Source organism: Lepidochelys olivacea, assembly GCF_965140295.1.
Source record: "Lepidochelys olivacea isolate rLepOli2 genome assembly, chromosome: 3".
NCBI classification, from domain to species: Eukaryota; Metazoa; Chordata; order Testudines; family Cheloniidae; genus Lepidochelys; species Lepidochelys olivacea.
The window spans coordinates 10,912,637-10,984,725 of NC_140413.1; the positions used below are offsets into that span (position 1 = coordinate 10,912,637).

The window sequence follows — 72,089 nt, forward strand, 5'->3', positions numbered from 1 at the left end:
GTAAGGGCAACCACATCTTCACATATACTGACCCCTGAGAGCCATGGTTGCTGCGTGTGTAGCCAAAATGGACTATATTTGTGCACCAACATGGACAGAAATGTATGCTGTCTTTCTAATTTTAAATTGATGTTACATTAATTTGTGCTACAAGTTTGTACTGTATTGTCTTTTTTATTTACACATTGGTTTTCTTTTCTCTCATCAGTAAAACGTAGACAATTCTGCCCTATCTCCCAGCAGTGTAGTGAAGATTAATGGGCTAGATCCTCCACTGGTGTCAGTTGACTTACATGGATCTAGGCAGATTGACCCCAGCTGAGGAGCTGGCTGCTACTTTGTAGAACACTTTGAAGAGGAAAATGACTATTGTTCTCAGGGAGGGAATGACTCAGGTGATGTCTTCTCTGCAGTTAACGTGAGTGTATGTAACTCGAGGTAACTCCTCTCGAGTTAGCCCACCTCGAATGAGAGCAGCCACACTAGGAAATAAGACATGAGCTCCACAGACTGACTGGATGGCTGCAGAGTGATTGTATCAGCAGCATAGAGTGATTGTGTTGTAGACTGTAGACTGTACCCTGCCTGTGGGGACAGCCAGCTTGAGTTAAACGCACCATCATGCTTGAACTCAGAGTTTTTTATCTGAGGATGGGACTCAAGTCAGGGACAACTGCTGGGTTATAACTTGATTTACCTCTGCAACGTAGGCAAGTCCTTGTGCATTAACTATCCAACTGCAAAAGACATAATGGAGAAAAGGCACTTTGGTTTTACTGCAACATCAGCTTAGCGAGGACAACCTGGCTAGGGGTAGAGTGCTGACCGCATCCAGCTATCTAGAAGTGCCTTGCCTCCACTAGTGTTTTACAGTGAGATAACTGTGACACTGGTAAGCCAAGTGTCAGCTCTGGCCAAGGCCTAGGCACCAGACCAGCTCGCCTGTGTGTTAGTAGACTTAGTCTCATGAGCAAGGAGGGACAGAAGTATGTCAGGAGCTACCATGTTTATCCATAACCCTAGTGTGGCAGGGATTCTAGCATAGAGGTGGCTCCTTATTTGACAAACAGAGTCGCATTAGCTCTATAAGCATGGGTCCACTGGAGGAGAAAGTGTGGGAATGTCTCTGCTGAGACATTACACCAGTCTAACAACCAGATCAGTTCTGCACAGCCTCACGTACATGCCGCTTCCCGCAGTTTACAGACCAGCGTTTGCACAGTGAATGGTTCACAGGGCTTTTCAAGCACCTTTCACCAGATGATCTATTCATACCCCTATGGCACAGGCTTCCCTTGGGAGAGGCGGAGCTCAGCAAGGTATGGGGGTTATTGTTTGCCTTCCGATCACCGATGATTGTCCTCTCCTAGCTTGTACATTAGAACGTAAAAAGCTGGATTGTCATAGACAAAGATTCCTGCACTCCAGGTCTAACTGTATGAAGGAAGTTTGCCCTAATGTAACCACGTAAGCGTGCAAACCCCTAACTAAAGTGCATCAGTCTGAAGCAGGGCTTGAACTCATCACATGGCTGTAGAAAAGGACCTTGAGTATATTTCATAGAATTGTAGGACTAGAAGGGACCTTGAGAGGTCATCTAGTCCAATCCCCTGCACTCAAGGCAGGATTAAGGCAGGATTAAGGCAGGATCTAGTCCCCGGCCAATGGGGGCTGCAGGAAGCGGTGCGGGCCGAGGGTTGTGCTGGCTGCCACTTCCTGCAGCCCCCATTGGCTGGGGACAGCGAACCACAGCCTGTGGGAGCAGCGATCGGCCGAACCTGCAGATGCTGCAGGTAAACAAACCATCCTGGCCCACCAGCGGATTTCCCTGATGGGCCACGTGCCTACTTATACATGGGATGTATAAGTAGGGGCATAGCGAGCAGATCGAGGGACGTGATTGTCCCCCTCTATTCGACATTGGTGAGGCCTCATCTGGAGTACTGTGTCCAGTTTTGGGCCCCACACTACAAGAAGGATGTGGATAAATTGGAGAGAGTCCAGCGAAGGGCAACAAAAATGATTAGGGGTCTGGAACACATGACTTATGAGGAGAGGCTGAGGGAACTGGGATTGTTTAGTCTGCAGAAGAGAAGAATGAGGGGGGATTTGATAGCTGCTTTCAACTACCTGAGAGGTAGTTCCAGGGAGGATGGTTCTAGACTATTCTCAGTGGTGGAAGAGGACAGGACAAGGAGTAATGGTCTCAAGTTGCAGTGGGGGAGGTTCAGGTTGGATATTAGGAAAAACTTTTTCACTAGGAGGGTGGTGAAACACTGGAATGCGTTGCCTAGGGAGGTGGTGGAATCTCCTTCCTTAGAAGTTTTTAAGGTCAGGCTTGACAAAGCCCTGGCTGGGATGATTTAATTGGGTATGGGTCCTGCTTTTGAGCAGGGGGTTGGACTAGATGACCTCCTGAGGTCCCTTCCAACCCTGATATTCTATGATTCTATGATTCTATGATTGCCAATCCCTGATCTAGACCATTTCTGACAGGTGTTTGTCTAACCTGCGCTTAAAACTCTCCAATGATGGAGATTCCACAACCTCCCTGGGCAATTTATGCAAGTGCTTAATCACCCTGACAGTTAGGGAGTTTTTCCTAATGTCCAACCTAAACCTCCCTTGCTGCAATTTAAGCCCATTGCTTCTTGTCCTATCCTCAGAGGGCAAGAAGAAAAAATTTTCTCCCTCCTCCTTGTAACAACCTTTTGTGTACTTGAAAACTGTTATCATGTCCCCCCTCCGTCTTCTCTTCTCCAGACTAAACAAACCCAATGGTTTTAATCTTCCCTCACAGGTAATTTTTTTTAGACCTTTGATCATTTTTCTTGGTCTTTTCTGGACTTTTTCCAGTTTGTCCACATCCTTCCTGAAACATGGCTCCCAGTATATTCAACTCCTTGAGATTTAATTAAAGGAAAGCTCCACCCAGCATCTCAGCCCTGAGTTCACACTGATCACAGCCTTCTCGGCATTACATGCTTTGGAAAGTAAAAGATTCAGCTGCACATGGGACTGGCAACTTGGAGGGGCTGGACATGGCCACAGTTACCTCGCTGAAAAATATCAGTTGAGGCAAGGCATGTCTAGTGTTTACTGCAGGATAGGTAGGCAAGATCAGAACTCTACCCCCACCCAGGGTTGTCCTTGCTGAGCTGATATTGCAGTAAAACTGAAGTGCCTTGTCTCTATTATGTTTTTTAATGCCGGATAATGCACAAGGACTTGTCTTCATTGCAGAGTTATATGGAGGGGAAATGGAGACGCCTCAGTAAGCGTTTGATTATATCACTCTTGCTGACCACACCTCAGAGGGACAAAGTCACCGGCAGCATCAACACCAGACATACTAGCTAATGCCCGTGATCTGACATTTCTATTTTCCCTTCCAAAAGTGCCCGTTTCTATGTTGAATAGGTTTAGGCTGCAGGCATGGCCAGTGCCTTAGTGGGGATTAGGGAGAGATCATAAGCATAGGGAATGCTCCTTAGAAAGGGGCTGTGTACCAGGAGAAAGAACCAAGCCAAGGAGCTTCAGGCCCAGTCCCAGATCAGGGAGATCAACCCAGCCACCCCACTGCCCTGCAGAAGCAGTGATGGGCCCAGGGTAAGAAGCAACTAGACTTGGACAGCAAAGCAGGGTCACCAGATAAAATCCTCCCCACAGGTAGGGTGGCGGACTGGGCTCACTCCCAGGGGAGTGTTGGGCTGGGATGAGCCCAGGGCATATCTAACAGCTGCTGCTGCCGCCAATTCAAGTCCCGCTGGGCAGTGAGCAGCCCCTCATGGGCATGGCCCACAGCCCGAGGCAGGCAGGATTCCCCGCCAGGGCTCTGTCCAGGCCATGGGATTCAGCCCTGTGCTCTGTAGGAATTCCTAACCCCCACCGCCCCAGTGCCCCGAGCCCCACAGGGCCCAAGGGGGAGGGGAGGCAGCTCTTACCTTGGCCCAGGACCCGGCCCCTGAGGAGTTCCATATGGGGTACCATGAAAGCGAATCACTCTGAGGTAAAGCCATCTGGGCATGGTCCTGCTGGTTTGCACAGTTGTTGGCTGAATGCAGCAGCAGAAGGAAGCAGAGCCCAGGGAGTGGCCCTAAGCATGTGGTTCTTACCACGGCTCCTAATCTGGTGCCAAGTCACATGAGCTTTTATGGCTCCAAATCATCGGCCTAATCCTGCGACACCTCAGGCCTACCCTGGAAGTTCTGTGGGGGCTGAAAATCACCAAAACTTGCCCCGAGCCTGGAGTCAATGGGTTGGGGCATGAACCTCACTTCCCTTATCCTGAACCTCCACATTCATGCCTAAGAAATGGATGTGAACAGGGAAAAGTGAAGGGAACCCTCACCCTTTATACACACACACACGCCCATGTGCACCCACACCACAGCCGTATTCATGTTGTTTAAAAACATGGTTTCACACGCTGCCTTTATTATACGAAGGGGGTGCAAATCTCTCTGTCAATGCTGTGAGGTGCCCCCTTGTGCATTTCCTGCTCTTTACTTTTGTCGTCCTCCTCCTCCAGGCTGCTCCAGGTAAGAGATAATAATCCCTCCAGGTTATTTTACTATTTAGGTTTTGTGTTGTGATGGCAGCGAAAAGCTTCAACCAGGAATCGGGACCCCATTGTCTCAAGCGTGGCACACACCTCATAAAAGAGATGTCCCTGCCCCAAAAAGCATGCAATCTAAATGTATTTCTCCCAGAACGGGGGCTTTTAAAAATACCCCGAATTTTGCTAGACTCACAATAAAATCGTGCCAGTTAGCAACAGTGTAAATCCATAATAATGCTTTCTACCTAGGTGGTGCTATTCTGGATTTAAAGTGATATAAGTGAGGGCAAAGTCTGGACCTATAACTTTCCTAGATTTAAAAAGGTGATTTTCCAGGGCTAGCTCGGTTTTGCTGTTGGGAACAAGCATTGCCCCAGCCAGGAGTGACCATGCTATGGTTAGCTTCTTATTTCATTGTTTTGTATGGTTTCCTGCTTCTGAAAGCACTGGTTAATTTATATTATCATCATCTCTGATAAGAAGTGGATTTTTGCTGCACACCTGAAATGACCAGCTCTAGTGATTCCCATTTCCTGGTGGGTGGGCGAAGGTGCTAACATTTCCTGACACTGAAGAGCACACAGAGAGTAGAAGCAGCTTGGAGTGGCTAGAAAGGCTGTAGGATTTTTCCTCCAATTGCCCTGAATGACACCCTTCCTGCTGGTTTGACTAGCACAATTAGCCCCAGATATAAAGCATTTACAATGAGTGGGATTCAGCAGCTTTTGGCCATCAGTGTACAACAGCTGGGACACTTGTGTTAGAATAATGCACTGTGCAGTTTGGGCCTGTAGGTGATACTGTCCTACATCAGCCCAGACCAAGGGGCAAACCATGTGCTGTATGTAGGATTAATCTTCCCCTAAAGCTCTTGGGAGAGGCACAGAGAACGATCTCATTGCATTCATAACGTAACTCCAATAATAACTGTACGGGGCTTTGAATGAAACACAGAGGCTCTGTCCAGTCCCTCCTTGTCACACACTATTAGAATGAGTGTGCATAAGTAAGAATGAAGGAAACGCTCTACCTTTTGCCACACAGGCCTGCTCATAAGTGTACACACACACACACACACGTGCAGAGGGACACAATCACAGACAAACCAAGACTGATCTCTTTACCAAAAATGAACGATTTAACAACACCTCTTTCTTAAAGGCGGGTGAGAGGGACAAATCTTTCTTTCTGTGGGTCGAGGGTTCCTCCTCCAGGATTTGAGCAGATCGGACATTCTCTAATTTTTGCAGCATCTCATTATGAAGTTGGGGCAGGCTCCACGTAGGTATTCATGTGTGGGACATATCTCAAAAGCCTCCACGCAGTAACCTCCTCGAGAAACACAGGACGGGATTTGCATCCTTTGACCATACCCTGCACAAAGGAAAGAAGGTATTTGTCATCAGCCTTCGCTACGAAGAGGAGTGAACAAAGTTTTCAGACTGGAGTGTCTAAAGTTAGGGACCTAAATCCATGTTGAGGGACTTCAAGAAAAGTGGCCTGATTTTCAGAAGCACTGGGGATCCACAGTCCCATTGACTTCCGTGGGAGTTTATCATGCTCAGCACTTCCAAATGATTGAAATGTGGGTGGAGGGAGTCACTCCTAGGCTCATGGAAGTCCAGGGCAATCCTATTGACTTGAATGGAGAAATATCAGGATAGGTGACTAATTTAAGCTGAACACAGTGCTGCCAGTGAAGTCACTGTAAGTTCTCAGCCCTGCAGAAAATCCACTTATGTGCATCTGACCTGGAAGAAGCAGACAATTGTACTTGCATGTTCTTTGCAACAGGGGAAAATGCTTAAGGTCATAAATGTTGTGATCTGAAGAAGAGCTCTGTGTAGCTCGAAAATGTGTCTCTTTCACCAACAGAAGATGGGTCAGTAAAAGATATTGCCTTTACCCCCCTTGCCTCTCTGTGGTCATAAAAAAAAGCTGTTGCAGAACCAGCAGAGACCCTCAGAACTACTGATCACCTAGGTGAGATCCCTGGGGGCGGGGGAGCTAGGGATCTGACTGAACACCCAGTCTTAGACAAATTAGTGTCTTTGCTTGGTTAAAGAAACACAACTTGGTCTGCATGAACTTCTTCCCCATGTAAAAGAAATCAAACAATGGAGGGATGCATCTGAGTCCGAGACAGCTGAGAAATGAGGGCCTTCTGTTTCATTTTGATGATAAGGTCTTCGAGGCCGGGATTGTCAACTACCCGGTGCTTGTACAGTGCCTTAGCATAATGAATCCCTGTTCTTGGCTGGTCCCGAGGAACTAATGTACTGAGCATACTAATAATAATAACAACAATAATAATACATTAAAATGTATTTTGTTTTAATGTTTTGCAAAGTTTAAAAGGTCCCCAGACAAGTATCACAGCTACGTGCAGCTAAAAAAAGATCATTGTAAATGCCAAATACAACCTCGTGCTTTCAGTCTTCTCTCACAGCCAGACTGAGCCTTATTCTCATCTGTATCAAGGCCCCGTTAGCCCATTCTGGTAAAGGCCCTCAGCGTCAATGAGAACCTTGCTCACCGTAGTTAAAATAAGTACATGGGGCCAGATTCTCTGTTGCCCAGAGACGCGTATATTTATTTACATCAGTGCAAAGTTGGTGTGCGTAGATACCATTCTGATGTATCGGTGTTAACACCCATTTTGCACTGGTATCTGAAACCACCACGTGGGCTTGACCAGCTCCTGGAGCTCTTGGCTGAGCCTCTAGGGGCCCTACCAAAAGGATTACAACTTAGGTGGCTACCACAGGCCTCTGATCTCATTCCCAGCAGGCTTGGAATCGGAGGTGAGCACCAAAGAAACTAGGAACCCCAGCTGAAGCAAATCAGGCAGGTTTCTGCACAGGGTGACGTGGATGAGCAGTCCGTTGGATCAGTGACGAGCCAGGGCTGCACAGCTTCTAGCAAGTTAGCTGGGGAAGGGGCAGCCTGACTTTACAGACACAGTTAAAGTTCGGAAGCTGGGAGAGAGACCGAGTAGCTCAGGAAATCTCTGCTAACTTGCCCCTTCCCCGAAGGGGAGTTTGCACTGCTCTGAGAGTCCGGATACATTGGCCAGGCAGCTCCAGCACTGCAATGAGCAGCATCTGGAGAGAGAGATCCAACCTGGCACCGGCTACTGAGAGCCAGCCCAGGTGGACTCCAGACCAGGCAACCAGAGAGCTCGGCTGGAGTCAGGAGGGTACTCTTCCGCATCTAGGAGTGAAGAAAAACTAAGGTGACTTTTGTCATGCCACACCACGGCAATGCTCCATACCAAGGCATGCAACCTTGGCCTACAGTCCACCTTGAGAGGGTGCAACGGTCGGCAGGGAGGACATTGCGAGCCCTAGGAGGTGAAAAATTGGCTCATTTATCAATGTTTGTTAAGTACTAATTACCCTTAATCCTTTCCTTCCCCAGACCCTGTTTTCCTGTTCCCAAAAGAGTCCCTGCTGTGTTATACTGTGATTACTGGTGGGTCGTTCCTTTGCTGGTGTTTGTTTTATTTACTTTATTGCTCACTGTGCATTGGGCTTTACACGCCTTCTCTGCTTGTAGCATTGTCACTGATTTCTCAAGGGTCAGCCCCTCTGTGTATCTGATCCAGTGAGAAGTCACTTGGGTGGAAGAGCCAGGCAGCAGGAAAAAGAACCCAGGATCCAACCCACACAGGAGAGCGCAGAAGCTGCTCCAAATATTGGTGACTGCAAGCATCCGGGAGAGAAATGGGAGAAGGTTTGAGCTACAGCCCAGGGGAAGGGGCTACAGATAAGTGACTGCACACAGTGCAGGGAAATAAAGAATCTGTCCCAACCTATCTGGGTACTTATAGCCACCCTAATAACAATTGCTTTTGCTGATGATAAAGGGAGGTGTGTCCTAGTGCTCAAAGTACAGAGCAAGGCGCCCAAAACTCCTGCATTCTACTCCTGGATCTGCCACTGATTCACTGTGTGGCCTTGGGTGAGTTATTTAGGGCCTGACAAGCCTTTAGGCACTGAACAAGGTGTAACATTTAGCCGTGCCACCCCAGGGACAGGCCAGGGGTGGGATCATAGCCCCGGGAGTCCCAGGGCAAGATTTTTGAGGCTGACTAGTGATTTTGGGCTCCTAACTTGAGACAACTGGAAGGGGCTTGGGTTTCAGAGGGTGGGGGCTCAGCGTGTTCTAAACATCAAGTCACTTTATGGTGTCTCAGGTTGGAGATACCCAGAACCACTCATCATTTTTGAAAATACTGGCCATGACTCCCTTCCCACTGTCCCCTGGCCCTAGGGAGATATTCCTCTGAGCCATTCCCTTGCTGGGCAAGGTGGCAGCTCTCTAACTGCAGCGGATTCACCAACCTCTCTTCAAACACAGTTCATGCTGAGCAGAGGCTCTCGCCATAGGATACAGCAACGGGGTGGATTGCTCTTTAAATGACGGAGGTGCTGGTCACAGTTCTGAAGTTAAGGTTGAATTGAGTTTTGCACGTTAACAGGATTTTGACTTCTTTGTTATGAAGGAAAAATACAGTGTGTCCTCCCTGAAATGACAGCACCGGCTATCTGATGAAAGAATGAATGTAATCTATTAAATGTACTGTCCACAGAAATGAACAGGGCGGGAGGGGCAGGATTCCAAAGGACATAAGTAAAAGAAGGATGCCTCGAGTTTTTTGCCCTTTTAGACTGTAATTGGCCACCTTGTAGACTGTAATTGGCCAGCCTTCACAGAACTCTCGTGAGCCAAATATGTAAGTGCTGTTGCTTCCCTTCTACAGGAAGGGAAAGTGTAACACAAAGGATAAGGCTCAAGTGTGAGTGCTTCAAAACAGGGCCCTAAGTCCATAGTTAGGCACCTAGGTGAGTGGCACAGTTTGCAGATGTGTCTCCAGATGAAATTCAGGCCATGGATTACAATGCCAAAATGTGGGGGCAGATTTTAGGCATTCAAGTTTGAAGTTGCTTGATGTCACACAGTGAATCAAGGTCAGAGCCAGGAGTTCCCGCCTGTTAGGTCTGTTCTGAAATCACGGGCACCCTCCACCTCTCAGACACACAGATATCCCTTCTAGCATCCCCACCTCCCCGGAGCGCCAGTGGAAGAGTTGGCATCAGAACGCATTAGAAGTGCCTCTTCTCACAGCTTTCTCTCTCACCTGGAGCAGGCTGGAAGAGTAGGGGGACCACAGCAATGAGCACATACAGGCTCCTCAAGGCTGAGGGTTGGCTGGGATCTCAGCATCACTGCAGAGAAGAGGCACCAAGGCAAAGTGAGACAGCAGTTCTGTGCCAGATGAATCCCAGTATTTAAAGGGTGTTGGGGTCTGTGAAAGGCTGAAGTGCAGGATTCTTGCTTTGATATGTCTGATGCAACCTGTAGCCAGAAATTCCAGTAAATACCTCAAGCTTTCACATAACCGGCATGGTCAGCAAGAGTGTCACATCTAAGTGTACAGAGGTAATCATTCCTCTCTACCCAGTCACCAAAGCTGCACTAGGAGAGCTTTAAGGGTTTTCTTTAAAGTCAGAATCTAGCCCTTTGTTATTTTGACTCACCTTTCTGTGTCCGAGGGCCAGATTGTTCCTCCAGGCAGAGCCCTCAGCAAGGGCTGGTATTTAAATGGCTGTTTGCAGCATGTGTACAACCTCAGGGTGCACAGAATGAAAATTGGCTTCATTTTGAACTGGGCTGGGATCAGTGGTTTCTGTCACAGGTCAGCACATACTTTGCTGACAGAGAGTGAAATGCCAAGACAATTAGAAATCAGGCTCTGTCTGAAACACCCCCCTCCCCCCACACCCAAAGCCCAGGCTCACACAGTGTTGGAAACATGTCTCCATGGAGAAGGATAAAACAGCCAACCTTTCCTCCACCTCACACACTTGCCCTCCCTCCACACTTACTACACTCTAGACACATTGGATACATACATAGACACAAAGGCAGACACACATGCACACACAAAAAAGGAAGTTGTATGCCCTTGCTGAGTAGCTGTGATTTAGCAGCTTGTTGTTATTAAAAACAGGGGAACAAATCTCTGTTTGGGTGCTCTCAGGTCACCATTCTGGATTTCTGCAGCCCAGCTCCTTCTCTGCCACCATCACAAATTCCATCACAGATCACCCTGGGGGGCAGTTATCTCTTCCTTATCCCTCATCAGGATCCTTCTCTCACTTTGCATCCCTTAACCTTTGTTCATAGATTGAGCTCTTTGAGTTTATCATTATAATGCAGGTTTTCTAATCATTCTCATGGCTCTTCTTTGAACCCTCTCCATTTTATCAACATCCTTCTTGAGCTGTGAGTACCAGAACTGGACACAGTATTCCAGCAGTGGTCACACCAGTGCCAAATATAGAGATAAACTGGCTTCTCTACTCCTGCTCAAGATTCCCCTGTTTGTGCATCCCAGGATCGCATTTGCCGTTTTGGCCACAGCATCGCACTGGGAGCTCATGTTCAGCTGATTCTACACTCTTCCACCCACCAAATCATTTTTAGAATTGCTGCTTCCCATCCTGCAAGTATTGCTACACAATTTGTTCCTAGCTGTACACATTTACATTTTGCCGTATTAAAACACATATTGTTTGCGTGTGCCAAGCATACCAAGCAATCCAGATCGCCTGTATCCATGCCCTGTCCTCTTCATGATTTACCACTCTCCCAATTTTTGTGTCATTTGAAAACTTTATCAGTGATGATTTTATGTTTTCTTCCAAGTCTCTGATAAAAGTGTTAAATAGCATAGGGACAAGGACCGAACAGTATGGGATCCTACTAGAAATATACCTGCTCAATGATGATTCCCTGTTTGCAATTACATTTTGAGATCTATCAGTTAGTCAGTTTTTAATCCATTTAATATGTGCCATATTAATTTTATATCGCTCTAGTTTTTTAATTAATGTGTTGTGTAGTACCAAGTCAAATCTCTTTCAGAAGTCTAAGTGTATCTCATCAACAATATTACCTTTATCAACCAAATATTGTCACAATATTAGCTTTCTTCCAGTCTTCTGGAACTTCCCCAGTGTTCCAAGACTTATTGAAAAATAACATAAATTATTCAGAGAGCTTCTCAGACTATTCTTTATTTATTATAAAGTTATTTGGATCTGCTGATTGAAAAATATCAAACTTTAGTCGCTACTGTTTAAAATCCTCCTGAGAGATTAGTGGAATGAAAAGAGTGTTGCCATATGATATGAATACATCCTCTGTTTTTATTCCAAATACAGTACAGAAATGTTTATTGAACAGTTGATAATTCTACTGTTTCTATTTAGTAATGGACCAATACCATTGTCAGGATTCTTTTTGTTCCTACTATACTTTAAAAACTTCTACTTATTATCCTTAACTCTGCTGGCCACAGATTTGACATTGTGTACCTTTTCTTCCTTTATCAATTTTCTACAATTGCTAGCTGCTGATTTATGTTAACTGAATACTGAAATAAGGACGGTAAGAGCTGATTCATACCGGGCTGTGTCATGGGGTAATTATTAGCATAGTTTGTATTGAAAATGCCAAATGCTCAGCACTACAAAACAACCCTATTGTTCCTGATATAAGCCCTGTGGCCCAAAGCCCTAGAGAATAGGGAGGTAATGATTGACACTAAATTTACATAGTTAAACATACAGCAGAACCCTGTTTATCCAAGTCTCCATTATCCAGGTCTCTGTATTAACTGAACCACCATCTGCCTGGGTCTGACAGCGGCATGGGTCCGATTTTGTGCCCCAGGCAGCTAGTGGGTTGGTTAATATAGAGAGCCGGATAATGGAGGCATGAATAAATGGGATTCTACTGTATATTGTAGATAGGGAAACGAAAGTTCAGCATTTCATTTTAATTGTGGAGAACCACAGATTTGTATGGTTTTTGATTGGAGAATTTTGTTCTTTTTATCACGGAAAACTAGGATCTCTGGTGATCAGTTCTTGGCCCTACACTATTTAACATTGTTATCAGTGGGTCTGGAAGAAAACCAAAAAATCATCACTGATCAAGTTTGAAAATGACTCAAGATTTGGGGGAGTGGGAACTAATGAAGAGAACAGGTCACTGATACAGAATGATCTGGATTGCTTGATAAAATGGGAGCAAGCAAACAATGTGTTTTGATATGGCCAAATGTAAATGTGTACATTTAGGAACAAAGAACCTGGGCCCTACTTACAGGATGGGGGACTCTATCCTGGGAAGCAGTGACCCTGAAAAAGACTGAGGGTTCATGTTGGATAAACAGCGGAACACTTTGGAGTCAGACTACAGAATCCCTATCTTGTTGGAAGCTGAGGAGACGGTTGACTATTGACTCTATCTGGAACTGGAATTGCGACTGAATGGGATGATCTGTGTTTGCTGAGGAGATTCGGAGGAGTCTAGAGGGGAACTCCGGGGCTGCCGCTCTCTTATGAGGCATCCAGATGACAGACATGCAGCTTTGATGCCACGTTGCAGAGACTGAAAAGCCACCTCTGTGAAAGGATCGGAGGGGCGTACCTGTGTGTGTGTGTGTGTGTGTGTGTGTGTGTGTGTGTGTGTGAACACACTAAGGTATCTTTCACTGAGCTTGTGCAACAGCAAGAAAGCGGGGAAATCTGTGTGGGAAACAGCAATAGTTACTGCATAATCATTGCCTCAGAAGAGTTTTCATGATTATTCCCAATGCAGGTTGCAATGTCCATAGCTACAAGCATCTGGGTTACCTGTGCCAATTGCCAATTAGCATATTCAAATGACCCCTTTTGCTATTGACATGAGGCCGGTAAGGGCGGAGTCACACAGGGCTGTGCTATGGGTAATTGTTAGCTTAGATTGAACTGAAATGCCAAGTCAGCACCGCAAACAAATCCCGTTGCCCCCTAGGTGCCCAGCCCTGAGCTGCCCAAGCTGTACTCTGGCAGCATTGTGGGAGATGCCAACTACAGTCCAGCAGTGTTGGCCCCCAAGGGGGCCTGGGCAGCTTTCCAAGTGTGCAAAGGCAGCCCTGGCTGGGCCAGGAATGAACTGTGTGTGACAGGGCTCACGGCATCTCCAGCCTGGTTTTGCTGCGACTGAGCCAGTCCATTGCAGCACGGCACCCCTTAGTGACTGTGTTGCTGCTGATAAGGGTGGCAGAGGGAGAGGTGTGCACCTTATTTCTCGTAGAGGTGGCTATTCCTTGAGCTCCTAGTAAAATCATGCTCCTGGGAGTACTCACCCCACATGTTCATTCGTACCCTGGCATGCTCCTCAGATAGCAGAACTCTGGGCATAGGGCCTATTTACCACTGCACTGAGTTCTCCAGTGCTTGGAGGAGTCCAAGCAAGGGTACGTGGGTCTGCAGGTAGGTTCCAGTGCATTGAGGCCAGTGGGAAGCGAGTTGGCAGAAGGGCCTGAGGATACAGGTACAGGGAATTGTGGGAATAGCAATGGATAACTAGCTAGGCTCAGACCCAGGTACCTGCACCTTTGCTATCACTATACTGCACAGTGGGTAGGGAGGGTGTGTCGCAGCCCAACCTGTACGCCTTCCCACACCCGCCAGACAAGCATGCCAGCTCAGGATCTACATGCCTGAAGGGCACGGTTCAGGGCTTTGAGTGTGGACAATAGCGGGTTTGAGCACCTCTGCGCACCTCAACACCTGAAGAGTCTGCAGCATGGACAAACCCTGTGTGTATGGATGGCAGGCGAGTTAGAGGGATCACTGGAATTATAACTACAGACAAGCCATTAGGCGTTGTCTTCACTCCTCAGAGAGGTATGTTTTTACATCAGAACAATTCAACTGTGTTAGCTCTTCCACATCCGATGAAGTGAGCTGTAGCTCACGAAAGCTTATGCTCAAATAAATTGGTTAGTCTCTAAGGTGCCACAAGTACTCCTTTTCTTTTTGCGAATACAGACTAACACGGCTGTTACTCTGAAACCTGTAATAACACAGTAGATACAAGGCACTTCAATTTTTTTGCAAAGTAAAATAGGCAAGGTCAGCCTTGGCAGGGGGTAGAGCGCTGATCTGACCTAGCAAGCCCAATCTTTGATTGTCCTCATACTGACAAGATGGGCCTTGCAATGAAACACATCTCCCTTGTTCTGAATGTCTATGCTCACCTTAGAAATGGGTCTGAACAGAGAAGAATGAAGGGAGCACACAAACTTCCCTCCCCCCGCCCCCCATGTGCCCAAAGCAAGATTAACTTCATTTAAACAATGTGATTTAACAAAACCTGTGTATACACACACACAGAGCCAGGTTCTTGTCATTTAAACAATGTGATTTTAGCAGTCTTTATACACAGCCCTTAAGCAAGAGTCATGTCATTTAAACAATGCGATTTAACAAACTGCCTTTATTGAGAGGAGAGGTGCAAATCTGTCTTTCGATGCCGTGAGGTTCCCCCTTGTGCATTTCTGCAGCTCAGCAGTGTTCTCTATGTTTGGCAGCATATCAGTGGAGCCGGGCAAACTCCACGTAGCAGCTGTATACCAGGGGAACAGAGGCCTAAACGCGGTAGACAGAGCCCACCCTTGAGTAGACAGGGAACAAACGGTAAGCGTAGGCCAGACCCTGCACGAAGAGAAAAAGAAGTGATTTGCAGGTCGCCGTAGCTGCACCGAAGCTATGAGCTGTGGTCCAAATTTGGGCACCTAAAGGAAAGCTCCTACATCCTGATTTAGGGACTGCAACAAAAGTGGCCTGGCTTTCAGCGGCGTGTCTCTCACTTCCAGGTGCTCAGCACTGGTTCCAGGGACAAGGCAGCATGCCACTTGGTCGCAGCTCTCAGTAGGGGGTACCAGATAGACTATATGCCCCCCATCAGTGTGGTCTGAGACCCTCAAATAGGGACATTGCCTGGGCTCCATTCAGACTCTGGAAGCTTAAAACACATTGGATCCAGCAGCTGGATCCCCTCATAGCAGTCTGGACAGTGGCCAAGAGGGGACGCTTAACTGGACCGGTGACCAAACAGTAACAGCACTTAGAGTTTTAGAGCTCTTTGCATCTTCCCAGCACAGAGCAGACACTGACTGGTGAAGCCTTACAACACTGCTGTGGTCTAGGGGAGCAGTTGTTGCTTCCTATTCTGCCAGGTGGGGAAAGTGAGGTACAGAGGTGACAGCTAAACCGTTCAAACCTGGATGCTTTAAATAGGCACCTGCATAAATGGAGCGATTTGTAGCTGTGGCGCCAGTTAAAAATTAGGTGACTTATCTGGGTGCCTAAATTTGCCTTTAGGCGTCTAACTTTAAAATATGCGCCCAAGACATCGTCGGAGATAACACCATTAGTCAGCGTCTGAACTTTCAGGCTTGTTCTCAAGCCACTGGAGTCTCAGAGACACAACTATCCTTTGTTATCATCTCCCTGTTCCCTGGTGCCTCCCCCCTCTGTTTGCTGTGCGCACCTGTTGTCTCTCACCCTATGTTTAGCCCCTGAACTCTTTGGCACAAAGATTGTCTTTATGACATGTGCACTGTGCCTCGGATGATGAGGCCCTGATTCCTGGTTGGGGGCCTCTCGCTGCCAACACAACACATAACTTACATAGTAATAATAATCCCTACAGGTTATTTTTATCTCTCACCTGGAGCAGCATGGAAGAGGAAGAGGACAAAAGCAAAGAGCAGGTAGAGGCCCCTCATGGCTGAAGGTCGGCTGGGATCTCAGTGTCACTGCAGAGAAGAGGCACCAGGCAGAGCGAGATGGAGGTTGTTTACCAGATGGAGACAGAGTGTCCCAGTATTTATAGAGCTCTGTGAGGTGTTGACCCATGGGACCTGAAGTGCACCTGATACAATCTGTAGCCAGAAATCCCTGCAAGCAGCTGCACACATCACTTGCCTGGGACAATCACCCAGAGTTTCATGTGTACGAACAGGAGGTGACAATTCCTCTCTATCCAGGCAGTGAGGCTGTACTAGGAGTGCTGGCTGGGTGTGCTCCAGGGGTTCGTATGATGAAACAGCTGGCTACTCTAGAGAGAAAAGTAAAGAGTACATTTAGAATAGGGGTGACACTCAGGCGTGATACACGTCCGGAGGGCGGAATAGGAGTCAGTTCCGGCTGCAGGTCACTCGTAGGCCTCCAGTCCCACATGCCACCAGGAGTACAAAGACACCTGTGTGAACTCTAGGGAAAGCATGTTGTATAACGAGGCCCCATCTGCACATATGCCTTTGTGATCTGGTAACTGAGGCTGGGAATGAGGCAGGAAACTCCATTTTTTCACCATTTATTCCACGCGAGGAGAGCTTGTTCCTCAGAGCTGAGAGCTGGGCCCCAGTTTGCAAACTGCAGCCACTGGCGCTAGACCCAGCATTGAGGTGAAACTCTGAGGGGTGGGATATTTTGGGAAGGGCGGGATAGGAGTTAGTGGTTGCTGCAGGCAACTTGTCAGCTTCTAACACGGCACTGCACCAGAGATCTACACAACCACGTTTGTGTGAATTGTGGAGAACGCATATCTGAATTCTGCCCCTCCCCCCAGCTCAGATGTGTGTATCTTTATGTTTATTTTGGCATGATTGGGATTAAGGGAATGTGCTTTTGCGGGACAGAAATAACAGTATTTTTTCCATGCTTTATGGTCAATGAGGGAATTTAGAATCCAACCTTAGATATAAGATCCTATTATGATTAACTGGGGACTACCAGAAGCCGTGACTAGCACCGCATGTGCTAACACTCAACCCTGTGGTGTTAGAAAGAAGTCTCTACAGAAAGGAATGAAACCCACTTCTGTCCTTTCCCTCTCCCTCACACCCCCATACTCTCCCCCACCCCACCCCAAGGAAGAGTCATGTCCTTAAGCAGCTATGATTTAACAGCTTGTCTTTATTGAAAAGAGGGAACAAACATCTTTTTGGATAATCCCAGGTTCCCCCATGTGCCGCTCAGCATGGCCTCTATCTTTTGCAGCATCTCTCTCTGAAACCACATGGTCCATTCAGAAATCGTCCTGAGGGACAGTGCTGCCCAGGCCTTATGCAGTAACCTCCCATGAACCTACAGGAAGGGATTCTTGCCTCTTCACCAAACCCTGCACAAAGAGAAAAGAGTATAAAGTCGTTTGTTCGTATCTATACACTCCAGTCAAATATGAGCTGTGATTTTAGATCACAAGGCATGACAAGCATTTCCCATTCACTGAAAGAGGAACACAGGTATGCTCAGCTTGATCCATCAGCACCATCATCTCTCAGTGAATTCACATTGTCCGCTGCATTTTCACAGAGCTGGACAGACAGTAACTAATTAACCCTCACCAAGCATGCGTGGGCTAGGTAATATTGTTTCCCCGTTGCACAGGGGGAACTGAGCATAAACAGGGTAAAAGATGGAGGGATAGCTCAGTGGTTTGAGCATTGGCCTGCTAAACTCAGGGTTGTGAGTTCAATCCCTGAGGGGGCCATTTAGAAATCTGGAGCAAAAATTGGGGATTGGTCCTGCTTTGAGCAGGGGGTTGGACTAGATGACCTCCTGAGGTCCCTTCCAACCCTGATAGTCTATGATTCTATGTGTCCGAGAACCCACCCCACCTAGTGAACTAGTAGAAGAGCTGGCCTTAGAACTCATTAGAAAACCCTCTCTTCACAGCTTTCTCTCTCACCTGGAGCAGCCTGGAAGAGGAGAAGGACAACAGCAAAGAGCAGGTACAGGATCTTCATGGCTGAAGGTCGGCTGAGATTGAGGCGTCCCTGCCGAGGAGAGGCACCAGACGGAGTGAGAAGGAAGAGCTGTGCCAGATGGAGACAGAGTCCCTGCATTTATAGGGACCTGGGGTCTGTGAAATGCTGTTGTGCCGGATTCTAACTTTGAGTGCTTGATACAATCTCTACCCAAAAATTCCAGTAGATAACTCTAACCACCACTTAGCCTGGATGGTCACTGAGAGTACCACGTGTATGGCCAGGTAGGTGAGAGTTCCTTTCCATACGGTTATTAAGGCTGCATTTGGGGTGCTGTGTTTGCTTTACGGCTCCTTATTATGAACATGGCTGCTATGGTAGAGATAAACCAAAGAATAGTATCTTATTAGCATTTTCTACCATATTTAAATCTCTCCCTCTGACAGCATCCATGTAGACTGCAGGGGCTACAAGTTACCACAGGAACTTGAATGACTGGTGACTGCTGGTCCCCGCTACTGCTTTCTGCCACTTTAAGGGTGAAATTTAGAAAAATTCACCTGCAACCGTAGAGTTGAGCAGATTGGTTGAAAGCATTTTTACAAAAATTGACATCTTTGGGACTTGTGTTCCTAAGTTACTTCAGTGCTGTAGAAATACCCCCAGGCAATTCAATATGGGCTTAGGAGCATAACTGTAGGTATCCGTTTTTGAGAATTTTGGCCCCTGTGTCTTCTGATGCATTCATTTCTTTCTCCTTTGCCTACTCTTCCAATACATGGGGAGTTCAAACCAATGGATTTTTTTCCTGTGGAAATTTTTTTTGACAAAAACCAAGATATATAATTTCATTGAAATTTTACATGGAAAAATCCTCCAAAATAAATATTTACAGTCAGCCCCCTGCCAATTTTCATTTTTTTAGCAGAAAAGTTTTCAGTTTTCATGTGTTTTTGGTTTTTCAATGAAAAATTGAAACTTGTCATGGAAAGCAGAAAGCTATTGTGAACATTTTGTATTCATGGAAACCCCAATTTTCCATCAGAAAATAATAAGATAAAATAAATAAATAATAAGAGAACATTTCTGACCACCCTAGTGGAGTAAGCTGATGTGTTGACTAATTAACCCCAATCATTTTCTCTTGGGCTGTGGTTTATATCACAGTTATGCTTGGGATATGCTTTCCTGATGGAATGGACCATTCAGGAATGGAAGAAATGGGACACTGAATGAAACACAGCATGCCTCTCCACAATTGAAGCTCACGCAGTTTTACAGTGTGGCCTAGTGGAAAGTGCAGTGAAGTGAGACTTAGAAGCTGTGGGTTCTAGGCCCAGTTATACTTGGGCAAGTTGCATCACCTCCTTGTGCCTCAGTTTACCTATCTATAAAATGGGGGTAGTGATGCTGACCTCCTTTGTAAAGTGCTTTGAGAGTCACTAATGAAAAGTTCTATATAAGAGCGGGGTATTATTAGGAGGTCTCCACAGAGAAGAATGAAAGAGCTGTCCAATCTCATGCCCATATGCACTCATCACAGGAGACAATTCATGTCTTTATTGAAAGAAGGTGAATAAACATGTCTCTTGTTACTTGTGCTCAGTGAACAACGTAATTCCTGGGAACACCATCATCTAGACAAGGTATTATCCACTTAGCAATGACATCAAAATTCTCTGTTGCCGTGACACCTACAACAAGCTTGACAATGGTTAGACTGCTAGGGGGCAGAGATCACTGCCTATCATGCTGATCAAATTTGTCTCACTGTTCCCTTGGACTCAACTGTCTGTATCTGTTGTCTCTTGTCTTGTACTTAGGGTGTAAGCTCCTTGGGGCAGAGACCATCTTTGTGTTATGTTTTGTACAGCACTTAGCAAAATGGGGTCCTGGTCCATGACTAGGGCTCCTAGGGGCAACAGTAATAGAAATAGGAGTACTTGTGGAACTTTAGAGACTAACAAATTTATTAGAGCATAAGCTTTCGTGGGCCAGAGCCCACTTCATCGGATGCATAGAATGGAACATACAGTAAGAAGATACATATATGCATACAGAGAAGGTGGAAGTTGCCATACAAACTGTAAGAGGCTAATTAATTAAGATGAGCTATTATCAGCAGGAGAAAAAAACTTTTGTAGTGATAAATTGGCCATCTTTTCCTATAGAAACACTTATTGAAAGGTCAATCCCTGCCCCCAAAAATTTACAATTAAGGATTTTTAGATTGTAAACTCTCCAGGACAGGACCCTGCACTGTGAATCGCTAACATAATAAACAAATAGGGCCTAGCCTTGCCCTAACTTGCAACTCCCATTGACATCAATGAATTTTGCCTTTGTATAAGCGTGCCTTGGTGTGGACAGAGCCTACCTGGTCAGGAGTTAACCTCAAACATTTTCACTTGGACTCTGAGCAGCGACTCAAATCTCAGTTTGAGAGCTAACTTTCCTAAGCGACTGAAATATTCAAGGGTGTAAGAAGCTGGCCCCATTCCCTTCCCACACTTCAATCACACACGAGTCTCCATAGAGAAGAACGAAAGGAACATTCTTCCTTTAGAACTTTCTCACATACACTTACTCTCCCTCCGCACACTTGGAGGATTCATATTCTTATTAGCAAATATATGGTTTAACAGCTTGTCTTTCATTAAAGAGGCAGAAAAAACCTGCTCTTCCAGTGATCCAAGGCTCCCATGCCAGGATTTCTGCTGGTCACCTAGTTCTCTGGATCTTGCAGCATCTCTGTCTGACAAGGAGAGGTGCAATAAGTCGTTATTGACCTGATGGAGAGCTCTCATGAGGCCCTTGTAGTTCTATCCCTTCAAATTACTTAAAGGGATTCTTGCCCCTTTGGCCAGACCCTGCATAAATACAAAAAAGATTCCAAAATGTTTGGTTCAGACCAATAAATTAACAGTGACAATACTGAGTTAGATATGGGCTGTGATTTTAAGACATAATAGGTCTTTCCTGTGTGAACAGATACACCCGTCCAGGAGCAGAATCAGTGAAAGCACGCTCAGCCAATGAAACACAGTGCAGAAGTGCGGCTTACATCACTGGACAAACTCTCAGGGAATGATCAGGGATAGAGGCCAGGACTCTGTGACCTAGCAACGTCTGAGAACTGCCGAACCCTTTTGTGGATGTCCCATAGCCAGAAGATGAATTCTACAATGAAGGGCCTGTGCATCGTGGCAGTAGCTATGTTCTGTCTCTTGCTGCATATCTTTGTTGATAAATGGGGAACAAGTATCTGGTGTGGGTAGCATGTGACAGCCATGAGGGGTTGTTATTTTAAGGAGCCCATTAAGAATCCAGCCCATTTTTAGTAACTCCCTACAATTCTCAGAGCCCTGTGTGGATCAACATTATGCCCCAGAGGCTCATCATATGCTCTCTGGTGGCCCTCAAAGCCACCGTAACTCCTCCTCCTTCCCTAGCCTTCCTAAATATAATGGCATGAAGCATCACTGCCCCTGTGCTGAGTGTGTCTAATTAATACAGGGTTTTGCAGCAACATCTGATAATTCCACTTCAAGCAACATATGGAGAGTGACGTTAACAACTGAGGGACACATACTGTGACCCTTGCTGTCACTGAGCAGCACTTAGCGACGCGAATAGTCCCAGCAACCCACTGAAATGCTTTGGGAGCAATATTCGGGAGAGCAAAGGTGAGCGGTTAAACAGAATGCAGAGTCCTCAGCCCTTCCTGCCGACTCTGCCCAGCCAGTTAGAAAAGCAGTGCCGTTTGGCATCATAACTGTTGCCAGCAGCAAGCACGCAACTGTAATCATAGCTATGTGTTGCACTCCTTCGGCTACTGCAGAGAGATGTGAGGGGCTGGAGGAAGAGGAGGTTACTCTGAAAGCTCACTGCAATCTACAGAGGCTCCCTTCAGTTTTCAGAGTGCTGCTGGTGGTCATGGATCTGCCTGGCAGCTAGAGCTGGGGAAGAACGGATTTTCGGGTTCACTGGCAGTTTTGAGATACTGGGGGAAAAATTGCGTCTGGCTAGGACCCAAACTGAAAATGTTCAACATTTCTGATGAACTGAAAAATAAAAATCATCTTGGGATGAATGAAGTGCCTGGGTGTGACAGAAATCAAACCAGTCCCCCTTTCTTCTGAGCTTTTTCAAAAGAATTTTTGAAAAATAAAATTAAAGGCCATCTTAAAATGAAATGTCATTTCAAAGTGGCAAATAGCAACATTTAGCTTTGAAAAAAATTGAAAGTGGCAGTCCTGATTCTTTTGGAATTTTAGATTTTTCCCCCCAAATGAACAATTTGGCAAAACTGACACAAATTTGCAAAATGTTTCAGTGTTGCTAATTTCTACATTTTTTCACTGAGAAAGAGTTTTGTGTGAAAATTTTGTATCCCTCTCTACCTGAGGCCTCCTCCCATGCTCCACTGTGACCCTCCAACCCTTCCCTATTCTCTGTGGGCAGCCTGAACAACTGACTCGGAGTAGCTGCATTGCTGGTGAAAACGTGGCCCCACTCCTGCCCGAAGGGACCAGCCTTGCCCCTTCTTTCGAGGTGAAGAAAAGCCCCAGACAGTGCAGTTAAGCTGCTTGATGGGAGAGGAGGAGGGATCTGAGGAGTGAGTGTGAAGGTCCATGGACATGGGCTGGACACCAGTTCCATAGAGGCATGGCTCCACACAGAGGGCTTTGGGGGCTGCAGGAGAAGGGAGGGCAGGGGAACCATGAGTTCTGAACCTCCAGTCCTATCCCAGTGAAAAGGGGGGGCCTTAGGGCCATGGACACAAATGAATGGAAGCCGCCCACTCCTCCCCATGGGGTGGCTTCACTGTTGCTCTGCAGCCTGAGGGGCTAATTCCCTCACATCATCTCCCCCAACAAACACGAACCTCCAGCTGGGATAGTGGGGTGGGTTGGGCCCGGGGGACACGGGTGCAAGCCTACTGACTGCACTGGGGTTGTACCAGTGTCAGGGACAGCAGATTTGGCCCCGTGCCACTAGACAACAAAAATCTTTTTCACGGAGTCCCGACCCAAACTGTGGGCCGCACATTCCCGGGTGGGTCTCTGGAGCCCCACCATCACGTTCTACCTAGCATCAGACAGGTGATAGGTACACCCTGCATGGAACCGTGTTTTACTTGCTCTATTTTATGACGCTGGGTCAGCCCTGGGGCTTGTGTTGTGACAGCCTGGGGTGGTTCACATGACACTGTTCTTGTTGGGAATTCCCCATTTCATCTGTTTCCTGGTTGCTGCTCTCACCGTCTGTGGATGGTTTTGACACTTTTAGAGAGGCTTTGTTCTATCTGCCTTGATCAGCCCGGATTAGACAGGTCTGGGATTTTCCATGCCGGCCCTGGGGAGTGAGAGCCAGCGCCTCCTGAGTTTCAGTCTGGGCCCTGACACTGACCTTTTGGGCATCACTTTTTGGCCTCAGTTTCCCCTTAAAAAGAAATAGTTAGGGATTAAAGCTGATGCTTTATTTTTGTGGCCAAAACATTTCACTGTTATGGTGCCGCTGACAACATACATGCTCAGACCCTGATTCCTTCGCCTGTGCCCACTTTTTTTTGAAGGCAAAACCGCCGTTTCTCTCTGGCTGCATGGCTGCCCCTGCTCCTCCTGAGTCCTCCGCCCGTGTTCACAGGGCCACATTCCGAAAGGGGCTTTAGAGGGGGGGTTGGATGGGGGTGGGGTCCCGGGGGACCTGTTAGGGGGTGGGGGTGTGGATAGGAGTCGGGGCAGTCAGGGAGCAGGGGGGGTTGGATAGGGTGTGGGGTTCCAGGGGGCTGGGGGGGGTCCCAGGAGGGGGCAGTCAGGGGACAAGGAGTGGGGGGGGGGGTTTGCATAGGGGTGGGGTCCCAGGGGGCCTGTCAGGGGATGGGGATGTGGATAGGGGTCGGGGTCCCAGAGGGCCTATTAGGGGGTGGGGGTGTGGATAGGGGTCGGGGCAGTCAGGGAGCAGGGGGGGTTGGATAGGGGTTGGGGTCCTGGAGGGGCGGTTAGGGGCAGGGGGGTGCCAGGAGGGGGCAGTCAGGGGAGAAGGAATAGGGGGGGTTGGATGGATCAAGAGTTCTGAGGGGGGCAGCCAGGGGGTAAGAAGTGGGAGGGGGCAGTTAGGGTTTGGGGAGTCACAGTCTTCCCTACCCGGTCCTCCATACAGTTTTGGAACCCCGATGTGGCCCTCCGGCCAAAAAGTTTGCCCACCCCTGCCTTTAGGGTAGTAGGGCCTAAGACTCATCCCACCCTGTCCTGTGGTGTGGCCCCTTTAAGGTTTGGGACCCAATGGTCTATGAAAATGACCAAGGCAGATATGGCAAGAGAGGAAGCTGTCCCAAGGGAATAGTCTGTGTTTGTGGGAAACCTGGGTTGCTATTCCTTTACGGGCCTGGGACCAGGAGCCTTGTGGAGAGGCTGAGGCATGGCTCCCTTCTCCCCCAAAGCCAGCCCTGGGAAACAGGGCTGTATATATGCTGCCTCTTCCCTTGAACCAGAGTGAGACTCCAGGAGGAGGCTGTCTGCTGAACCCTTGGAGCAGGGGGACTCATTGGAGACAGGGACCTGCTGAAGGAGACAGCACAGAGGGCCTGAAGTAATGAACACAGCCCAGCCAGGGGAGCTGTAGGCACAGAAGGCACACGGAAGGCACACAGTCTGACACACGACCCCAGCCCCAAGCAGGAAAGCTGGGGCGATTCCCAAACCTGAGGGGAGAATCGAGGCCAGGAAGGCCAGGACTAAAATCCTCCCCAGCCCCAAGCAGGAGGGTTGGGAGGACCCGTCAACCTAAAGGGGAGCCCTTCTCGGGGGAAGCTGTGCAAACTAAATACATTAGATCCCAGGAGAAGGGAGCTGTTGTGTAAGGATTATGGAGGTGACTGGTTTATTTCTGAACCCGAATAGAGGCCAGAGTGCCTGCTGGGCCTTGCTGGACCACAAGGGGGTGCTCAGAGATGGTGCCTGCAACAATGTCCCTGTGTGGGCCATCCTCAACGCAACTGAGATTTGCAGGGACTCAGCAGCTCACAGGCCCAGATCGTTATATAGTTCCATAAGAAATGCACGTGGTTCTGTAGGGTGGAAGAACAGAGGGCTTGTTTAAACGAACACTTAGTTTGTGGCAAGCTTGCGTGTAAATCTAACCTGCTGCGCTCTGTGTCTGTGTGGACCCTTCTGCTGTGCACTAAAAGCTCTCTAGTGTGCTTTAATCTCCCTGCTTTGAAATGGGACTAGATTAACCTGCACCAGGGAATGTTTAGTGAGCGTCAGTGGGGACACTTAGTGCATGGTGGGTAGTGTTACACCTTAGCTTCCTACGAATTAAGTGTTAGTGTAGACAAGCCCAGAGCTACACAGATACAATGTCCCTGCCACTGAAGAGTTGACCAGCTAAAAAAGGCAGGGACTGAGGCAAACACAACAAGACAGTGTGCAAAGTGAGGGGTGACCATTTAAGGGTAGGTCTACCCTGCAATCTGGAGATGCTAGCTAGATCAATGGTAGCTCGGGTATGTCTACTTGTGCTAGTCATGACTGATTGCAGTGTGGACACACCCTAAGTGTGAATGCTTCTGAAGCATGGAGGATTTGGAGTAGCTTCTTAAAGGTGGAGAGATGGAGGGAAGTTGAGGTTATTTAGGCATGTAGAAAAAAGTATAAATGCATGCAAGCCGAGGTCTAAAATGTACATATGTAACCCACGCCTACTTGGTATGGCACTCTGTCCCCCTCTAGTGGTGGCTAGACCATGCAGTAGAGGCTCATGCATTAAGCTCCAGAGGTTCCCAATTTTGATCCCAGGTGCTTGGGGCCTGTAGGCATTACACATGGGTCACAGAAAGGCTTTAATCCTTATTGAAGAAACATAGTTTAACAGCTTGGGACTGATTCTCCATCACCTTGTGCCTTTTCAAACTATTTACACCCGTGCACAGTGGGTGTAAAAAGCCACCCTTCCGGCAGGGTATCATTCTGCACCCACTTTGCACAGATGTAAAGGACTCCACAGAGTGTATCTAGTGGAGAATCAGGCCTGTTGCTTTCAAATAAACTAGTTCATCTCAATTCTATGGCCTGTCTAGTGAGTCCATCACCATAGCATCTAGGCACCAGTGCAAGACAACGCACATTTATTATTTGATTATTTTATTTACTGTTTGAGTGCCCAGAGTGGGCGTGGTACAGTGCCCAGAGGTCCCTGCCACCTGGATCTTACAATCTATGTTGCTGTTGATGTTACTAGTCCATTCTTGGAATGTTCAACTAAGCACAGTGGGTTCTTTAGTGCTTTGGGTGGCAGCAGGTCATTAACCCAGCCAAGCATGTTCCAGTCCTTTTCTCACCACATTTGCATCCCCACAGTCGGCACCGGCCACCCATATGATACCAGTTGCTTTTACATTTCCGAGTGTCTTTAAATGAAAAGCTTCCTGTAAAATAAACACGGAAAGTCACTGTGGTTTCAAGAAAGAAGACACTGCCAGCTATCCAGTGCTGGAGAGTGAGACATCTAGTTCAGAGCCTGGTACATCTACATTCCAGTGAATTCATTCCCACGAGGGCAAAATATTGTTGCAAGAAAAGTGTTCAGTCTAAAGAAAATGTTAACGATCATGCACACTGTCAACTACAAATGGCACACAGTAGAGTTATTGCCTTCAAGACACTGACAGACATGGATGATACAATTTGAAGCACAAGAATTCAACAATCCCACCTTGTGATCTCCTGATATCTACTGAACTGTGTGATCCAGCAGGAGCTGAACGGCCAACTTTCCTTAGGAACAGCACCAGAACAGAGACATTGAGAGGCAACATGATGATCATAGGGGTGGGGTTCCAGATCTCCCAAGATGCAGTCTGGACTCTGGCTTTAAGCAAGCTACTACTGTGACACAGTTTCCCCATAAAATAGAGAAAATGATAAGACATAGCACTCGTCATCTGCAGACCTCAAGCGCAGCTCATATTCATGATCATTTTTATAGATGGGGAAACAGGCTGAGGGAGCGTAAATGAATTTCCAAAGGTCACACAGAAGATCAGTAGCAAAGCTGAGACTGGAACCCAGGATTCTAGACTGCAACTTCTTGCTGTGACCACTGGACCACGTGACCCTAAAGGCATGTTTTGAGGATTAACAGGTTAAGGTTTGAAGATGCTAAGTGGGTATCAGTTTTCACCATCCCATCCCTGTGTGCGCCTTACCTTGAGCTGCATGGAGGCCCAGGAAGAGAACAAGAAGCAGAAGGTAAAGGATCCTCATGGCTGGAGGTAGGGTGGGGTCTCAGTTGTCTGAAGAGGAAAGCAGAGAAGCAGATCAGGACTGAAGCTTCTTAATAGATGGAGTGGGAGGCTCCTTGGGCCAGATTGTGTGTTACATCTCTCAGGGAGCACAGCCCAAGGTGGGAGGGAGGGCAGGAATCATAGAAGATCAGGGAGTACAGCTATATGCCAGTGTTGTGCCTCTCTAACACTGGGCTGCTCCCCCCTGTTGCATGGCAGACCAGAACTGCCAGAGTGTAAAGCACTCTGGCCATTCCCTCTTCCACCCCAGTTTGCTCCTGCCAGGACCTAGCCAGGGTCTCCACAGGAGGGCAATGTAGGACTCCTATGCCAGCCCTGTGCTTCCTCTGTGCAGGGGTGTGTGTGTAGGAATAACTGGGCCCTAGCAGGCCAGCTCTGCTTGTGACCTTAGCTGGTGGAAAGTGTGCAGAGGTTCCTAAATTGTCACACTGGCTTGTGATGCACAATTGTGTAAGAAGGATGGAAAAAGGAGAGAGGGAGGCTGCATTAATGTAAACAAAGAGGTATAATAATACCACCCCACAACTGTGTTAAAGCCGTGTCTGGCAAACAAGAGGAGTTGTGAGACCAGAAATTAAGTCTCATTGGTGGACAAAATAATAAAGGGATGCACTTATTCCATTCATCAGCCCCTTTAAGAAGTCTTTGGGGAAGGAAAGAGGGCAGAGGAAGGATTTTCATTGTGACACACCGGTGGGGATGCCAGGCCATCACCACTGCACCAGCAAGGACCCTTGCTTGATATATGTGAGATCCTGCTCTGTTTTATCCTCCCTTGTGTGTTCCTTTCCGTACCGCACTATTTTCAGCCTGTCTTAGGTCTCTCTTTCAGCTTTTCACCTGAAACTGAAATCAACTGCACTGCACAGCACCAGCTCAATGAGATGAGATGGCTCACCCAGCGGCGTTTGGCCTGAGAAGGAGCAGTAATGGAAAACGACCTGACCAAACCAACCAGATGATGTCCCTAACCAGGGAGGTGAGCCAGGGTCTAAAGTAACAGCTGCCGCGGCCGACCTACCAGCCCAAAGCATCCACCTGTGACTGATCAGCTGCCCTGTATCCTGAGAACATCAACAAAAGACTTATTCCCCCAAATTTTACTGTCCTGTCGCGTCTTCACTTTTTCCGTATGTCTGTTTTATTGAAAGAAGGGAAGTGACTATCATTCCCAACGCAGAATTGAACAAGAAAACTAACCCTTTCTTCCCCACCAAGAACTGCTTCGTGGGCTAAGAGACTCTAACCGAGACCTCTCCTGCTCAAAAAGGTCTGATATATGTTTTAATTAAATGTGTTTTGGATAATCAGGCAGTTTCAGTTTCAATGCTTTTTGCCTTGTTTTGGTTCTTTTCCTTTCGTGGGTCTCAGTCGATATGTTTCTAACCTTGGCCATGAATTTCCTAGTGTGTTTGCCATGGTACTAAGCATGCTAAGGTCTCTGTACTTGGAACCCCAGACCTTGTTTAAGCATTCTTACAACTACAATACCCACCTGCTGAAGTGAAGAAACAGATTGACAGAGCCAGAAGAGTACCCAGAAGTCACCTACTACAGGACAGGCTCAACAAAGAAAATAACAGAACGCCACTAGCCATCACCTTCAGCCCCCAACTAAAACCTCTCCAATGCATCATCAAGGATCTACAACCTATCCTGAAGGACGACCCATCACTCTCACAGATCTTGGGAGACAGGCCAGTCCTTGCTTACAGACAGCCCCCCAACCTGAAGCAAATACTCACCAGCAACCACATACCACACAACAGAACCACTAACCCAGGAACCTATCCTTGCAACAAAGCCCGTTGCCAACTGTGTCCACATATCTATTCAGGGGACACCACCATAGGGCCTAATCACATCAGCCACACTATCATAGGCTTGTTCACCTGCACATCTACCAATGTGATATATGCCATCATGTGCCAGCAATGCCCCTCTGCCATGTACATTGGCCAAACTGGACAGTCTCTATGTAAAAGAATAAATGGACACAAATCAGACGTCAAGAATTATAACATTCAAAAACTAGTTGGAGAACACTTCAATCTCTTTGGTCACTCGATTACAGACCTAAAAGTTGCAATTCTTCAACAAAAAAACTTCAAAAACAGACTCCAACCAGAGACTGCAGAATTGGAATTAATTTGCAAACTGGATACAATTAACTTAGGCTTGAATAGAGACTGGGAGTGGATGCGTCATTACACAAAGTAAAACTATTCCCCCCCCCCCCCGCCCACTGTTCCTCAGATGTTTTTGTCAACTGCTGCAAGTGGCCCACCTTGATTATCACTATAAAAGGTTTTCTACTGCCCCACCCCCCTCCTGCTGGTAATAGCTCATCTTAAGTGATCACTCTCCTTACAGTGTGTGTGATAACACCCACTGTTTCATGTTCTCTGTGTATATAAATCTCCCCACTGTATTTTCCACTGAATGCATCCGATGAAGTGAACTGCAGCTCACAAAAGCTTATGCTCAAATAAATTGGTTAGTCTCTAAGGTGCCACAAGTACTCCTTTTCTTTTTGTGAATACAGACTAACACGGCTGCTACTCTGAAAATATTAATGTTGTACAGTGACAGGTCATGTGAACATCTTTGACTCTTTGGGCCCTTATGTTCCATCAGAATCAGTATAACAGGAGGAATTCTCCATGGGGGCTGTTCCAGACTCTTTATGACCCACATCCACTGCTGGTAAAGGTCCACCTGGTCGTGCCTTCCATCAGCCAGAAAACCTCTCTCTACCCAGCACAGTGCTCCCCCCAGCTCCCTCTGCACCACTGAGAACTGACAATTCCAAGGTGCTGAAGACGTGAAATTCATTAATCTTGGGGACAAGCTATTGTCACAGTGTCATTTATGCAGAAAAACTCAACTAATGAAACCTTTAAGGGTTAGAAATGACTGTACCTTCCCCTGAGGATATCAGCTCCTCACACGGGGGACCCCAGGGGCCCTGGCACAGTGTTACTCATTTGGCAATGGCAGAATCAAGCCCCATGAGTTTAAAATGAGCAAAAGAGCAAGTTCCAAACCACGTACCTTCCCACAGATGCTCTCCTAGTTCAGTTGGAGGCAGGTAGTTCTCTAGGAGGCTTGCCCTGTGCTACAGAACAGCTCTCATGCCAAAGCAGCTAAGATCCATTCCCGTCTCCAGTCCATAAGAGCAGTTCCAGCTCTCACTCTTCTAGGGATTTGAAATCCCTCCTGGAGGGAGGTTGTTTCCGCTCTAAGATTGTGGATACTTTACCTTTCCTGAAGTCTGGTGCAGACAAGACAGGCTGAGGCACAAAGGAAAATGGGACTTCCCGTTCGCTGTCTCCTAAATGTGGCAACGGCAGCACAAGCTGCTTCGTAAAATAGGCCTTAAATGTGCAGGATCAGCATTTAACTGCATTGCAGAATGGAAGCTCATTGGCTGGACATCAGGCAGAGCAGAGAGTAAATGAAAAGATGTTCTTTTCCCATGGAAACCCCCTTCTTTCCCCAGAAGTGTCAAACTTAGGACTGTGCTCTTCACTTAAATGCAAAACACCCAATTGTAACACTGGAAAAAACCCATGGCTACCTGAAACTGTAGAACTGTTTTAATAGTATTCGGGGTGGTTTCCTGACACCAGGTGGGACTTTCAAAACAGCCAAAGTGATGTAGGAGCCAGAGGGGCAGACGGACAACTGGCTACATGGTCAGTTGAAGTCAATAAAGCTATTCCAGTTTACATTAGCTGAAGGGCAGTCCCTAAGTCTTTCAAAGAAAACTAGGCTCCTAAATCACTTAGGAGTATTGTCAACCCCAACCATTCAAATATCCTGAGACAGGCCCCAAAATATCATGAGATTGGCTTAAACAACGTGAGATTTTTTAAAATATTAGGCTGGTTTCTTTTTATTTGTCTTCTGTTGTCCTAGCTTTTGGGGTTCGTGTTTTCAAGTTTTTCTCTGCGAACAGGAGGGCTAAAACACACTTTAAACAAAAAGAGAGAGCTGAAATTTCCAGGTGATCAACTGACTCCAGGAGCTGGGGCTTTACGAGAAGCACCAAATATCACAAAACTTACAATTAAACTGTGCGAATTGGCAACGCTGTACGTGTTTTGAAAATCCTCCTGCATTTCCTATTAACATTTCAGACTCCAGAAATAAAGTCCTGAGATTAATGATGGATGCTAAAGAGAAGTCCCATGTGAGGAGGAGTCCACCACTTCTTCAGAGATTGGTCCATGGGATAATAATGCATCTCACCCTGTAATCTGGGAAATTGGGATTTCCAAACAAATTTTGATTCATTCAGCTTCTGTTCATAGCCACAGAGGCAGACTCTAACTGGTGGAAATTGACATTGCTCCATTGAAGTAAATGAGCTCTGGCGATTTACACCAGCTGAGCTTCTGGCCCAGGCATGTTCATTTTGAGAGCACTTGCCATTTCAGCCATTCAAGGGCAGGCCATAAAACAGGATTCTCCACTGAGTTACTTCATTGTTATGCAGGGATAACGTCACTGAAGCCAAAGGAAATACTCTGGGGTAAAACTAGAGTAACACAGTGGGGAGCAGATCCATAGCCTGGAATTCTACTCTGGAGTAACACAAATACATGATGATCGTGCAATGTTTTATTCAGATGCACATTTTCATGCCTTTTACTGTTAGTAGATTTACTTACATCTGGTATCTCTGGTGCTAAGTCAGGGGTAAGTAGAACTGGACAAAGAAATATCCAGCAATAGTTACAGTGGGTCTGATTCTGATCTCACTTACACTGGTGTAAATCAGGAGTAACTCCACTGCAGTTGGTGTAAAGCAGTGTAAATGAGATCAGAATCTGGCCCAGGAAGTGCAGCCTATTCTGTACAACATGTCCTCTTAAGGGTAAATTTGTGACTGTCCCCTTCCAGGAACCTGACCCAAAGCTCATGAAAAGACTCCTATTGACTTCAAAGACCTTTGGATCAAGCCTCAAGTGGGGATGCGTCATCGGCCCTGGGAATGTGGTGAAGAAAGAAGCTCCGTTAATAGCAGAGAGGCAGAGAAGTTCAGCTCATGATCTTTATCAGTGCAATGAGGCAGCTGCAGTGCTTAGAAGAGGGCAAAGGTTGTGAGCAGTGACTGGCTCATGGGGCTGTCTGCTGGAAGCACTGAGCCTAGGTGAAACTGACAGTGTCTAGTACTTGCTGTTTGCAGTCACCGAGTCCCTGCTTCCGCACGCCCTGTACCCTCATATGGAAAAAGAAATAGGCCAGAGCAAATGCAAACTCACCCTAAGACCACATTTGATCCCACTGAAGTCAAAGGGAGTTTCCCATTGAACAGAGTGGGAGCAGGGCTATAAACCAGCTCCTTAAATACAAAGAAGATGTAAATTGCAGGTCAAATGCCTTTCTCAGATACATCAGAGGAAGGGACAGGTTCTCCAAAGAGAAAAGGAGGACTTGTGGCTAACACGGCTGCTACTCTGAAACCTGTCGTTCTCCAAAGAGTCACCCACTCCAGGCTCGGTAGCCTAACTCTCCGCCCATCCAACATGGCCGCCACAGCAACCAGCACTGAACCCAGCCTATCCTGCCATATTCCTTAGAACGTGGAAGCTGGAAGTTGCTTCCGCTTATGCAGAAAAGGAACATAGTCAGGTAGAAATAATGGGATGAATTATTGCAGCATCTGAACATTCCTGAAGCCTTCACACCACATCATCATTTTCCTGACCTGCCCTACCCTGGGATTTCACACTGTTCTTCCTGATCACGGGTTCAAAGCTTAGTCCTTGTCTAGATTAGGATTGAAAGGTGCAGTTTTAGATCAAGCGTCTCCATTTTTTTTTAGCGAGTTTTGAGACAGAACTTCAGACTGGGCATTTTTCAGGCCCATGTCCCTCTCCAAGGCAAAAAAGGACATTTAATAGATAACCTTTAAGGGTATAGCTTCCTCACAGACCAGACAGGTTTTTAAATTTGGAGACCTAGCGTCTGCCATCAGGACGATGCCTCAGTATGAGGTAAAATCTCTAAAAGATTTTTTTATTATTATTTTTATTGACAATAGATTAAATAGCTACTAAATAACTATTACTCTTAGAAATTACGAAGCAACAAGAAGAAAAGTTACAGCTCTGGCATCATAGAGGACTAGGAGGTTCCATCTCACTGCCACTGCTGGTAAGGAGGAATTGAGTGGCAGTTTTGGCTGTTCCACAATTTACGATCTTGCGTGGGGGTATAAGTAGGGCTCTACCAAATTCACATCACAGACCACAAAATCTGGTCTCCCCCATGAAATCTGGCTGTTGTAGGGGATCATGGTATTGCTACCTTCACTTCTGCTCTGCCTTCAGAGCTGGGCACCTGGCCAGCAGCTGCTGCTCTCTGGCTGCCCAGCTCTGAAGGCAGCGCCATGCAGCACAGAAGTAAGGGTTGCATGGGATAGGTGGGTTGTCACTTTTTTGTGGGGGAGGCAGGGCCAGTCTTACAGGTGGGCAACATGGGAAACTGTTTAGGGTGTCGGGGTTGAGGGGGACACTATGGTCATCCCCCCCCAACACAGCCAAGGCCCTTTTCACCCCTGAGCACTGGGCCCGGAGCCGAGGAGAAGCAGGGCAGGGCTGGGGGCACCCTGGCCGGGGCTCCTACTATGCACTGGGCTCCATCTGCTGGTCCTGGCCAGGCTGGGGAGATACAGGACTTTCTCTTCCCCTGCACAGGCTGTTCCTGGGGCCAAGTCAGATCCACCTCTGGGAACTTCCCCCAGCTGCAGGAAGCTCTCCAGCTGCTGACTGGGAGCCTAGCTCTGAAGGCAGCATCGCCAGCAGCAGCAGTGCGGAAGTAAGGGTGGCAATACCATGACCCTCGAAAATAGCCTTGAATCCCCCCCCCCACAGAAAAAAAAACACTTTTGGGTCGGGATCTCCCATGGTTACAAATTTCAGTTTTAAATATCTGAAACCACGAAATTTAAGATTTTTAAAAACCTATCTACCAAAATGGACCATGAATTTGGTAGAGCCCTAGATATAAGGGCCTGCAGGTTGCAGGCCTGGCCCCAATACGCACTGTTGCCCAAATGTTGGCAGAGTACCTTTCCCAGATCTGAAGAATCCTAGAGTCATTGAACCATAGGGTTAGAAGGGACTGCAAGGATCAAAGAACAGCTCTGTGTAGCTCGAAAGCTTGACTCTCTTACCATCAGAAGTTGGTCCAATAAAATATATTAATTCATCCACCTTGTCTCACATCTAGAGTGGGATCCGGATGGATAAATGCTCAAAGGAGACCCCAAAGTTTTAAAATATCATGAATCAGATTCCCCTGGTCTGATTGGTTTAAAATAATGAGACTTTTTTTTGAAAAAAGGTTTATTTTTATTTGCTTTCTGGTTTGAGTGTCTTTAGGCTGTAATTTTCAAGTTTTTCTCCACAATCATGAAGGCAAGAAACTCAACCCACTTTATTTTCTTTCTTTCTTTCTTTTAATGGAAGCTGGGATTCCCATCTAATCACATTTCACCCAGAACCAGGGCTTTAAAAAATGCACCATTTTTTTGCCAGAATAAAATCACAAGCATTTGTAACAGTGTAAATCCACCATCCATTGTGCTTTTCCAGATTGACATGAGGGCAGAATTTGGGCCTATAACTTTATAGAGGAAGTTTCCCAACATGGAAAAGATGTGATTTTCCACGGGTCTCTGAGTTCTGCTAACAGCAACAAAGCACTCAGTCAGCCCGGAACGATCATATTGTGGTTTATCGTCTTATTTCACTGGTTTGTGTGGTTTTCGACTCCTGCAAGCTCTGGTTAGTTCATATCTTCATCTTCTCCAATAAGAAACTGATTTTATATTAACACATGAAACAATGATCTCCCTGGTTTTTATGGATGTTTTCCAACCAGCTTGAGTTAGTCCCATTTTCTGTTGGACAGGCGTAGTTACTAGTATTCCCTAGCACTGCAGATCACACAGAAAGCAGAAGCAGCTCACCGTGGTTAGAAAGGCCATAGGAATTTTCCTGCTATCACACTGAATTACATCCTCCCCACTTGTCCTTAGTAAAAGGAAGGGAACAAATCTCTGGGTGCTCTCAGGTTCCCGCTCTGGATTTCTGAGTCTCAGCAGCTTCTCTATTGCAGCTCTCTTCCCAGCATCACAAATTACATCGTGGATCACCCTGAGGGGCAGTTCTCCCTTGCTAGCTCCCTGACTACTGATTTTGGGTACCCAGCCATAAAGGCGTTTGATTTTCAGGAAGTGTGTTAGGGTCTTCCCCTTGTCCTCCTTTGGTGCTTATCAGAAAGCAGAAGGCCAGAGCCCAAAGTGCAGGCAATGCAATATTTATTGGGGTTACCAAGCAAGCATCACCCACAGCTCTGTACACCAGTACAGCTTTTCCCTTCCCTGTCCCCCTCCTCTTTCTGAGCAGGCTTAATTATACCGGTAGCGCATGCCCCTGGCCCCACTCCTTACAATTTAGGGTCATGTTCTGTTTTGGAGGGTCGTGAGTCTGGAGGCTTCGGTACCACCTCTTGTGTACCCCATGGGAGGGGTAGGGAGTGACGTTGTGTTTCAGCCAGGGTCATCATTTTGGGGGGGTTTTAGTGTTTCGTATACCTCTCCCCCCATCCTCCTCGCCCCTCCCGACTGGTTGCTTGACCTTGGCTTGGGAGAGCAGCCTTCAAGTGTACACTCATCTATTTAAACTCCCACCATATCCAGCAACACTTGAAGTCTATTCCTTCTCTTTCCTCACTGTGCTATAAGCTCCCTCTGGCTGTGGGTAGATGCAACACACAGTGTCTTTGTTCTTTGTTCACACATGGTAGTAAGGATATAAGAATATCATAAATCAAATGGACAAACAACCCCCCCAAATTCTATCTCAGGCTAATAAACAAGCCAACATACTATATTACCATCACTAAGAACCGGCCCTCTGGAAATCAGACCTCCTTAAGGTGTCTCCAGCAGGGAACCCCAAAATGGATGCAACCAAAGTCACCAGTCACTTGTTAAAATTTTAGCCTGTATTTCTTCAACTGTAAACTCCATGTCAGATTTGATCAAGTTCTAACACTGGGAGCTCATCTAATACTGGTGTACAGCCGGCTAGTGCACTGCAGATTTATGGCCCAACTTACCATGCACTAACTGTCTGTGTAGACAAGCCCATATTTAACCATGCAACCTTTGTGAGGTGCAATCCGTACAGGGTGCAGTGAAAGGTTGCTGACAGGCATGTTGCCTTGTACCGACTGCCCCTGATGAGAACTTTGCCCTGTGATTTTATTGTCACCAGCTGTATTCCACTTTTCAGATGCGTGGTGATCTTTGCCTTCCTTCCTCATTTGAAGGTGACAATGGGTCTTTTTGATGTGGCATCTGCAGAATTTCATGTAAATAGCAATACAGATGGGCACCTGGATAGATTAGAGTCAGCAAGTCTAAACTAGATGCAGTAGGAAAAAAACATGCTGCAGACAGATCAGAGCAACATCAAATGGCATTTGAGACAATTTCCTATCACCAGTCTCAGCTCTAAAATACCCTGCACTATCTTGCATTCTCCCAGATGGCTGAGAAAAAGCGTCACTGATGCAGAGTTCAGGTTGTCCAGTGGTGTCTTGTGCCCTGTCAGAACATGGGGTTCAGTGACACTCAAACCTAGGAAAAACTTTTCCACTAGGAGGGTGGTGAAGCACTGGAATGCGTTACCTAGGGAGGTGGTGGAATCTCCTTCCTTAGAGGTTTTTAAGGTCAGGCTTGACAAAGCCCTGGCTGGGATGATTTAGTTGGGGATTGGTCCTGCTTCGAGCAGGGGGTTGGACTAGATGACCTCCTGAGGTCCCTTCCAACCCTGCTATTCTATGATTCTATGAAACCTCTGAAAACCAGGAAATGAAGGGCTAAAATACACACCAATGCCACCTTCGCATGGCCCTCTTTATGTGATGCCCTATACACCCATATGCCCACTCTGCCTTTGCAGATAGTGCACACCACTCAGGGAACAGTACATAGGACAACTGTAGAACAGTCAAGTCCCTTCTCTTTGCTCAGGCAACACTTGTCTTTAGGTGAACTGCACTCAACAGGAGCTACACCTGCTCTGCGCTCCGAGCCTACAGCCTACAATCAGCCTCACACTTGCTAACTTTCACAACCTAACCTCTTCGCTCTAACCCACAGGATTCCATCGAACACTATGCTTCTACTCACCAACATTACCCTTATAGGCCACTCTCATAGCTGACTTCCCTGTTAACAAGCCTATGGAAAGAAGACCCCGGTGCCTTGCTAGTGACACACCGTACACAGCTCAGTGCAGAAATAATGCGCACAGGAACGGTGTACATGCCTCTCTTGCCTTTGATCACACACGAAGGGTGGGGAGGGCTCAGACTTAACCAGAAGGGCAGGGCTCCCTCCACACCTCATATCACAGTCCCAGCTCAGCGACACTCCTCAGACTAATCCCTGCACCACTGAATACAGCTACACCTGACAGAGTGAGTGCAGCAGATAATTTCCAGTGGCCATTGCCAGCTCCAGGGTGCAGAATTAAGGTTGCATTGGTGTGTTCCTTAACTCTTCATTTCCTGTTTTTTTCCCAGAGATTTGAGTGTCTGGAAGGGCACGAGATACCTCTCGGCAATCTTAACTCCCTGTTAACTATGTTTTTTTGTCAGTGAAGAAATACAGTGACATATCAGTCACAATGTTTAATGTGCTTCAGTGTTGATCAGTTTCTGGTGCCTCTTATGAAGATGAGCAAATCTAGCTGAGAGGTGAAGCTATTCAAGGTGCTGCGTTGTGGTGGCCCGGAATGGCCCCAGCCAGAAATCAGGGCTCCATTGTCCCAGGCATGGCGCACACATCATAAAAGATGATCCCTGGCCAAAAGAGCTCACAATCTAAACGTATGAGGAGAATCAACGGTGTTAGGAGCATTCGTGATGATAATTTAGGATTCAGGTCTGTGTATTTTCCTGAGATAGAATTTTGGGTCTTGTTTGCCCATTTGATTTTTGCTATTTTTATATTTGTAAGCAGGGTCAGGATGAGCTCCACCCTGACATCTGGTGGTGAGGTGTGGCAAGTTGTGGAAAAGAACTTCAGGGGCCAATCTCATTTGCATAGGCACACCCACCCCGCCTAGAATGAGGCCATAGCTGCCCAAATGGTCACTTTGGCTGCTGTGGGATCCCCAGTGTCTCTGTTATTGGGGCAGGAAGAATAAATTGTTATTACCCTGATTATGGGAACTGTGCTTGGAACTGTACTTGGCCTTTTGTTATGATGGAGGGACTCACCATCAACTAAGTAGCACTCGCTAGGCAAGGGTCATGGGTTTTAAAACTCTGTGAATTGAGAGAGGCTGGGGACAAGTATTAATACTTGGTGGTATGGGCCCCTTGGTGAGGGCCTTATGTGCTAATTGCACTGCCTCCTCCTCTCTCCACTGTGGAATATCAGAACTAATCTTGATTCTATTAGGAGTCTAGTTACAGGCTGCTGAGCTCACTTTGGGCTAATGGTGCACCAGCACTGAGGCTCCCCTACTGCAAGCTGAATTCACCAAAGAGCTGAACTGACTAAGAGCTGAAATCACTGAGTGTTGTGTTAAGTAGTGGGGGAGCCTGAAGATATATTGTGGAACAGTTTGTGGGGTGACTGGAGTGTCTTGTGGACTGGCTGGTGGAGCAGTTTGTGGGACGGCGGGAGCTGCTTGTGGGCCGCGGAGCTGAGCGAAGCAGTTTGTGGGGCGGCTGGCGGAGCGAAGCGAAGGCCTATGGTGCTGTGGGGCGGTCAGCTTCAGATCATGTAAGGTGCCTCTTACCCCCGTCCCATCTCCACCCAGGTTGGGAGGTAAAAGCTCCACAGATAAACTTTCGAACTCTGGGGCTGCCCTGACCAGGGACAGAGACTTTTGGGTCGTTGGACTTTTGGGACTTTGGGTGATTTGGGGTTGCTGGACTCAAGAACCAAAGGGAAAGGGGCATGCCCCAATTTGCTTGGGGTGGGTTTTTTTGCTCACGGGTTGTGTTATGAATCCTGTTTGTGGTGTTTCCCCAACATAATGCCACATTGTTTCTCTCTGTTATTAAAAGGCTTTTGCTACACTCAGACTATGTGCTTGCGAGAGGGGAAGTATGGTCTCTTGGAGGCGCCCAGCGGAGGTGGTATATATTGGTCCCAGGTCACTGGGTGGGGGCTCGAGCCGGTTTTGCACTGTGTTATTGGAATGGAACCCCTAGATACTGAACCCGGCCCTTGTTGCTGCCAACTCTGACGGGCAGAAGGGTGACATATTCTTACTAATATGTGTGAACAAGGAACAAGACACTGGGTGTTACGCCTGCTCACAAGCAGATAAGGGGAAAAGAGATAAGAAATAGAGCGAAGGTGTTGCTGGGTAGAGTGGGAGTTTAATAGGCGAGTGTAACTTGAAGGACAGTCCTGCCTCAACTTCTCTCTCAAGATAAGGTCAAGCAACCAGTCGGGAGGGGTGAGGGGGATGGAGCGGGAAAGGTGTAAGAAACACTAAAAGTCAAAGAAAGGCCTGGCCCTGACTGAAGCACAACCCCACTCCTTACCCCTCCCATGGGTTACAAAGGAGGTGGTACTGAAGCCCGCAGACCCAAGACCCTCCACAACGGAACATGACCATAAATTGTAAGGGGTAGAAGCGAGGGCGTGCACTACAGGGTATAATTATGCCTGCTAAGAGAAAGGAGGGGGAACAGGGACACTGAGAAGCTCTTCAGCATACAGAGACATGGATATGCTCGATTGATTAACCCCAGTAAACACTGCATTGCCTGCACTTTGGACTTCTGGTCTTCTGCTTTCCGTCTGCGTGACAAGAACCAGGGGAGAAGTGAAGGGAAAGCCCTTAACAAACCGGTGCACACAACAAACAGATCGGGGAGCATAAGGGAACAGCAAGACGATAAAAAAGGATATTTGTGTATCTGAGGGTCCAGTGGCTTGAGAACAAGCCTGAAAGGCCACATGGTGACTTACTAGGTGATCTCAGTGCACCTAAGTGCACACGAGCTGATTTCCTGACCAGCTGGACACACCCTGCTTCCACTATTTCCAGTGTGGGCTTCGTGGTCCCATCCTGAAGCTAGCCACCGACATCCATTGTTAGGAATTTAAAAGGGGAACTTAAAAGATGTGCTGAGCACCCAAAAGTGGAGTCAGAGGCAGTGGCAGACACCTGACCCCTCTGAAAGCCAGGCCACCTCTGTTTAGGTTCCTAAGCCAGTGTTTAGAAGCTTAACTTTAGGCCCCATCTGTTTGAAAGCTTTGGCCACTGCTCATACTTTCTGTGCAGCTATGGCTATGAGCAAATCATTCCTTTTCCTCTTTGCACAAGGTCTGGCCTAAGTGTATCAGCAGTTCCCTGTACTGCCAAGGGTGCCCAGTGCACTTGGTCTTTAAATTTGTGCGTCTCTGGTTTACTGCTGCCTGCCCTTTGCCCTCCTCCGCATATGTTCTCAAGAACATACCGAGCTGCAGAGATGCAGAAGGGGAAACCTGGTAGCATCAAATGAGGGCTTTGTACCTCCTTCTTTTAATGAAGGCAATTTGTTAAAGCACATTGTTTAAATGTGGTGAATTTTGCTTTGGGCGTGGTGCGCGAAGGGAAGGTTGGGAGTTCCTTTCATTCTGCTCTGTTCAGACCCACCTAGTTATTAAGAGGCAAATAAAATCAAAAGCTCAAAGAGTAGGATTCAGTCCCCTGTTAGATAATCATTGCACTCAGGATCAGTTTGTGATACCTGTGCTCTGGTTCAGAAATACCGTACTCCCGGAGTAGTCCCACTGACGTCATGGATACTGGATTATTCAAGTTGAGTGAGGTTATCAGAAATCTGCCCTAAGGGAACAATGCACCTGTTTGCTCAGGTATAAACTCCCAATGAGATAAGCCCTGTCCAGCAGCCATTGCTTTTGAAAATAAATGTCCTGGCTTTCAGAAGTGCTGGGCACCCACAATTCCACCTGACATCCGTGGGAGTTATTAGTGCTCAACACCTTTGGAAATCATGCCCAACATTGGCATTGATGGGTATATCTACACAGCAGCCGGGAGCTCTGTGTAAGCTAGCACAATGAAAATAGGAGCTAGCTACCCGAGTCCATTCCCACCTGACTTCTGAGTCCATAGTTGGATAGCTAGCCCATGCTCCAGCGTCCACGCTGCTATCTTAAGCAAAGCTAGAGCATGCCTGGAAGAGGCCCTCGGCTACAGTGCAGACGTGCCCTTTGAGTCAATTGCTGGCAGCAGCTACCTTGCTAAAAGAGAAAAAAAAGAAAGAAGCCACCATTTCTGGTCCTGCTGTCATGAGGGAGCAATGTCAGAGCCTGCAGAGTAGCTTCTAACCATGCACAGAACTTTACTGTTAAAAAATAAAAGTCCTGATTGTCTTCTCCCTTACATGGGGTGAATCAGGAGTTGTACTATATTCTGCTGCTCCCACATTGCTGCCAGAGTTCAGCTTGGGCAGCTTTGGGCTGGGCACCTACCGAGCAACGGGGTTGCTTTGCGGTGCTGAGCACTTGGCATTTTCAGCACAAACTAAGCTAAAAACGACCCCATGGCACAGCTCTGTGTGACTCTGCCCTTACCGTCCTCATTTCAGTGTCCAAGGGATTCATTTAAATATGCTAATTAGTGATTTGCATACACCGATGCACAGCTGGAAAAGTCTAAGTTTTCTGCTATCTGCTCAGCATTATACCCAAGGAAGGATGGTGGCTGCTGCTGCTGCTGGGGGCTCTGGTCAAAAGGATAGACCTGCCGGTTGGTGTGGGGAATGCAGAGTCCAGGTCAGGGAATCTCCCTGCAAAGCTATTGTTACTGGCACTTTTTCGTGAACACGTTTTTTTCTCCTCCGTGGTCCTCCAGGACCCTCGTTTATAACAGCTGTGAGCAGCATGTGACCCATCTCCCTGAGTCACCCTTCCACCGCCCAGTGGAAGTACCAGACAACTCGCTCCCCTGGGCAAAGGCAACAGGATAGGCCACCTGAGTGCCTCTGAGCATGGAATGACAAGAGCCTGTAGAAAAAGCCGGCACGGCTCCCGTGCGATGGGTGAGCTGTTGGGACTCCCTGGCTGCCCCATAGCAGCACAGCCTCTCTCCGTGCACTCCTGGATCACCCAAAGCTGTAGCAGTCAGACTCGAGTGGAGACGGTGGAGGGCTGGTTAGGACTGAGGAGAGGTTCAGGGGGAGGGAAGGTTTTCATCAGGGAAGACGGAGCTAGTTTGTTTGGGAGAAGGGAGTATCATTATTTATTATTTCTCCTGTGAGAGTGTCTTCGACCCCAGTCACGCACCAGGACCCCGCTGCGCTAGGCGCTGTACAAACACGGAACAAAAAGACAGTCCCTGCCCCAAAGAGCCGACAATCAAAATAAGCAGGTAGGGAAAAAGATGTGAAATGGAAAGTGAAATTGTGAGGAGAAGGGCAGGCTCAAAAAGATCCCATGACATTTGTCCAGACCTGAACTCTGATTTTATGTAGGTGTCCATTTATCTATTTATTTATCTATTTATTTATTTTGAGGCTCACCCTCAGCTAGTTCTGCAGCATTTCCAGCGGCAGCCCTTAACACAGCGCTGCACTGGGGGGAGGTGGCGCTGGCACGTGGTAGAACGGGCACATAATTTGCTGCCCCTTGTATCCCCCCCCCAACCACCAGGAGGCAGCAGTGACATGTACGGTCCCGATCCTCAGACGCAAAGCCTGTCAGCCAACGACATTGGAGCCTGAGAAATACTGGTGGGTATTCCAGAAGCTTCCAGAAGCTTTGCATTTTATTAGAGAAACAGTTATATGGGAATCTTGTTTCCTTTGGGGGACAGGAGCAGGGTGCAGAGACCCTGGGGGGAGAGGGGTGGTGAAGCAGGAGTGGGTATTTTTAGGGTTATGTAGGTCACTGATTTAAAGTATCCTATTATAAGTATCCTCAGACATGTAAACGCTGTTCATCTTCTTGAGGAGTTGCTGAAAGAAAGTGGGTGTGGGGGAAAACTCACAGGACCAGGAGGAGGGTCAGTTGCTTACAGGGTGTTATCTCATTTCCTCAGTGATTTTAAGTTCAGTGGGGTTTGATATGACTACCCATGTATAGACAGATAGACAGAGAGACAGACTTTCAGAGAGAGGAGCCTAAAGTCAGGCTTCTAAAGCCAGTATTTAGGCAACAGAAATTAATGGGCTGAATCTACACAGACACTTACTGTGCAGCCGGTTAATGAGTGGTATATTTACCCCTCAGATTTCCATGAACTAAGTGTTCATGTAATACAAACATTTAGGGTATGTCTACAATACGAAATTAGGTCGATTTTATAGAAGTCGATTTTTAGAATTCAATTTTATACAGTCGATTGCGTACGTCCGCACTAAGCGCATTAAGTCAGCGGAGTGCGTCCTCACTAAGCCCTTTAGGTCGACAGAACGGGGTTGGTGTGTGGATGCAGTCATTTGTAAATCGACCTAATGGAGCTAAATTTGACCTAACCCCGTAGTGTAGACCAGGGCTTAGTTCGCAGCCTTTGAGAAGCCCAATGTGTCAATCAGGAGACAAGACCAGTGGCTGGAAACTTGATGTAATTCTGGATCGACTCCACTGACTACAGCCAGGAGAAAACAGGAGAGTGGGACAGTGGAAAGGAACTGGCTTGGGGAGAAGAACCAGAGGCAGTAGAGTTTCTTGCTGCACAGGAATGATAAAACAGCCGTGAGTTTCACTGTTTCCTTCTCTATACACAAGGATGTTATACGCCACTTTGGTTAAACCCAGCTGAATATCCATCATTTATTTGGGTTTACTTGAAACCCCAAACACTCAGGCTTATAAATTGGTGATTGTAGGAAAGAATTAAATAAATACACTCAGAGTCGTACCCATAGAAGGATTTTTTTTTTCATTAAAGAAGCAGGATTTGAGAACAGTTTAATCTTATTGTACATGCAGGTGCGACAGAAAAATGCAGAATTTTCACAACAAATTTTCAAAAATTTTACAAAAAATGTTCATTAAATTTTCAAAAAAACCTCTCACCCAGTCTGTAAGCTGGTCACATTAAAAAAAAAGACAACAATTTTTGAAGAAAAATTCAAGACAACTTTGCATAAATGTTTATGAAAAATTTCAGCCAGCTCTAATTACATGGCTCAGCAAATATTTTCTCTGGACACTGAACATCCTTTTCTGGAGCTCTTCAGTTTCAGCCCAGCAACTCTTTCCACGACCTCTTTACACAGCAAGCGTTCTGCTGAGTGCAGGTTCCAATTTTCTTTTCCCATCGCTTGCATTTCTTGGACCGGCACATGCCACCTTCGAAGCTACACACCATGTAGCTTTGCTGCTTGTCAGGACCTGCAGAAAGAAAACGAGTTTCTATGACACTTTACATTTATAAATTCCAGAGAGTAGAGACTGTGGTTGCAAGTTAAGAGTGATGGAAGAAATTCTCTAATGATTCGATGATTAATATAATATTGAACGATGAACATAATAAATAAGCTACAGTCTAATGCAAAAACTCTTTGCAGTCCTATATGGGTTCAGATACTGCTGCCAGCAAATTCATTATCCCTACAACAGAGCAACAATCTTAAACTCTGGAACATTTGTAATTATAAGCAAGTAAAGTTGCTAGCTGTAATTAAGGGGCTGCCCACGTGGTAGCTTCTAAAGGCGAGTTGACTGCACATACCAGGGGCTCCTTGCATGCCTCCGTTCCCCTCATAAACACCTTGTGCTGCCCTCCCATCCCCATCTATTTCAGGGACCCCCCCTGCAACTCCCCACACTCTTCCTCATACCAGCAGTTCTGTGTCTTCCCCATTCCCCACTTTCCCCTGATGTCAGGCTCTCTCTGCGTCCCTCCCCCGCCTTTGCCCACCACAAATTTTATTTCTTTTCTTTCTGTCTGGACATAAGTCATTCAGGGTGTCAACATGTTAAACTCTGTTGGGAGGATGGGCAGAGCTGAAGTGGTGGTGGGGACTGTTTTTGCTGGAAGGTGTTAACAGCAGCCATAAACCAGTTCTTTGGTCTAGAGAAAATTACAGAGCTGGTTGAAGCTGCTGGCTCTGCTAACTGCGTGATAGGGGTGCATGTGCCCCCCATTTTCCCTTTCCTGTTTGCTGATTTCCTCCAAAATCTATACGGTTCTGCCCATTGATGCCTAGATTGATCGGATGCAGCATTCAAAAGTTTTCATGTTAAATGCAAACAGAGAAATCCCATCAAGCTGAGCACCAGACCTCACTTTGCTCAGCTAATTAAAGGCTCCGTTACATGACACTCATTTTGATGAGTAGCTCATAGCATAAGTATCACCACTGAAATCAACATGAGTAAGGGCAGTAGAATCAAGCCCCAAACAGAGGTAGCCCAACCATTGTGGATCAAACTAACATGAAAAAAGGTCCTGATAAATTCCACCTCTCTTCAGTGAACCTTCCCCTGTATACTAGAGGGAGGAAGAATGGTCCAGCAGTTAGGCTGCTATCCTGAGACACCAATTCCCAGCTGTGTCACAATTCGACCGGTGTGTCCTTGGGCAAGTCACTTATTCTCTCCATGCCTCAGTTCCCCATCTTTAAAACGGGGACAATAGCATCTCCCTGCCTCACAGGGCTGTTGGGAGGATAAGTGCATTGAAGATGGTGAGCTGCTCAGATACTATGGTGATGTTGGCCATAGAAGTACCACAAGCTTTCTACTGTTGCATCCTGATAGCAAATTCATACAGAATTTAATACGGATGTAGGCCTCGATTCAGCACAGCACGCAAACCTGTGCTTAACTTTAAGTGCCTGACTAACACAATCCCTATTCAGCAGTGAACTTAAGCACATGCTTAATTTTAGGTGTACAAGTTCTTCCCACTGAAGTCAGTGGGACTAGTCACATGCTTACAGAAGGAATCTGTAATACTAAGGGAAATATTTTAAGATAGTTTCTTAAACTCCTACTGTGTTTTTCTTTTAAAACAAGATGCCCTTTAGCAATCTGAGTAGCTGTGTTTTCCCTGCCCAGATTCTCTTTATCGGTTGGATGTGGTATGCATCTTAACTGCCTTCCCTAACTTGTCATGTTGTTTTGCTGTTTGCTGTTTAGGTGGCTTCATTTCAGCAAGGGATGAAGTGATTTCTAGGAAGAGTTTGTACAATGAGTTGAAAGGGACTGTATAACAGTGGGGAGACAGACAGACAGATAGATAGATAGATAGATAGATAGATGATGGCCTAGCATTGGCCACAACCTAGCAGCAGTCTCTCCATAGATGTTTGATGATGTTCTCACACATACACATTGACACACCTATGGATTTTCACATCTTACCTGGGGCCACCTCTGCCTCTTCCTCAGCATCATCTGGGGCTTCATTCCAAGCTTGGGGATCATCCTGGGGCTCTTGCTGATGCTGGCCCTGGACATGGAGCACCAAGAAGACAACAGCAAAGAGAAGGCAAAGGATCTTCATGGCCAAAGATGAGCTGGGATTTCAATGTCAATGCAGGACAAATGACACCAAGGCAGAGCAGAGACAACCCGTGTCTGCCAATAGTGGTGGGGAGGGGCAGAGTGAAGGCAGCTGGCTTCAGCAGGATTACTAAGCCTACGCAGTTCGTGTGAGCATGCTCAATAAAAGCCAAGCTGCAAATCTGGGGCGGGAGACATGTGACCCCACATGTGTCGCGTCTTCCCCCACACGTTGCCTCTGAGGCAGAGTGATAGAGGTTCTTCTCAAGAATGAGGATGCTGAGTTCCTTTGTTTATTTAAGCCTATCAAGCAGAGGTGTGAGCAACAGAGGGCGTAGTTCTAGAGGGCGTGAAATTGCTGCAAACTCCCTCTGGTGTTGCCATGATCTGGCCGCTCTGCCCTCAACAACTCGTCCTGTCTATTTACTCTGGACTTGCTACAGATAATCCCCTCTGCTCCCCAGCTGTGTGGCTGTTCACCGGCTGTTGCTGCCTATTGTGCAGATGCCACGTTTGCAGTAGATGGGGTATAACCGGGGGTAGTGGGTTCCCTGTGTACTTAGTATTTACTTCACTATGGTATACGAGCACCTAAAGGCAGTGAAAATTTAGACCAATTACCAATAAAAATATCTTGACATAAGAACGATTTAACTGTGACAGGACATGTCTACATTGTAATTAAAAACCAAGGCCCGGCTGTCTCCGACTTGCGGGGCTCAGGCTAAGGGGCTGTTTCATTGTGGTACTGATGTTTGGGCTCAGGCTGCAGCCTGAGCTCTGAGACCATCCCACCTCACAGGTCTTAGATCTCCTGGGTTATCAAGTCCAGGCCATATTCATAAACTTCACAAGTTCCATCTAAAAACCAGTAAGGTGGTTTGCCCCACTTTTCCTATTGGGAGGCTGTACCAGAACCTCACCTCTCTGATCATTAGAAACCTCCTTCTAATTTCCAGCCTAAATGCCAGTTTATCCCCATTCATGGCCAGTTTATCCCCACTGGGTTGTGTGAAAACATTGTCCATTATTTTCAATAGTTCTACTCCTGGTGTTTATCCCCTTGATGTATTCATAGAGTGAAATCCAGTCCCTTCTTAGCCTTCATGTTCCCAGCCTAAACAAGCCAATCACTTTTAGCCTCCTCTTGTAAGACTGGCCTTCCATGCCTCTGACCATCTAGTAGCCCTTCTCTGCACATGTTCCAGTGAGACTACTAAGAACAAGCTTGCACTGGCCTCAGGGGGCCTGACTAGATGACCTAATTGTTCTTCTCTGTGTATAATTTCCTTGATTTTATGCAATTGTGAACATGCCTGCAAAGCACAGGGACCATCCTGGAATACCCAAATACTCTCTTCTGGCCCAACACCATCAGTATTGGCGGGGGATTAGAGGCATGCATCAGCTCCAGTCTTCCTTTGATGTTGCTCTTATCTGCTGGCTCTGCCAGAGAGCTGTAGACTTTCAGTTTATTCTGGAGTTGCTGAGGATCTTTCCTCCTGCTCACCACCTGTTTCACTGTTTACTCATCTGGGCAGATACTGTATAGCTTCAGAGGGAGCCTTCACCTTCAGATCAGGAAAAAAGACAATTATCCCTTCCCATCCAGGAGTAGATAACACAAAAGAACATCACACAAGAGGCCTTTCATTGGGTTGTTTTTCTTCCAAGTTACTCCTGATGATGTGCTCACTCCCCAAGTCTCTCAGATTGCTCCTCACACACCTGTTTTCCTATGGGCCTCTGTCTCTCCCTTTCCCTTGAGCCTCCAGGTCTCCATCTTCCTACACCCACTTTAAAAGTTCCTCATGGAGTCCAGCTCCTTCTGCTGGGCCCCAAAGCCTCCAGGTTCCATCTTCATGAATGGGTGGATTTGCTTAGATGTCAGCCGCTGCCTGCTGGCACTTCTCTGCATGCCTCTTGTGGGGGACGGGGACAGCGGGTCTCCATGTGCTGCCTGCGCCCGCAAGCACAGCCCCTGCAGCTCCCATTGGCTGCTTCCTGGGCCATGGGTGCTGTGTGGACGGTGCTGGTGGCAGGGGCATCGGACGGAGCCCCCTCCCCCCGACAGGGGCGCGCAGAGACGTACCAGCAGCCAGCCACTTCCGGGAGTGGCGTGGGGCCATGGCAGGCAGGAGAGCCTGCAAAGAGCTGCAAGGGGGTAGCTAAAGAGCTGCATGCGGCTCTGGAGGCGCAGGTTGGCAACCCCGGGTATAAAGAGTAAAGATAGAAAGGGTCACAAGCAAACAAAAGTAAAAATACTCTTCTGAGACTTAAGATTTATTATAGCAAGTTACAATCTTTGCATCAGCAGGTTTCTCACCTACACTCACTTCCCAGAGACTTCAACCCCCTTGGCTGAAGAATCAAACATTCTGTGATTTCAAAAGCTCTGGCCCCTCAAATCCCTCAAGCGACAGGTGCCAAAATGGCTGTCTGTCCCTGCTTATGTCTCCCAAAGTTCACTGACCCTGTTACAAGAGGCAGGAAGGCTTCCTGCCGTGCTGTCTCTGTCCCCTGTGTGGATTGGCAAGTGGTCATCTTCCCCCATTTCTTCTCCTGATAGCTTTGTTTACCTTGGATGTAAATGTACCTTCATTGTCTCTTCCTGACGATCATAGAATCATAGAATATCAGGGTTGGAAGGGACCTCAGGAGGTCATCTAGTCCAACCCCCTGCTCAAAAGCAGGACCAATCCCCAATTAAATCATCCCAGCCAGGGCTTTGTCAAGCCTGACCTTAAAAACTTCTAAGGAAGGAGATTCCACCACCTCCCTAGGCAACGCATTCCAGTGTTTCACCACCCTCCTAGTGAAAAAGTTTTTCCTAATATCCAACCTAAACCTCCCCCACTGCAACTTGAGACCATTACTCCTTGTCCTGTCCTCTTCTACCACTGAGAATAGTCTAGAACCATCCTCTCTGGAACTACCTCTCAGGTAGTTGAAAGCAGCTATCAAATCCCCCCTCATTCTTCTCTTCTGCAGACTAAACAATCCCAGTTCCCTCAGACTCTCCTCATAAGTCATGTGTTCTAGACCCCTAATCATTTTTGTTGCCCTTCGCTGGACTCTCTCCAATTTATCCACATCCTTCTTGAAGTGTGGGGCCCAAAACTGGACACAGTACTCCAGATGAGGCCTCACCAATGTCGAATAGAGGGGGACGATCACGTACCTCGATCTGCTCGCTATGCCCCTACTTATACATCCCAAAATGCCATTGGCCTTCTTGGCAACAAGGGCACACTGCTGACTCATATCCAGCTTCTTGTCCACTGTCACCCCTAGGTCCTTTTCCGCAGAACTGCTGCCTAGCCTTTCGGTCCCTAGTCTGTAGCTGTGCATTGGGTTCTTCCGTCCTAAGTGCAGGAGCCTGCACTTATCCTTATTGAACCTCATCAGATTTCTTTTGGCCCAATCCTCCAATTTGTCTAGGTCCTTCTGTATCCTATCCCTTCCCTCCAGCGTATCTACCACTCCTCCCAGTTTAGTATCATCCGCAAATTTGCTGAGAGTGCAATCCACACCATCCTCCAGATCATTTATGAAGATATTGAACAAAACCGGCCCCAGGACCGACCCCTGGGGCACTCCACTTGACACCGGCTGCCAACTAGACATGGAGCCATTGATCACTACCTGTTGAGCCCGACAATCTAGCCAACTTTCTACCCACCTTATAGTGCATTCATCCAGCCCGTACTTCTTTAACTTGCTGACAAGAATACTGTGGGACACCATGTCAAAAGCTTTGCTAAAGTGAAGAAACAATACATCCACTGCTTTCCCTTCATCCACAGAACCAGTAATCTCATCATAGAAGGCGATTAGATTAGTCAGGCATGACCTTCCCTTGGTGAATCCATGCTGACTGTTCCTGATCACTTTCCTCTCCTCTAAGTGCTTCAGGATTGATTCTTTGAGGACCTGCTCCATGATTTTTCCGGGGACTGAAGTGAGGCTGACTGGCCTGTAGTTCCCAGGATCCTCCTTCTTCCCTTTTTTAAAGATTGGCACTACATTAGCCTTTTTCCAGTCATCCGGGACTTCCCCCGTTCGCCACGAATTTTCAAAGATAATGGCCAATGGCTCTGCAATCACAGTCGCCAGTTCCTTTAGCACTCTCGGATGCAACTCGTCCGGCTCCATGGACTTGTGCACATCCAGCTTTTCTAAATAGTCCCTAACCACCTCTTTCTCCACAGAGGGCTGGCCATCTATTCCCCATGTTGTGATGCCCAGCGCAGCAGTCTGGGAGCTGACCTTGTTAGTGAAGACAGAGGCAAAAAAAGCATTGACTACATTAGCTTTTTCCACATCCTCTGTCACTAGGTTGCCTCCCTCATTCATTAAGGGGCCCACAAGCTGGTCAGACAAGCAAATACACATTCCTTTTTCTGGGGCAGACAGGGTTTATGCATTGCTTGCCAAACACATTTTAAGAACATAATTCTAGCAGATATTTGTAACAGAGATGCAAGATTTCCTGACTAAGCTGGGTGTTCTAAACCTAACTTACCTAGATTTTCCCCGAGGAGAAGCTAAGTTTTTCAAACTGTTTGTTTTGCTTTACTACTATTTCCTCTCTGTTTTTAATAACTCTGGCCTTTAACACAATTATTTGTCTGCATGGGTTAATGTCCCAGAAAGGCAAGTATCCCTTATCCTTGAAGGAGAGGTAGTGAAAGGTAAAGAGTTTCCGGAACTCAGCTTCCACTTGGGACAAAGGCTCCTGGGCATGGACAAAGAGGTCCTTCCTCAGAGAGTCTATCGCTTAGGGCTGTGGTCAGAGACACCCAAGGGAAGAAGCCTGAAGAGCAAGAAGGAGACAAGAACTGCTGTGGAGTGCAGGTGACCACTGCAGCAAAGAATTTTCACAGGTAACACAAGCAGTACACCCAGTGATGAGCTGCCAAAATCAGAAGAACCGGTTCCTTCACTCGCTCCGGGTCTTCAGCGGCACTGAGGGACCAGCCATTGAAGTGCCGCCGAAGACCCGGAGCGAGTGAAGGGCCCACCGCCGAAGTGCTGCCGAAGACCCGGAGCATCACCCGGTGAGTAAAAAGGGATTCTCAGCCAGAGGAGCCTCCCCAGCCGGGAGTTCAGGTGGGCTGGACAGGACGGTAGTTTGCCCAACTCTTTAACAACTGGTTCTAAACCAGCTTCAAAATTTAACAACCGGTTTCTGTGAACCAGTGCAAACTGGCTCCAGCTCACCACTGAGTACACCATATAATTGGAAATAGGTAGGGAAGAGCCAACCACCTGGGAAAAAAATAAACATCTGTGCAAAACCTGGGATTCGAGTGGAGATGGTGGAGGACTGGTTAGGACTGAGGAGAGGTTCAGGGGAAGGGAAGGTTTTCATCAGGAAAGAAGGAGCTAGTTTGTTTGGGAGAAGGCAGTATCATTATTCACGCTTTGTCCTGTGAGAGTGTCTACAAGCCCAGTCACGAACCAGGACCCTACTGCACTCGGTGCTGTACAAACAAAGAACAAAAAGAGAGTCCCTGCCCCAAAGAGCTGACAATCAAAATAAGAAGGTAGGGAAGAAGGTGTAAAATGGAAAGTGAAATTGTGAGGAGAAGGGCAGGCTCAAAAGATCCTATGAAATTTTGGGTGTTTGTCCAAACCTGAACTCCGATTTTAATTAATTAATTAATTTTGAGGCTCGCCCTCTGCTAATATTGCCGCATTTCCAACTGCAGCACTTAACATAATGCTGCATTGTGGGGAGGCGGCGCTGGCATGTGGTAGAACTAGCATGTAATTTGCTGCCCCTTGTATTCCCCCCCAAACCACCAGAAGGCAGCAGTGTCATATACGCTCCCTAATGCTGAGACGCAAAGCCTGTCAGCCAACGGCATTAGAGCCTGAGAAATACTGGTGGGCTGGCTCTGTGACAGCGTTTCCAGAAGCTTTGCATTTTATTAGAGAAACAGTTATATGGGAATCTTGTTTCCTTTCGGGGATGGGAGCAGGGTGCAGAGATCCTGGGGGGAGGGGGTGGTGAAGCAGGAGTGGGTATTTTTTTGGTTATGTAGGTCACTGATTTACTGTATCTCTCCCTTATACCAAGGTTTCTGTGTGTTCCCCATCACCTGTTTCCCCCTCTGTTAGGGTCTCTCTGTGCCCCCCTTTTCTCCCACATATTTTCTTTCATTTCTTTCTTCTTGAGGAGTCGCTGAAAGGAACTGGGTGTTGGGAAGAGTACAAGAGAAGGGTCAGTTGCTTACAGGGTGTTACTTCATTTCCTCAGTGACTTTGAGATCAGTGGGGTTTGACATTACTACCTAAAGATAGATAAATAGACAGGTAGACAGATAGATGGGCCTAAAGTCAGGCTCCTAAAGCCATATTTAGGCACCATAAATACATGGGCTGAGTCCCCATGGACACTTCGTGCGCAGCAGGTTAGTGAGGGATGTATTTACACCCCAGCTTGCCACAGACTAAGGGTATGTCTACACTGGCGAGTTTCTGCACCACAAGTTACACCACTTCTATTAAAACTGGAATTAAACCACGGCTGCGTGTCTACACTGTGCCCCTTGTGACGCTGGAGCGCATCCACATTAGCAGCTCTTGCAACTGCAAAGACAGCAGTGTGTAAGGGGACTGTTGCCCCCTTACTAACATTCAGTGGGGGTGTTTTCGTTGCTAGCTCCCAGTACTAAGAAGGGGGAAGGGTCGATGGGGAATCAGGACCCTGAGACTGACAGCCCCCAGGAACAATGGGGAGAGCCCAATGCTCCAGGTCAGCCTGAATGACAGGGCGGGCGGGCTAATCAGGGAGTCAGGAGGCCTGGGAGGTCCCGTAACCCCGTGTGAGCTGGATTTGCCTGGGTCAGACAGAGTGGGGCTGAGCTAAGGAGAAAGCCGGGGCCCAAGCTGAGCTGGGGAGCAGAGCTGGGCCAGATCCAGAGGGACCAGAATAGCAGCCCAGAGAGAGCAGACCCTGTCCTGGGAGCAGAGCTGCAGCCCCAAAGCCAGAGGCACAGCCCAGAGAGAGCAGACTTGCCCTGGGAGCAGAGCTGCAGCAACCAGAGCCAGAGAGGCCAAAGAAGCAGCCCAGGGAGCTGGAGGCAAAGCAGCAGCAGCCGTGCAGAGACCGAGTGGTGGAGCTGGGGCTGGAGCAGTCCGGAGCCGGGTGCGGTGAGCAGCTGGGGAGACCGAGGGGGACCCTGGGCAGCGGGCCCAGCACAGGGAGACGCCTCAGCCAAGGGGCTCTGCAGGCCAGGCTTGGATCGTAACCCCGACAGGGCGGGGGTGACACTGGGAAGAAGGGTCCTGCCACTTAGAGCCTGAGAGCGTGTGGCCACCACCAGAGCGAGTGTCCAACCCACAGCATCCCTACAGCACAGCCAGGGCCTGAGCGGGGGGCCTGGGACTCACAAGGAGCAGACTGTGAACTGCCCTGACGTTCCAGAGACACTGTTTGTGATGTTCCCTGCCACCGAGCGGGTTGACCTTTCCCATTTTTCCTTATTCTTTTTAAAATTAATTGTTGATTAAATAACTTGCATTTGCTTTAACTTGTATGTAATGGTCAGTGGGTCAGAGAAGTGCCCAGTGCAGAGAGAGTACCCCGGAGTGGGGACACCCTAGCCCCTGTCCTAGGTGACCGCAGCAGGGGTGGGGGGGTCGAGCCCCCCAGGAATCCTGGGCCCAGCCTTGTCAGGGTTATGAGGACTCTGCCAGACAGGAAAGTGGAAGGGGAGTTCTCGAGGGCAGGGAGGCCACTGGGTAAAGGAAGTGGGAGCGAGGACTCAGATCCTTTCGCTAGCTCACTTCACCGGGGTAGTGCAGAAGCCAGGAAAGTTCTCCACAATAATAGCGGGACTATTCCCCACTTCCAAGTGCACTGTGGTCTCTATCCCACTGTGCAACTGGCCGCAGGCACCGTGTCAGCATCACATGATGCAGGTTTCCCAATTCCATTGTTCCATGGGCATCCTACAACACTGCCAGCTGCTTTTCAGCTGAAGCGTGTGTGTATGTGGGGGGAGAGTGTGTGACAGGGTGTGTGTGTGTGTGTATGGAGGGGGGGCAGAGAGACAGTGTGTTTCGGGGGAGACAGAATGTGTTCAGCATGCTGTCTTGTAAGTTCAGACAGCGGCAGGACGCAACCAGTCCTGAGGCAGGGGGAGGGGGAAGTCAGACATCAGCCCCCTCCCTGGGCTCTCTGCACAGCAATCTCTCTCTCTCCCACACACATACACAGACACCTGCCTCTGTGTTCAACAGCCCCAGCATTCCACATTAATGGTTTGCTGTGTGTCCCGGAGCAGATCAGCACAGCATGCAAAGGCGGTCAGAAACCGTGCTTTGAAAGGGGAGGGGCGCATGTCTCCAGGGCAGCCGAATTCAAAACAACGAGTGGAGCGGTCACTTGAGGCATTATGGGACAGCTCCGGGGGCCAATTACAGCACAGAAAGCAATCAAGTGTCTACACTGGCAAAAAAGCGCTGGCGCCTCTGTGCAAATTGCCTTATAACTCCCGTCGAGGTGGTGTTTCTGCAGGGCTATAACTGAGGAGTTTCTGTGCACAAAGTGGCTTGGCCGTGTGCACGCTTCTGCAGTTTGAACGCAAAAAGCAGCTTTACTGTGCAGAAACTAGCCAGTGAAGACAAGCCCTAAGTGTTCATATAATGCAAACACGTAGTTCAAAGCCTATAGAGAAGCCCAATGTGTCAGTCAGGAGACAAGAGCGGTGGCTGGAATCTAATCTCCATTAAAGTGGTGCTGGACCAACTCCATTGACCTGAGAGAAAACAGGACAGTTGGACAGTGAAAAGGAACTGGCTTGGGGAGAAGAAACAGAGGCAGTAGAGTTTCTTGCTGTACAGGATTGGTAAAGCAGGAATGAGTTCCACTGTTTTCTCCTCTATACATGAGGATGTCATGTTTCTGCCTTGATTAAACCCAACTGGATACCTGCCATTTTTCTGGGTTTCCTTGAAACCCCAACCACCCAGGCTTATAAATTAGTGACCTTAGGGAAGAATTAAATAAATACACTCAGAGTCATATCCATACAAAGATTTTTTTTTAATTAAAGAAGCAGGATTTGAGAACAGCTTAATCTTAATGCACATGCAGATCTGATTGAAAAACTCACCCAGTCTGTAAGCTGGTCACACACACACGCAAAAAGAACAATTGTAGCAGAAAATTTCAAAACATCTTTGCATAAATGTTTATGACAAATTTCAGGCAGATCGATTTACATGGCTCAGCAAATATGTTCTCTGGACACCGAACATCCTCTTTCTGGAGCTCTCCAGACTCAGCCAAGCACCTCTCTTCAATTTCTCTTTACGCAGCAAGCCTTCCGGTAAGCGCAGTTTCCAATTTTCCTTTCCAGCGACTTGCTGCAGCGCTTGGACCGGCATACGCCGCCTCTGAAGCTACACAGAATGTGGCTTTGCTGTTTGTCAGGACCTGCAGAAAGGAAAAAAAGTTTCTAAGACCCTTTATATTAATAAAATGAAGAGAGTAGATATTATGGTTGCAAGTTAAGAGAGACGGAAGAAATTCTCTAATGATTCAGTGATTAATATAATATTCAATGATGAACATAATAAATAAGCTACAATCTAATGCAAACACTCTGTTCAATGCTATATGTGTTCTTACACCGCTGCCAGCGAATTCATTATCCCTACAACAGCAGAACAATTTTAAACTCTGGAACATTTGTCATTATAAACCTGGACAGTTGCTAGCAGTAACTAAGGGGCTGCACTCGTAGCTTCTCAAGGCCAAGCCCACTGCACACAGCACACTCCTTGCATGCTTCCATTCCCCTCATAAATTCCCTGTGTGCCACCCTCCCATCCCCATCTATTTCAGGGACCCACTGCAACTCCCCACACTCTCCCTCATACCAGAGGTTCTGTGTGTTCCCCATTCCCCACTTGCCCACAATGTCAGGGTCTTTCAGCAATGGGTGAAGTGATTTCTAGGAAGAGTTTGTACAATGAGTTGAAAGGGACCGTATAACAATGGAAAGACAGACAGACAGATAGATAGATGATGGCCCAGAATTGGCCAAGACCTAGCAGCAGTCTCTCCATAGATATTTGATAATGTTCTCACACATACACATTGACACACCTATGGATTTTCACATCTTACCTGGGGCCACCTCTGCCTCTGCCTCTTCCTCAGCATCATCTGGGGCTTCATTCCAAGCTTGGGGATCATCCTGGGGCTCTTGCTGATGCTGGCCCTGGACATGGAGCACCAAGAAGACAACAGCAAAGAGAAGGCAAAGGATCTTCATGGCCAAAGATGAGCTGGGATTTCAATGTCAATGCAGGACAAATGACACCAAGGCAGAGCAGAGACAACCCGTGTCTGCCAATAGTGGTAGGGAGGGGCAGAGTGAAGGCAGCTGATTTCAGCAGGGTTACTAAGCCTACACAGTTCGTGTGAGCATGCTCAGTACAAGCCAAGCTGCAAACCTGGGGCGGGAGACACGTGACCCCACGTGTCGCGTCTTCCCCCACACGTTGCCTCTGAGGCAGAGTGATAGAGGTTCTTCTCAAGAATGAGGATGCTGAGTTCTTTTATTTATTTAAGCCTATCAAGCAGAGGTGTGAGCAACAGAGGGCGTAGTTCTAGAGGGCGTGAAATTGCTGCAAACTCCCTCTGGTGTTGCCATGATCTGGCCGCTCTGCCCTCAACAACTCGTCCTGTCTATTTACTCTGGACTTGCTACAGATAATCCCCTCTGCTCCCCAGCTGTGTGACTGTTCACCGGCTGTTGCTGCCTATTGTGCAGATGCCACGTTTGCAGTAGATGGGGTATAACCGGGGGTAGTGGGTTCCCTGTGTACTTAGTATTTACTTCACTATGGTATCCGAGCACCTAAAGGCAGTGAAAATTTAGACCAATTACCAGTAAAAACATCTTGACATAAGAACGATTTGACTGTGATAGGGCATGTCTACATTGTAATTAAAAACCAAGGCCCGGCTGTCTCGGACTTGCGGGGCTCAGGCTAAGGGGCTCTTTCATTGTGGTACTGATGTTCGGGCTCAGGCTGCAGCCTGAGCTCTGAGACCCTCCCACCTCACAGGTCTTAGATCTCCTGGGTTATCAAGTCCAGGCCATATTCATAAACTTCAAAAGTTCCATCTAAAAACCAGTAAGGTGGTTTGCCCCACTTTTCCTATTGGGAGGCTGTACCAGAACCTCACCTCTCTGATCGTTAGAAACCTCCTTCTAATTTCCAGCCTAAATGGCCAGTTTATCCCCATTCATGGCCAGTTTATCCCCACTGGGTTGTGTGAAAACATTGTCCCTTATTTTCAATAGTTCTACTCCTGGTGTTTATCCCCTTGATGTATTCATAGAGTGAAATCCAGTCCCTTCTTAGCTTTCATGTTCCTAGCCTAAACAAGCCAATCACTTTTAGCCTCCTCTTGTAAGACAGGCCTTCCATGCCTCTGACCATCTAGTAGTCCTTCTCTGCACATTTTCCAGTGAGACTGCTAAGAACAAGCTTGCATTGGCCTCAGGGGGCCTGACTAGATGACCTAATTGTTCTTCTCTGTGTATAATTTCCTTGATTTTATGCAATTGTGAACATGCCTGCAAAGCACAGGGATACCTAAATAGTCTCTTCTGGCCCAACACCATCAGTACTGGTGGGGAATTAGAGGCTTGTAATAGCTTCAGTCTCCCTTTGATGTTGCTCTTATCTGCTGGCTCTGCCAGAGAGTTGTAGCCTTTCAGTTTATTCTGGAGTTGCTGTGGATCATTCCTCCTGCTCACCACCTGTTTCAGTGTTTACTCATCTAGGCAGACACTGTAAAGCATAAGAGGGAGCCTTCACCTTCAGAGCAGGAAAAAAGACAATTATCCCTCCCCATTCAGGAATAGTTAACACACAAGAACATCACTCAAGAGGCCTTTCATTGGGTTGTTTTCCTTCCAAGTTACTCCTGATGATGTCCATGAGATCATAAGAATGGCCATACTGGGTTAGACCAAAGGTCCATCTAGCCCAGTATCCTGTCTTCTGACAGTGGCCAATGCCAGGTGCCCCAGAGTGAATTAACAGAACAGGTAATCATCAAGTGATCCATTCCCTGTCACCCATTCCCAGCTCTGACAAACAGAGGCAAGGGACAGCACCCCTGTCCATCCTGACTAAAAACCATTGATGGACCTATCCTCCATGAACGTATCTAGTTCTTTTTTGTCCTCTCTCCCAAGTCTCTCAGCTTGCTCCTTGTCCACCTGTTTTCCTATGGGCCTCTGTCTCTCCCCTTCCCATGAGCCTCTAGGTTTCCATCTTCCTACATCCACTTTAAAAATTCCTGATGGAGTCCAGCTGCTTCTGCTTGACCCCAAAGCCTCCAGGTTCCATCCTCATGCATGGCTGGGTTTGCTTAGATGCAGGCGGCATCGTTCAGCAGAACACATAAAGAGTGACACTCTATGCCACAGACTTCTCCTCTGACCATTGACAAGTCAGAGGTGTGAGGATTAGCTGGTTAATGTTTACAGCTGTTAGCAAGTGTTAGGTATTATTATACTGGTCCAAGTTCTATAACTTGACTCCAAGCCTACTTAGATGGGATTATTATTATTATCTCTTATTTGTGTTACCATAGCGCTTAGAGACCAGAGGCAATTTCAAAGTCCCATTGTGCTAGGCACTGTGCAAACACACAGTAAGAGGCAGTTGCCACTCCAAAGGGCAGAAAAAGTGTGGGAGGGAAAACAGGCACAGGGAGATGGAGTTACTTGTACAAGGTCACGCAGCAGGTCAGGGGGGGAACCAGGCATGGAACCCAGGATTGCTAGCTAGAGCTGGGCGAGATTGTTCTGATGAATATTTTATTCTGTGCAAGATACAGTTTTGGTCAACATGAAACTATTCTCTAATTCTCTAATGAGTAGCTTGGGCCATTCACAAAACTGTCAGAGGAGGGGGAGGGGGATCTTCTTGCACTATCCCCCCTTATAACCATTTTCCCAGTAGTTACAGCACTCACTAGAGACGTGGGAGAGCCAGGCTCAAATCCCTGCTCTGGAACAGACCCAAAATGGACTTCTTTGATTCAATGAAAATTCCAAAGCTATTCAGATTTGGTTCGACCTCAACCAAATTTTTTTTCCTGATTTTTTTGTATGTACCACTGAACCAACAAATTAATTATTAGCCCAGATCTGTTCCTGACTCTCAGCACGGTCCAATGGGATCATGGTGCCTCTCCAAGGCATACTGCATATTTCATAGAGCAATGCATCATGGGAGATGCAGTCTGTCCAGGGAGCAGGACCCATAGGGGAAAATGGGAGTATCTGGGAACCCAGAACTACAACTATTATAACTCATTGTAGAGACTCAGGCAGACACAGAGAGTCACGTTCACACAAAAGGAGCCGTTTTTTGTTTTTAATTTTCCCCATGGAACAATCACCATTTCCCTAGTGAAATCAATCTTTTTCTGAGGAAAATACAAAAGCTGACAAAACCCAGTTTTTGACAGGAAAAGGTTTTGATTGAAATCTTTCAACAGCCCTAATATTTCCTTCCATTGTCCACAATATTTCACTGGCTTTGAATACGGTAATTCCGTAGGGAACTGAATTCTTTCACATACACTTAGAGATCAGTTTTTTACCACCCTATCCACATCTCATTATGAGTTGTGTAGAAGCCCAAGAAGAGAACATCAAACCAAACATAAAAGGCCCCTGATGTCTGAGGTCAGCCAGCATTTAGCCTAGACGAGGCCATGAATTCTCCCTAAAGCGTTCAGCCTGCTGTTGACAATGGTGCAAGCTGTGAACCTGATTCTGTCCCCCTGTTTCAGCCCCTTACTCTGCTCCAGTGAGTTAAAGGGGTCCAATATCCCCTTAAGGAATTCACCTAGCACAGGAAGAGTCCCTTGGTGGCACATTGGAAGTACAGGTGGCCTTATATCGCACTCCTTCACAGCCCCAATCTTAGGGACATGACTGAAGGGTAGGAAGGTGCATATTGAATTAGGGCAGAGAGGCATGGCCGTTTGGCTCTGTGTTCCCTTTTCTCTGGACTGCAGAGTGGCCATAGACAGCCATGCAAGACTTATGTAACTTAGAGGAACCACTGAAGCTGCTCTGAGTTTCTCTGGTGCCCAAGCAGGCTCTCAGCAGAGCCAGAATTCACAAAGGTCTGAGTTGTCACAAAGACACTTTTGCCATCCCCAGCCCAGGCTGTGCATGCTGTATTGTACCTTTTGAGAAGCAAAGCTCAGAATCTGGGTCTATATTTTCTATTTGCAGAAGAGGAGGAAATGGAAAATAGTTTTCTTTCTCCTGAAAATGAAGGGTGTGACGGATCCCTCAGATATGACATTTGCACAGCTGCAATTATAATGAAACAGATGGGGAGCTGTGAGGGTGACTGGCAACATCCAGAGTCAATAGAAAAGAAGTGCTGCTCAGGGGGCAGCCATCAGATCAAAGCAACTTCAAAGGGAGCTTGGAGCAGCTTAATTGCCACAAAATCCTAACCAAAAGAGTCCAAAATCCCATGCACTCTACTTCCCTCTCATTGGTGACTCATAAGAACATAAGAACGGCCATACTGGGTCAGACCAATGGTCCATCTAGCCCAGTATCCTGTCTTCCAACAGTGGCCAATGCCAGGTGCTTCAGAAGGAATGAACAGAACAGGCAGTCATCGGGTGATCCATCCACTGTCATCCATTCCCAGCTTCTGGCAAACAGAGGCTAGGGACACTCATGGCATGGGGTTGTATCCCTGACTACTCTGACAAATAGCCACTGATGGATCCTCCATGAACTTATCTAATTCTTTGAGCCCGGTTATAGTTTGGGTCTTCTCAGCATCCTCTGGCAATGAGTTCCACAGGTTGACTACGTATTTTATGAAGAAGTACTTCCTTTTGTTTTAAACCTGCTTCCTATTAATTTCATTTGGTGATCCCTAGCTACTGAGTTATGTGAAGCAGTAAATGACACTTTCTTATTTACTTTCGCCACACCAATCAAGAATGCATAGACCTCTATCATATCCCCTTTTTTTCAAGCTGATCAATCCCAGTCCTTTTAATGTCTTCTCATATGGAAGTTATTCCATACCCCTAATCATTTTTGTTGCCCTTCTTTTCCAATTCCCATATATCTTTTGTGAGATGGGTTGACCAAACTGCACATAGTATTCAGGATGTGGGGATACTATGGATTAATATAGAGACATTATGAGATTTTCTGTTTCGTTATCTGTCCCTTTCCTATTGATTCCTAACATTCTGTTAGGATTTTTGACTGCCACTGCACATTGAGTGGATGTTTTCAGAGAACTAGCCATGCTGACTCGAAGTCTCTTTCTTGAGTGGTCACAGCTAATTTAGACCCCATCATTTTGAATGTAAATTCATTCATGGCCAGTATATAATACCCATTTGTTCTTGTGCTGACACTGTGCTTTATTTTAAATGGCTCTTCTCTGTCCCTGGTGCTTACCCCCCTGATGTATTTACAGAGAGTAATCCTATCCCCTCTCAGCCTTTGTTTTGCTAAGGTAAACAAGCGGAGCTCATTCAGTCTCCTCTCCAAAGATCCGCTTGCTCTCCATTCTCCTGACCATCCTAGTAGCCCTTCCCTGCTCTTGTTCCAGTCTGAAGTCAAGACATTCGTGGCTTGTCTGTTTGTCAGGCCTGCAGAAAATGTCTTTTATTTTATGTCTCTACCTGTGGTTAGTACAGTGGGGTCTCAATCCTGATTGGGGCCTCCATGTGCCAGATCTTCCTCATTGTGAAGTATTTTAATCTTAATGCAACAAAACAATATGAAGAAATCACACAGGCTGAATGGGTCCTAAATACCCAACCCTAAATACCTAAGTAGTGGTGTTGCTAAATACCCACAAACCTGCGAGGCCTAGTTACATACACGCTGCTGCTCTGGTTGCTGGCAGACTCAAAAGCATAGAACACAGGAGCACCACCCAAGAGTTCACAAACAATTTGAAAACGTTACTTCACTGAAATCATTGGGGGTACTCCAGGGTTATACTGATGCAACTGAGAGCACAATTCGTCCCACTCAATCGATGCATTCAGATAACCATGCTCTTAACTAAGTAGCTGGGGCAACTTACATCAAGACTATTTACCTGCAATAAGACTTTGTCTGTCTTTGCCGATTTTTTTAAATGTAAGTAAATGAGCGCTCATCATCTTTCCTTTGTGCAGACTGCAGAGGATGGGGAGTATCAAGATGCTGTGAAGTGATGCAGGGTGTTTGCCAAGGATGCTGCTCTTGGAATGAATATCGAAATGGGTGGTGTCTCACTGGAATTCCTTGCTGCCGTCAAAGTTTTTTTAAAGAAGTCACAGTCTGAGAGTTGAAGCAATCCAGAATCTGGAAAGCAGTTTGTAATAGCCAAAGAGTTGTAATTCCTAGTTTAAATGCAAATCCTTGGTATCGATATTAGTGTGTGTTGTTGTTGTTGTTCTCCTTCTTCTTCTTCTTATTATTTGTATGACCATAACACCTAGACACCCCAGTAACGTGCTAGGGTCCCATTCTGCTATGTGCTGTCCACACCCAGAACAAAAAGGACAAGGGAGCTCATGAAAGCTCACGCTCAAATAAATTGGTTAGTCTCTAAGGTGCCACAAGTCCTCCCTTTCTTTTTGCAAAGACAGACTAACACGGCTGTTACTCTGAAAGGTATTTATGTAATTTTTCCCATTTGTGATCAGTTGCTGGATGTCTGAGTGTGTATCTACACTGCAGCTGCAGGTGTGATTTCTAGCTCAGATACATGTAGGTAGGCCAGCTTTGACTGGCCTAGAATACTAAAGTGATGCAGCCCAGGCTAGCTGCCTGAGTACAATCCCATCCAAGGCTCTAGATACGGATTTGATCGGATGACCCATTCCACCGCCCATGCTGCTGCCGCCACAAGGCTATTCTTAGCAAGTGCATGTCCGTCTACCTGAGCTGGAAATTACACCGCCAGCTGCAGCGTAGTCATAGCTTACGAGTATGGCAAGGGCTATTGTACAGACCCATTACTACAAAGTGATTTACTCTGGTAGTTAGAGCAAACTGGTTTGAAGCAAATCTTAATTGGCAGGAACAGCAGTATCCTACCAACTTTTGACTGATTCCATGTTTCTTATGAAGGTTGCATCGGTTCAGATCAGTATTTATTTTAATGTTGGGTTGGTCAGTTTGCTCCATCATATGGGCTACAAGGCGTGTATGTGTGTACAGTGAAATGTAATTAGATTTGTGGATGATAGTCAGAAGTAAAGCTGGTCAAATTACTTCTTTATTAGTTCTGAAAAATTTAAAAAAAATCAGTTTGGATGGAATTAAATCGGAAAATGCTAAACATTTTGGTAAACTGAAAGAGGAAAGAAAATGGCCATTTCAGATCAAACAAAACATTTTGATTCTAGGCATTTTTAAAGGGCTTATATCACAAGTGGTGTTTCCCCCTCCCCCTTATACATTAAGAACATAAGAACGGCCATACTAGGTCAGACCCAGGGCCCATCTAGCTCAGTATCCTGTCTTCCAACAGTGGCCAATGCCAGGTGCCCCAGAGGGAATGAACAAAAGAGGTAATCATCAAGTGATCCATTTTCTGTCACCCATTCCCAGCTTCTGGCAAACGGAGGTGAGGGACACCATCCCTGCCCATTCTCCATGGATTTATCCAGTTCTTTTTTGAACGCTGTTATAATCTTGGCCTTCAAAATATCCTCTGGCAAAGAGTTCCACAGGTTGACTGTGCGTTGTGTGAAGAAATACTTCCTTTTGTTTGTTTTAAACCTGCTGCCTATTAATTTCACTTGGTGACCCCTAGTTCTTGTGTTATGAGAAGGAGTAGGAGTAAATAACACTTCCTTATTTACTTTCTCCACACCCGTCATGATTTTATAGTCCTCTATCATATCTCCCCTTAGTCAACTCTTTTTCAGGCTGAAAAGTTCCAGTCTTATTATTTTCTCCTTATACTGAAGCTGTTACACACCCCTAATAATTTTTGTTGTCCTTTTCTGAACCTTTTCCACTTCCAATATATCTTTTTTTGAGATGGGGCAACCACATCTGAATGCAGTATTCAAGATGTGGGTGTACCATGGATTTATATAGAGGCAATATGATATTTTCTGATATTATTATTGATCCCTTTCCTAATGATTCCCAACATTCTGTTTGCTTTTTTGACTTCCGCTGCACATTGAGTGGATATTTTCAGAGAACTATCCACAATGACTCCAAGATCTCTCTCGAGTGGTAACAGCTAATTTTGACCCCATCATTTTATATGTAGAGTTGGGATTATGTTTTCCAATGTGCATTACTTTGCAGTTATCAACACTGAATTTCATCTGCCATTTTGTTGCCTAGTCACCCAGTTTTGAGAGATTCTTTTGTAGCTCTTCGCAGTCTGCCTAGGACTTGAGTAGTTTTGTAATGTGCAAATTTTGCCACCTCACAGTTTATCCCCTTTTCCAGATCATTTATGAATATGTTGAATAGGACTGGGCCCAATAGAGATCCCTAGGGGACACCTCTATTTCCCTCTCTGCATTCTGAAAACTAACCATTTATTCCTACCCTTTGTTTCCTATCTTATAACCAGTTACCAATCCATTAGAGTACTTCCCTCTTATTCCATTACAGCTTACTTTGCTCAAGAGTCTTTGGTGAGGTACCTTGTCAAAGGCTTTCTGAAAATCTAAGTACACTATATCCACGGGATCACCCTTTTCCACATGCTAGTTGACCCCTCAAAGAATTCTAGTAGATTGATGAGGCATGATTTCCCTTTACAAAAACCATGTTGACTCTTCCCCCAACAAATTGTGTTCTTCTCTATGTCTATGATTACTGGCCTGTAACTGTTGGGGTCGCCTCTGTAGTCTTTTTTAAAATTTGGCATCACATTAGCTCTCCTCCAGTCATTTGTACAGACATTGGTACAGAAGTTGATTTAAATGATAGGTTACAGACAACAGTTAGTAGTTCTGCAATTTCACATTTGAGTTCCTTCGGAACTGTTAGGTGAATACCATCTGGTCCTGGGGATTTATTACTGTTTAATTTGTCAATTTGTTCCAAAACCTCCTCTAATGACACCTAAATCTGGGACAGTTCCTCAGATTTGCAACTTAAAAAGAATGACTCAGGTGTGGGAATTTCCCTCACATCCTTTGCTGTGAAGACTGATGCAAAACATTCATTTAGTTTCTCTGCAATGGCCTTATCATCCTTGAGTGCTCCTTTAGCATCTCGATCGTCCAGTGGCCCCACTGGTTGTTTAGCAGCCTTCCTGCTTCAAATGCATTTAATTATTTTTTGAGTCTTTAGCTGGCTGTTCTTCAAATTCTTTTTTGTCCTTCCTAATTATATTTTTACACTTCACATGTCAGAGCTTATGTTCCTTTCTATTTTCCACTTATTAAAGGATGCATTTTTGCCTCTAACTGCTTCTTTTACTTTCTTTTTTAGCCATGGTGGCACTTTTGGGGTCCTCTTACTTTTGGCACTGTACCCATTAATTTGTTTAACTAACTTCCTCATTTTTGCGTCGTCCCCCTTTCTGAAATTAAATGCTACCCAGGTGGGCTGCTGTGGTGTTCCCCCACCCCCAAGGATGTTACATTTTATTATGTTATGGTCACTATTAACAAGTGATTCAGCTATATTCACCTCTTGGACCAGATTCTGTGCTCCACTTAGGACTAAATCAAGAATTGCCTCTCCTCTTGTGGGTTCCAGGACTAGCTGCTCCAAAAAGCAGTCATTTAAGCTGTCAAGAAACTTTATCTCTGCATCCCGTCCTGAGTTGACATGTACCCAGTCCATATGGGGATAGTTGAAATCCCCCATTATTATTGAGTTTTTATTTTTGTAGCCTGTCTAATCTCCCTGAGCATTTCACAGTCACTATCACCATCCTGGTCAGGTGGTTGGTATTATATCCTACTACTTATTCTTATTATTCAAGCATGGAATTACTATCCATAAATATTGTATGGTACAGTTTGGTTCATTTAAGATTTTTACTTCATTTGATTCTAGGCTATCTTTCACATACAGTGCCATTCCCCCACCAACATGACCTGTTCTGTCCTTCCGATATATTTTGTACCCTGGTATTACTGTATCCCATTGATTATCCTTGTTCCTCCAAGTTTCTGTGATGCCTATTATATCAATATCCTCATTTAATACGAGGCACTTAAGTTCAACTATCTTATTATTTAGACTTCTAACATTTGTATATAAGTACTTAAAATTGTCACTTTTTAGATATCTGCCAATATGAGATTTAATTGAATGGGACTCTTTTTCATTTGACTCTTTCACATTGGATCCTACCCATATTTTATCATCTTCCATCCTCTCCGCCTTACTAGGATATAGAGAATCTCCATGAATAGATCACTCCTCAGGAATGTCTCTGTCCAAGCCACCTGCTTCTCCGCACCTGTCAGCTTTCCCCCAGTCCTTAGTTTAAAAACTGTTCTACGACCTTTTTTATTTTATGTGCCAACAATCTGTTTTAACCCAGTGTTTAGGTCACTCATGTGGGATGTGGAAGACTGAAGTCTGAATCCTTGCTTGGGAACAGTATCCTACTGACCCTCCTATACAGACTATATTGGGGTAGGTGTCTCTTCTGTTGAAGCTGTTCCACTTTGTATAAAATCCTTGAATATCTTTGGGCCTGGAGAGAATGAGAAATCAAATGGCTTTATAGCCTGGTGCTTAGGGCACTCACCCGGGAGCTCCAGATGCTTCCTCCAATAAATATTGAATGAGTTTTCATCCTGGTTCAAACTACATAACAGTATTCAAAGAAGGTGGCCTTGGCTGGTACAAAACCTCACTCCTTCCCCTTCCCCTGGAGTACAAAAGATCTGGTACCAAAGCCCTCAGACTCAAGATCCTTTATAATGGAACTTGACCATAAACGGCCAGGGGTGGTGCCAAGGGTGGGCATGATAGGTATATTAAGCCTACTAAGAAGGAGAGGGTAGGAAGGGGAAGGAAAAGCTGTACTGGTGTACAGAGCTGCAGATGATGCTTCCTTTTTAACCCCAGTAAACATCACATTGCCTGCACTTTGGACTCTGGCCTTCTGCTTCCTGTCTGCGTGACAAGAACCAAGGGAGGGCTAACGCCCCCAACTAAGGTACACACTGCCCCTCAGTTTTGTACAATTACAAGCTATATACAAGTTGTAACTTCATCTCCCAAATAATATAGCAAAAGCCATTCAGAAAGTATCTACCTCCCCTCAATATTATAGGGATGAGTTAAACCTATACCCATTTATCCAACCCCCATCCCACTGCGTGGTACCATGATGTGAGCCACATCAAGTTTGGGTTTTGCAAAACCTCAATGTGACTGGGAAATTTTGCACCACTCATGCATGGTCACCTGTAGATTGACCCATTTCTGATGCAGCAGATCAAAATTAAAACTGGTGGGGGAGGAAAGCGGGCTGGGACTGAGAGGGGAATGAGCCATGCTGGCTGTTCCCTACCTGCTCCCCTGGTGGACAACTAGGGTCTGATAATCATCAGCCCCCACAGCACCATTTCCCCAGCATTGCAGCATGAAGGAACCAGAACTAGGGTTGCCAGCTGTGGTGGGACATATTCCTGGTGGTTTCAACACATGACATCAATTTTTAATTAAAGATGAATCTTTAATCCCTGGAGACTCCAGGCCAATGCTGGAAGGCTTGCAACCCTAACCAGAACACAATTATGGATGCACCCTACCAATGAGTTTTGCTGGTGTGGTGTGAGTCTCTGCCAGGAATAGAATCAGCACTGCCAGCTCTATGCCACTCCCTGCAGAAGCCCTGGGTGCAGGAGACATACAGCGGAGGGTGGAAGGGCAGTTCCCTGGAGAAGGGAGGCATGGTCAGGACATTCCTATGCCCTTGCTGTTACTGGCTGCTGGAATGACCCATGGGGCAGTGGGCACATGTTGGCTCAACTGCTTGGGCTGCTCTAAACTGTCCTATAGGCCAAACTGGCTCATTGCTGGCTCGGCATAAAGGAAGTGCAAAGCTGACTGAAAGCCACCTGCCCTCTCCTCTCCCCATCCCTGTCCCTGCCCCCAGGGATGGATTGGGCCCTGAATGCCTAGGGGGCTGCAGAATTGACTCTGGGCCCATCTAGAGTGGGGTGTACTGAGCACAGGATGGCTCCCATCCAGCAAGTGGGTGCTGCCACCAGGGTGGCGAAAGAAGGGAGTTCCTGGGTTATCACAGACTCACACATAGCCCAGCTGCAGATAAGTTGTGGGGGATGTAGGAACACAAGGTCAATTTGTTGAGGGAGGGAGGCAGCACATGATTGATTTGCTGAGGGCAGGAAGGTACAAAGGTAGAAGATCAGTTTGGTGGGAGGGAGGCATGGCAGGCAAGGAATGAATTTGCTGGAGGTGGTGGGGGGGAATGGAGGAAGAAGCTGGAGGATTGAAAGATGTGAGTGGAGGCCTAGGTTCAGTTTAGACGTGGGGGGAATGTGACCCAAGAATCCTTTAATGCCAACTGGCAAGGGGGTTACAGGACTGTGGTGATTCTGGTGTATATATTCTAGTTCACCAAATAACGTCATATTGGGTCTTAAATGAAAGCTGGTGTCACACTGGTTCTTGATGTCATTGTGAAATCTAATCCTTCAAAGCCTACTTATATGATATTATTATTAGTCGATTAACATCAGCTGAAGAATTGGCCCAAAGAGCTTCACCAACGCAGAAATGGTGCATCGCAGTGGGGCATCAGGCCCAGTATATTTTTCTCCATAGTTAGCTATCTCTTCTGTTCTGTGTAAGCAATGAAATTTGGTTACCTTAATTTAATTAAACCAATTACGGCTCGTGTGATTATGATTATGGTTGGAACAAATTATTGGTCATCTAATTAAGCCAAGGCCAAGAGGCCCTGTGGAATGCAGAAGAGCACGTCTCATACTGTTCTGAATGACTGCACAATCTGGTAGGAGGCTTTTTCTTTAACTATTCGACCCTGAAGCCTGGCGTGAGACCAGTTTACAAGACAATGGCTAAAAATGTGTTAACAGATCATGGGCCCTAAATTCAATATTAGTATAAGCAAAAAAGTTCTTGTCTGTACTGTTTGCTTTATAGCTTATTAATTATAATGACACCTGCTTATTACATCTACCACTTCTCATTCACAGATCTCAAAGAACTGTACAAAGGAAGCCAGTATCATTTTACCCTGTTTACAGATGGGGAAACTGAGGCACAGAGTGGTGCTATGGCTTCTCTCCATCTGTTCCAACCAGACTGCTAAGAACAAGCGTGCATTGGCCTCAGGGAGATGGACTAGATGACCTGATTGTTGTTTTTCATGTATAATTTCCATGATTCGATGATGTTCTGAACAACACCTGTGAAGCACAGGAGCCAGCCTGGATCATCCATGTAGTCTTTTCTGCCCCAACACCATCGTATTGGCGGGGGATTAGAAGTATGAAACGGCTCCAGTCTCCCTTTGATGTTACTGTGATCTGCTGGCCCTGCCCCGAGAGCTGTAGCCTTTCAGTTCATTCGGGATTTGCTGAGGAATATCCCTCCTGCTCACCACCTGTTTCAGTGTTTACTCAGCGGGGCAGATGCTGTACAGCATCATCTGAGGAAGCCTTCACTTTCAGAGCAGGAACAAAGACAATTATCTCTTCTCATCCAGGAGTAGATAACCCACAATAACAGCATTATACAAAGGCCTTTCCTTGGGCTGTTTTCCTTCCAAGTTACTCCTGATGACGTCCTCACTTCCCAAGTCTCTCAGGTTGATAACAAGTGATATCAAGTGCTAGGTATTATTATACCAAACCAAGTCCCATAGCTTGAGTCATTTATATGTAGGCTTGGCTGAATTTCTATTTTTGTTTATACTTTCAATGAATAATATCAATTTTTATTGTTAATCTTTTTTTTTTCAATTTTTATCAATTTCCATTTTCACAGTTGAGCAAAATGATGGGTTTTAAACCTCTCTAACAGTTTTTATCTATTTAAATTTTCACAGTTGCAGGAAATAAAGTGTGTGGGGGAGGGAGGGAGTGTCAGACAATATTTTAAGAACAGCACACACTTTTTGAATCTCAAATCAAACTAAGAAGTTTTCAGGAAACATTTTTCTTACTTTCCCTCTGTGTAATTTTTGATGGAAATATTGGAAATATTGATTGTAATTTTGTAATATTGTTATTTTTGATGGAAATGATGGAAATATTGTTCCGTCGGTTCGTACGTGGACAGGAAAAGCAACATTTACCAATATTTACCAATAAAAATCTAATCTTTCCAAGCCTAATTATTCTTAATGGAAATACTTTTTGGTGAATTTGACTATGAACACTGAAATCCACTTTTACCCATAAACAGGGAAAATAATCTAATCTTTGCAAGCCTTTTTATTATCGATTAACATATGTTTCATGGGTTTGTGTGTGTACGGCAGAATTGTGGTTTACTCAGATTTACTGAGAAAAATCAGATCCTTCCAAGACGATTGATATCATATTATTATTAATTATTATTATTATTTGTATGACCATAGTGCTTAGAGGCCACAGCCAATAGCAGTACCCCATTGTACTAGGCATTGTGAAAAGACATAGCAGGAGACTGTCCCCACTGCAAAGGGTTCACAGGCTAAACAGATAAAGTGTGGGATTGAAAACAGAGGCACAGGGAGGTGAAGTGACTTCTCCAAGGTAACATGCCAGGTCAGTGGGAGAACTTAGAACAGAACCCAGGATTACTGACAAGCGCCAAGCAAAACTCCACATGTGGTTTGTCCTGAACCATTTTTTTTTCTTGATTTATTGGACCAGTCACTGAACCAAAAAATGAATGATTTGCCAAGCTCTACTCCTGTCTCTGAGTGCAAGTCAATGGGATCATTCTACCTCTCCAAGGCATGTTGGATATTCTATATAGCAATCCACTCAGGGAGCACGGCCCATAGGGAGGAATGGGAGCAGGAAGGAACCCAGAAATACAACTCCCAT

The 72,089-nt window shown here is 46.6% G+C and overlaps 2 long non-coding RNA genes across 2 annotated transcripts; both read right to left on the bottom strand.

The window, feature by feature from the left end:
• Nucleotides 1-5,691: 5,691 nt before the first annotated feature.
• Nucleotides 5,692-10,252, bottom strand: LOC311518827. Its single transcript, XR_014711128.1, has 3 exons — nucleotides 10,105-10,252; nucleotides 9,705-9,922; nucleotides 5,692-5,935 (listed from the first exon to the last, which is right to left on the bottom strand). It is a non-coding gene; the product is annotated as an uncharacterized lncRNA (long non-coding RNA).
• A 16,092-nt stretch (nucleotides 10,253-26,344) lies between these two features.
• Nucleotides 26,345-30,821, bottom strand: LOC311518697. Its single transcript, XR_014711083.1, has 3 exons — nucleotides 30,755-30,821; nucleotides 27,394-27,480; nucleotides 26,345-26,613 (listed from the first exon to the last, which is right to left on the bottom strand). It is a non-coding gene; the product is annotated as an uncharacterized lncRNA (long non-coding RNA).
• Between the last annotated feature and the right edge of the window lie 41,268 nt (nucleotides 30,822-72,089).